General features: G+C 35.7%; 1 protein-coding gene across 3 annotated transcripts; it reads right to left on the bottom strand.

Annotated features, from left to right (window-relative positions):
• Positions 1-36,325: 36,325 nt before the first annotated feature.
• On the bottom strand, positions 36,326-71,357 carry CD200R1 (CD200 receptor 1). 3 transcript variants are annotated; one of them, XM_074331927.2, is made up of 8 exons: positions 70,875-71,357; positions 50,851-50,925; positions 45,543-45,590; positions 43,441-43,632; positions 43,072-43,320; positions 38,671-38,785; positions 38,090-38,132; positions 36,326-37,395 (listed from the first exon to the last, which is right to left on the bottom strand). In XM_074331927.2, the coding sequence occupies exons 1-8, from the start codon at positions 70,939-70,941 to the stop codon at positions 37,270-37,272; spliced, it is 915 nt and encodes a 304-aa protein (XP_074188028.2). In that variant the 5' UTR covers positions 70,942-71,357; the 3' UTR covers positions 36,326-37,269. The 3 variants fall into 3 exon arrangements, with proteins under 3 accessions (XP_074188028.2, XP_019590440.3, XP_088649995.1); XM_019734881.3 differs by having other exon boundaries at positions 43,441-43,752; positions 70,875-71,348; XM_088793869.1 differs by lacking the exons at positions 50,851-50,925; positions 70,875-71,357 and adding an exon at positions 49,475-49,553 and having other exon boundaries at positions 43,441-43,752.
• Between the last annotated feature and the right edge of the window lie 732 nt (positions 71,358-72,089).

Here is a 72,089-nt window from a genome sequence, read left to right as displayed (position 1 = left end):
TGGTGTATTTCCTTACACAGATCAATTTTTCCCTTTCTGCCTTTTCTCTTGCTTCCAGATTGTAGAAAGGACTAAAGCAAGATTTAAACGCATTTTTAAAAATCTCTCTATTGCATTTGTATTCTTAAAAGTTAGATGTACGTCACATGCCAAAGTTAGGCCTGTGATGTCCATGGTATGCGGTCACACTCAATTCATTTGTAACAACAATAATAGCCAATTCTTCCTTGAAGTAGTAATTAATCTAATGAACTTTCCATATGTTGTTTTACTTTTCCATCTTGTGTTTCTTATGAAGACTCCCATAAACTCCCTCTTGAATCACAAGTCTCACTCCAAACAAAACAAACTATAAAGCTTACTTTATATTCTCATCAGCACACAAAGCGAGTTCACACTTCAGCTGGCTTCTTAATAACACATGACACACAATTGTCACTTAACTCTGAGAGTCTCAGTTTCCTCTTTTGTAAAATGAGGAAGTTGGGTTCGTTTATCTGTAGTTTTCTTCCAGCTTTAGAAAATCATGTATGCCTCCAAAAGATGATGGGGGAGGAGATATGGGGTCAGACACAGGAAGGAGAGAAGGCCAGCTAATTTTATTTGTAGCTCCAACCATCTGCCATTAATACTAACAAGCAGCTATTGGCTTGTGAGTGAGCTGGTGATCTCAACTCACCAGTTTAAGAAATTCAGGAGTACTAAGCTTTGTTTAACCACAAAGAAATCCTCACATTTCCCCTTTCCCTGAAATGAAACTATTAACATCCACCCCTATCTCATTTGGTAAATAAAATGTTTCTGCTAAAATTAAGTAACAGGGATTGTACAGTTAAACTTGGGAACTGAAAAAAATATTTCTTCTCCTGGATTTTAATTTAAAACATTTCCCCTTTCTTCTGTTACTCTTCCAAAACTACCCAAGAAAACCTAAAGAATTAGTAAATGGAGGGGCAATTATATGGAAAATGAAAGGAAAAAATACAGGATTACTGTCTGAAGTTAATAGATTTTTGGCTTGCTTCAAAAATATTAAAAGAATTAAGTTGAAGCACCACCTAGTGGCTCTCAATTGTGTTTTGTTAAAAGTTGCTCCCAATTTCCCTCAATTTAGGACAATTAATTTGCGTGCCTGTGTGTGTGCGTGTGTATGCATACACGTGTTCAGAAAAGAAAAAATATGTTTTTTTATCTTTATGCAAGGGTAGGAGGTTAAGGGGGAGTAGTTGTAGCTACTAACATCACCCAGAAAATGGGAGTGAAAATGCAACAGAGGAGCATGAATTCAGATAAAACTCTTCCAGGTATGATGGTCTTTCACTAGAAAGACATTAACACAGTAAAGTCCCATAGATTTCAGTTCCTTTCTTTCTCCTACTCACATCCTCTCTAAGAGCCCACAACAGTATCTTTATCTTCCCAATTCTACAATGCAGACATGTTTTCCATGTCTAGGGATTGGATGACTATTAGAAAATATTTGCACACCCCAAGGCCTTTCCTACTACAAGCCAACAGCATCCCTTGAGTCTACATAACAATTAATTCTTCTGGAGCTGTCATAGAGAATGGCTCTCATACTTAGGATCACTATGTTCTGAAGTTATGTGTTTCATTATCTCTAGAGGAAGAATGAAAAGAGGTTGTGAAAATGTACATGAACAGTGCATAACCTGCTATTGCAAGATTGACATCAAGCCTTGAGATTGGCAAACTAGAAATTTGTACTAATTAGGTTAAGTTCAGCTGCATATGGAGGAAGCCCTAAAATGACAATGGCATGAACAAAATAGTTCATCTGCTTTCACACAAAAGAAGTCTCTATGTAGGTAGTCTAAGGTTCACCTGGTCATCACTGTGGTCATCAGGGCTCAGGATCCTTCCATCTTTCTTTTCCACAAAGTTAGTGAGTAGCTTTTACCCCCAAAGTCCCCCTTCACCCAAGCTGGCTGCTGGACCTCCAGTCATCACACCAGTGTTGCAGTCCAGGAGATAAAGAGGAAAAGCAAAAGAGGACCTCTCCTTTCTCTTTAAAGGGCTTTCCTTAAAATATCATACAAGATTTATGTTTGCATCTCATTTGAGAAAAGTTTTGTGGGTGGTCATACTCAACTGCAAGGGAAACTGAGAAATGTCTTTTGGGTAAATAGATCCCCACACTAAATAAAATCGGAGTTATGTTATTAAGCAATGTATCAGAGATATAATGCCACAATAGTGCTGTATAACAACCAACCATAAAACCTCTGTGGCAAGAATTGCTCAAATGTCTAGGAGCCCAGTGAGAGTCAGGGCTCACACTGCTCATATGTCAGGTAGGCAGCTCTTGTGATCTTAGTGAGCTTCCTCGCATGTCTGGGAGGTGGCTGACTATTGGATTGTCTAGGCTGGCTTCAACAGTGAGATGGGTGTGGGTCTGGGATGAGTTAGCTCTGCTCTACGTGTTTTTCACGTGTGTTAGACACAGACATGCACACAGGGAGATGACCATGTGAAATTGGAGTTATGGTACAACAAGCCAAGGAATAACAGAAGCTAGGAGAAAGTTTGAAACAGATCCTGTCTGAGCACCTTCAGAGGGAACATGGCCCGGCCAACACCTTGATCTTGGGCGTCTGGCCTCCAGAACCCTGAGACAATAAATTTCTGTTGCCTAAGACACTCGGTTTGTGGTCCTTTGTTTCAGCACCCCTAGTAAACTACTACAGTGCCCCTGACTTAATTCATATTAAGGGATCAATAATTTTGAAAAGTTTTTAACCACTTCATTGAGGTTTAATTGACACATAAAAAACCATATACATTGGTACCTCGGTTTTCGAACGTAATCCCTTCTGGAAGTCCGTTTGAGTTCTGAAACGTTCGAAAACCGAGGCCTGGTTTCCCCACAGAAAGTCATGCAAAATGGATTAATCCATTCCAGACCTTTAAAATCAACCCCTAAAACTGCAAATTTAGCATGAATTTTACTATCTAATGATACCATAGATCCAAAAAATTTATGGCATTCTTAAACCAAAACGTTCATCAACGGAGATGTTTGAAAACCGAGGTACTACTGTATATTCAAAGCATACAACTCAATGAGCTTCGGGATACATATACATTCATGAAACTGTCACCACCAAGACCAAAGACATATACATCACAACCCAAAGTTTTCTCCTGCCTCCTTTTATTATTATTATTTTGTTCTTGTTGTTGTTTTGTGTGTCTGTCTGTGGTAAGATATTTAACATAAGATCTACTCTTTCAGCAAATTTTAAGTACACAATAAAGTATTGCTGGCTATATGCACTAGGAATAAATCTCCAAAACTGATCTATCCTACATAACTGAAATTTTGTACCCTTTACCATCACCTCCCCACTTCCCCCTCCCCCAACCCCTGCAATTACCATTCTACTCTCTGCCTCTATGACTTTGACTATTTTAGATTCCATAAAAAAGTGAGACCATACACTATTTGTCTTTCTGTGAAAAATTTATTACATTTAGCCTAATGTCCCCCAGGTCCATCCATGTTGTTGCAAATGGCAGGATTTCTTTCTTTTTAAAGGTTGGGTAACATTTCATTGTATGAATATACCACATATTATTTATCTGTTCATCCATCAGTGGATATTCAGGTTGTTTCCATATCTTGGCTACTATAAATAATGCTGCAGTGAACATGGGAGTGCAGGTATCTCTTTGAGATCCTGATTTCACTTTCTTTGGATAAATACCCAGAAGTGGGATTTCTGCATATTAATTTTTAAAGAAATTATCATGCTGTTTTCCATAGTGACTCTATCTATTTAAATTTCCACCAGCAGTGTACCAGGGTTCCCTTTACTCCACATTCTGGTTAACATTTCTTTTTTGTGTGTGATAATAGCCATCCTAAAACATGTAAGGTGATATCTTGTGATTTTGATTAGCATCTACCTGGTGATTAGTGATCTAGCACCTTTTCATGTACCTGTTGACCATCTGTATGTCTTCTTTGGAAATATGCCTACTCAGATCCTTTGTCCACTTTTTAAAATTGGGTTATTTGTTATTTTGCTATAGAGTTGTAGGAGTTCACTATATATTTTGGATATTCACTCTCATAGTGTGTTGTATTTTTCAGTTTACTTCAAAGATAAAAGCTGAAATAATAGAAATTGAATGAATGATATTGGGATACTTGACTATCCACAATGAAATAAATACATAGGAAAGGAGAAAGAAAGTAAAGAAGGAAGGAAGGAAGGAAGGAAGGGAGGGAGGGAGGGAGGGAGGGAGGGAGGGAGGGAGGGAGGGAGGGAGGAAGGAAGGGAAAGATCCTGTCATATCACAATCAAAATAAATTCCAGATAGATTAAGTAGCAAAACACAAAAAGAAAACTATAGAAACATTAGATAAAATATTGGGAGATATTTTATAATCTTAGTGTAGAAGAATTTCTTAAGCAAATTACTATAACCAGAATCCTACAGAAAAAGGTGGAAATGGTTTTACTAGTCAAAAAGCAAATTGTCGTAGTACAAGTAGCATAGAAATATGGTCTTGTGCAATTGGTTTACTGAGGTTTATTACTCTTAGAAGTGTGGAAGTGAGAGAAGTAAGACAGAACAAGGGAAGAAAGCTAAGCAAGGATGTGGATTCAGTTGGAGACTAGTTTCAGGCTGCTCTCTCTTGGAACTTTGGAACATAAAATGTATCTCAGAGTTGGCTTTACCTCAAGGAAAGGGGTTATCTTTTTATACTTCTGTATCACTCAGATACTGGCTGTCAACTGCTGGGACAGGTGAGGGTTGGGCAGTGTGTATTTTTTCAGGTGAGGCAATTCCAATTCAGTTGAGGACAATTCACCAGAGAAGGGCGGCACTTGTGAGCTTTTAATACCCAACATTCTCAGCAGTTGGGAGATGAGTGCATCTGCCTGGTAAAAAAAATCTAAGTGGGGTACCCAAATCATGTACTACAGTCCCTCTTCGTACCATTCAAATACACTTGCTTTGTTTGTTTATTTTTACATTAAGTTGGCTCTATCCAGGCACAACTTTTCCAGGAGTCTTTTTGGTTACAATTTCTGAGAAAACTTACAAAAGGAGGGTAGGTGACATTTCAGTTAACAACAGACAACATGTGTAACAGTGGTCCCATAAGATTATAATGGAGCTTTCTATAACTAAGTGGCTATTTAACACTCATTGAAACTATCAACTTATAAGGCTTTAATTACTATTTTTAAAGAAGGAAAATAAAATATAATTTTAGAATTAATGATTATTTTTTATCCATAGGAGTGATGACTCTGCTTGCAGTCCATTTCCAAGTCATTTATGTCCTAGGGATCATTTGAGCCGCAGGTTAAGTTTTACCTAAAGTGCTTCTTTTCTTTCTCTTTGTTTCTTCTTATTTACAATGGTAGGTCTTCAGGAATGGCAACAATTGTTCTGTGACTCTGTCATCTGGATGTTTAGACCAAATATGGGCCCAGAAAACAGGACAAGAATTCTCACTGAGAATTAACTTCAGAGTACTGCTAAGAAAACAAATATGCCATACTGAATAACTGGGAGGCGAGTTGTTCAATTTGAGAACTAGCAGAAGATGGATTTCTAAACTACTTTTTTATTTCCTTTATCTCTGATAATAGTTCTCAATGCTCTTTGCAACATTCAAGTGTAGTTTTTAAAACATGGCCAATAATACACCATCATTTTATTTCCAGTGAATGAGGATAATCACCTGGTCCTGGGGAAGTCAAACTGACAGTAATTTCTCATTTGCAACACAGTTCAAGTTCCTAGCAAATTCCGCTGTCATATTTTTAACATTAGAAATTATGAAATAATAACATAGGTGGTTTGTTTTATTATACTTAATAGGGGAGAGGGTGGGGAACAAGAAGCACACAGATTCACTTGTCTGTAGAAGTCCTAAAATCCATGTGTAGAGCTTCTTGACTAGTACTCAGCCCCACCCCGGCCCAAAAGTTATTCTCCATGACTCTTACTTCCTCTACTGGACTCTTAGTTCTGTCTTTTGAGTCATCCCTTCCTTTCTTATGCAAGGCAACATGTTTGCACCTGAGTAGTTTTCTTAGCCTGCTTTGTGCCAGTAGAATTAAAGGACCCCAACATTCTGTTTTTATTTTGTACTCTCTTTGTAACTTTCAGCGCAAATTGGTGGCCTTTCTGCTGGTGTAATTCTTTTAGAAATTTTGGCTACCCTGTGAATTTTATTGGGGTCCACTTAATTAGAAAATAGCCATACTCACTACTCTCTTAGGGATAGCTCTTCCTCTACCTTTGGCTTCGGCTGAGATGACAATGCCCTTCAGCTTTCCCGAAGCCTTATTGTTTCATTGGGAAGATTTGTGCAGCGTACTCTTAAACTCTGTACAAGCCCACTTGCCTGACTCTGACTGAAGGGTACTGTGAGTAAATTCCTTTTATCTTTCTGAGGTCCTGCAAAGGATTTTGCACTCACATCTTTGGCTTTAAGTCATGCTTTCCTGAGAGTGCCCTGGATTTAAGCTTTGCTGAGAAGCCATTGTTTACTTTTAACACTGTTTGCCGGGCTAGGAATCTTCAAAACCAGCAAAGTCTGCCTCCTTTTTAACAGTCCTTCCTTTAATATGGCTTTTTTCTCATGCATTTTACTGTAAGCAGCAAGAAGAACCAATCTTCAACCCTGGAGCCAAAAATCTCCCTACTAGAGCACTCAGCTCATTAGGTCTATTTTCTACCTTCACAGTGTTGCCAACTTTCTTCCACTCTATAACAAGGATCCTCCAGCTTCCAGTAAGATTTTCTCACTTTCCTTTAAGCCCTCACGAGCCACCTCCTAAACTACAAATTTCTACTAACAGACTAGACTGTTCAAGGCGATTTAGGCTTTCACTAACACTCTCTTAAAGTCCTTCCAGCTGCTCCCTGGTTCTGAAGCCATTCCCATATTTCATATGTTTGTAGTGACAATTTCCCATCCCTACATACCAAAATCGATATTATCTATTGCTACATAACAAATCACCCAAAAAGAGAGCAGCTTAAAACAACAATTTATTATCTTACACAGTTTCTGAGACCAAGAATCTAGGAACAACCTAGCTGAGTGCTTCTGGCACAAGGTTTCTTCTCATGAGGTTGTAGTCAAGATCTCAGCCAGCAGGACTGCAGTTGTCGGAAGACTTCAATGGGCTGGAGGGTTGCCAGTAATCTAACTCCTGTAGCTGTTGGCAGAAGGTTTCAGTTCCTCCTGGCTATTGACTTCAGTTCCTCAGTCCTCACTATGGGGGCCTCCCATTGGGCTGCTTATGCCATAGCTGCTGGCTTCCCCAGAGAAGATGATCCAAGAAAAATAGAAATGAAGATGGAAGCTGAAATGTCTTTAATAACCTAATCTCGGATGTGGCATACCATCACTTCTGAGTATACTACTGGTCACAGAGACCAACCCTAATACAATATGGGATGGGACTATCCAATGGTATGACTACATGGTGAAGAACATGGGGACTATCTTAGAGGATGGCTCTCATAGCAGTTGGGGATTACTACTTTAAATAGGGTGGCTTTTGAAAAGACTTGGAGGAAGTAAGGGAGCTAACCATAGGAATATCTGGGGCAAAATATTCCAGGCAGATGTAAAGTGCCTTGGAAAAGGCCCGGGTTTGCTGTATTCAAGAAACAATAAAAAATAAAAAAATAAAAATGAGTGTGGCCGGAGCAGAATGGACTCTAATCCAGTGAAAGTGTGCTGTAGACATCTAACTTAATTGTTTCTTGGCTCATTAACCAGTTGAATTAATACAATTTACTAAGCAGTCCATCATTTTCCCATTATTTTAAATGCCATTTTTAATATACACTAAATTTGTCTATAAAATTATCTGACTCTGAACTGTCTACTCTATTTTATGTCCAACAACCTTCTGACACCAGCATTAGAGTTAGAATATACTTTAATATGATCATTTTATTCTTTGGTATTAAATATAGATTTTGTCCAGTTAAATTCCCAGTGGAATTTGAATTTAGATTTTACTAAATGACAAATGATTCTATTATATGTTATTTTTCCTACCCACAAATAATTCAACTTTTTGTATCCCTTCTGGTAGGTTGCCCTAATGTTCCTAATTCCTCACCACTCCCTGTATGCACACCCTTTGCCTTGTGATTTGCAGTCCCTGCAAATCACAACTAGAAGCAGAGTATGTTTCTCCATCCCAATGATGTTGGTCTTAGCCCTGTAATTTGCTTTGCCCAATGAAATTTAGGCAGAAGTGACAATGTGGACCAATTCTGGGCTTTGACATTAGGAGGCATCACTGTTGCAGGAGAGGGATATAGCTTAGATAGCCCAACCAGAAGAAACAATACATGGAGCAGGCCCTGCCTGAACTCTTAGCCTGAGTTAAGCCTCAACAAATTACAGACCAGATCAGCTGAACCCCAACTGACCTGCAGACCTGCAGCTTGAATCAGAGCTGCCCCAGCCAAACCACGAACCTAGGAACATGAGAATAAATGCTTAGTATTATCTGTCACTAAATTAGGAGAGGGGGTGATTTGTTATGCATCATTGTTGGGATAATAGGCTACTAAAAATGGAATATTATTGTATTAAGTTGATGCAAAAGTAATTACAGTTTAAAAGGTTGAAAATAATCGCAAAAACCGCAATTACTTTTGCACCAACCTAATACTAAAAACATGATAATATGTGGCATTGGCTTTGGGACCAGGTGATAATTGACAAGGAAACCAGTATAAAAGGCTTTTCTAAAGGTAGTTTGTTTCATGTAGGTAGATATCACTGGCATATCACTGTTGCCTATAATAACGTGGAACGTAGAAAGTGATCTAGGACAAGGTGGTTTCTGAGAAGAATGCTGAAAAGAGATCAAATCAGAAGAGATGGCCTCAGAATTGAGATAGAATATTTAAAGCTCAGAAATGTCAGGACTTTCTGGGTTGGAAAATGGAACTATTTTTCTTCTCTACGTCATCCTGTAATAAAAGATTCTCAAATTAAGATCCAACTTGGGGACAAAGATCAAATCAAGGATGTAGCTATTAACATATATGTTAGGGGTATAAATCCAATCAAGGACATGCTGTCCGGAAGAATAAGGTGACAAATACTAGACATTTTAAGCTAGACAAAAACCCTCCTAGAAAATTAAGAATGTGGTACAGTAAAAGCTTGAAGTGCCGAAACTGATGTGGTACCTATAATTGAGAGAGAGAGAGGTATGATTCAGAAAAAAGAAAAATCGTACATATGGGTCTTGACACATGCAACTGACTAGAATCAAATATAGAAAACACCCAAAATTTTAGAGAAAGCAATACAGGCAAACGTCCCACTAGCCTGGAGCAAATGAAAATGAAAAGGCTCCTTAGCTCCCAGCTTACAAAGGCAAGGAGCAGACTGAGAATGCAGTTGGCCACAATGCTCTCTTAAGAAGTAGCCAAAAATGATGATGGAAAAAGAACTTCCTAATAGTCAGAGCCTAGAGCTATGAAGAACAATGAACTGGGGAGCTCATCAAAGAAGAAACTTTATGTACAGGGTGAGGAATTTTGCAAACATATGCCTAGTGGGATTTCAGAATTGCTGTCAACCGGTGGCTGCTGTATAGTGCATATTATTTCCCATATTTTTGTTCTACCATTGTATCGTAGGATGTGTGAGGAGACAGATAACTTGTCTATTTATTTTTCTGGTTGCTGGATCAAGAGGAGTACTTTTTGGATCTAAATAGATCTCAAGGTTCTTAACTTTGACACTAATGCTGTGAGTAGATAAAATTTGGAGATGTCTTGAGGAGGAGCTGAGCATACTTGATATGTGGGAGGCATGTGAATAATTGACCAAGAAGATAGATTGTATTGTCCCAAACTATTTACTCTTTCCTGTATCCACACCCTTTGTCATGTGACTTTGCACTGCCTCCCACTTGAGGCTGGGAATATTTTCCCATCCCTTTGGTCTTGAGCTTAGCCAGCAACTTGCTTTGGCCGGTGGCTGTTAGTGGACCCAACAGTAGGAAAGACTTGAAATGAGGTTGCGTAGTTGGGCTTGACTTTCTGTGCTGTTTTCATCGTGAGAACATGCCCCAGGTAACCCACTAGCCCCAGAAGGATACAAGACATGTAGAGCAAAGGTGTTTATTGTCCAGTCCTGGAAAATTTAAGTCTTTCCTTCATTCAGTCCCATCTCTGTACCCTTCAGTTCAAACTAGTCATATAATTTCTGCTCATATAATCCTATAATCTATTTATCAGTGATGATCCATCCATACCTTTGTGTTCTCTTCAACATACACTTTCTCATTGTTTTGCCACATGGACAGTAAAAATTTTCCCAAAGAAAAAAACCCTAGATTGCTGTGAAGTTCTGTTTTCTTCTTCATTGCATCTCTCTTTTCATATATTCATCTCTCTTTTCTCACATCTCTCTTTTCTCACATTTTTTAACAGTAAGCCAGGGGACCCAGGTTTCACCTTCAATATTTTGCCGAAAAGTCTCAAATAAGTACCCAATTTCATCTTTCACAAATTCTGTTTTCTATAAAATTCAGCTGAATTCTTTGCCACTTTGTAACAAGAATCACTTTCCTTTAAGTTTCTAATAACATGTTCTTCATTTCCATCAGACACCTCACCCATATTTCTACAAATTTATTTATGTGTTCTCTAGAAGATAGAGGTTTTCTCTCCACCTCTCCTCTTTTCTTCCTGAACCTTCATCAGGATTTTCTTTAACACCCATACTTCTACATGACAGTCTACACCCTTAATGACAATCTAGGCTTTTTCTAGCATGCACCTCAAAACTCCTCTAGCCTCCAGTTCCAAAACTGTATCCACATTTTTAGTTGTTTGTTACAGTAGTACCTCACTTCTTGGTACCAAAATCTGTGTGTGTGTGTGTGTGTGTGTGTGTGTGTGTGTGTGTGTGTTATTTCATTTCTTTGTCTAAGGTCTAAAATTATGTATACAAATACTAATGGCAGATAAATGTGCTAGGTGAAATAGAGGTATGTGCTAGGTAAAATAGAGGTATGTGCTAAGCGAAACAGTCACACTTCCTGACTTTAGTGGAAATAAATGCTTTCAGTGTCTAACCATTAACCATAATGAGGTTATTGGTTTGATAGGGAAATTTTTATCGCTGTATGAATGTATCTTTTATCCTACTTTTACAAAGATTCTTTTTTTTTAAGATTCTTTTAAAGTCATGAGTTGATGAATTTTATCAAATACCTTTATAATATATAATGAACTGTTTATGAGATTATTTTTCTCATAACAGTAATGAGGTAAAGTATATTAATAAATTACCTCATATCACCTATCAACTATTTTACATTTCTAAAAATTTTACTTGGTCATTGGTTTAATTCTTTGAATACACTGTAGATTTGATGTGCTAATATTACATATAGAATCTTTGCATCTACATTTACAAGTGAAATTGGCCTAGAAATTTATTTTATATTCAAGGTGGATATAACTAACATAAACAGTAGCAAGGTCAGAATGACAAACAAGACTCTGACCTGAAGCACTTTTGGAAAAACTGAAATAAACCTTAGTATTCTTAGGGGCAATATAGGAGGGCAATCAAAGAGGTATAGTTTGCCTTATAAAACCGCTTCAAAGGTAAGTGAGTTTCTTAGTCAGTTTTGTCTGCTACAATGAAAATATCATACACTGGGTTAAACAACAAACATGTATTTCTCACAGTTCTGGAGGCTGGGAAGTCTAAGATCAAGGCACCAGAAGCCCCCGTATCTGGTAAAAAGTCCATTTCCTGACTTGTAGACAGTTGCCTCCTCACTGTATCCTCATATGGGAGGAGCAGAGGGATTGGGAGAAAGACAGAGAGATAGCAAGCTCTGTGTCTCTTTTCATATGGGTATTAATCCCATCATGAGGGTTCCATCCTTATGACCTAATTACCTCCCAACGGCTCCACCTTCAAATATCATCACCTTGGGATTAGAGTTTCAACATAAGAATTTTGGGGGGGATACAAACACTTAGTCCAGAGCAGTGAATGAAAGCTGAGGTCAGTTGCCATATTGAAAAATCATGATCCTTCACCAAGTCTCAAACCAATTCTCAGACTCAAAGCCACATAATCATGGACTCACATTCCAAAATTATAAAATACAGGAAGAAACAAGCAACCACAAAATGAGATAATGTACCCTTTATTGGCTGCCCTCTCTTATTCCTAAAGAGAAACATAAGACTTATATATTGAGATATAGGAATTATTGAATGTAGGTTGTAAAATAAATTTGTTGAAGATGTTTAAAGAAATAAAAGAGGAAATTTTTAAAGAACAGGAAAAATACGCTCTCAAAAAAGAAAAACACAGCTGGGCAGATTAGGAGAACACAATGGACTTCAAATTACCCATTGATTCTCTATTTATCCTACCTGGAAAATTACAGTGACAAATACAAATGTAAAGGATGGCAGAAAGAAGGAGGATTTCAGAATATGGATTGTTGACATCACTCCAAGATACAAAAAGCGCTTTGGGGTAATAAATTATGATAAAATAACATATGAAATTTAAACTTTAAAAAAGAGTGAGCAGTTAACACAATTTTTCTGAGTCTGTCCTATACTTGAGCAGTCCTATTCTTTAAAGTATCACTATACGAGGTTGGACAATTAAGTTCATGAACTCCCCCTAGAAAAAGTGCTACACACCTCATTGCTGAATATCACTATGGTCACCTTCAAAATACTCCCCTTGGGAAGCTATGCACCAATGCCAGCATCTAGTCCACCTTTCAAAGCAATTTTGGAACTTTTTTTCTGGAATAGCCATCAGAGCTGTTGCCATATTACCATTCATGTCCTGAATGTCACCAAAATGTCTTCCTTCCAATATTGCCTTTATCTTCAGGTAAAGAAAGAAGTCATTGGGGGCCAGATCAGGTGAGTAGGGAGGGTGTTCCAATACAGTTATTTGTTTACTGGCTAAAAACTCCCTCATAGACTGTGCCATGTGAGCTGGTGCATTGTTGTGATGCAAAAGCCATAAATTGTTGGCTAATAGTTCAGGTCATGTAACTTTTTCACTCAGCCTTTTCAGCACTTCTAAATAGTAAATTTGGTTAACTGTTTGTCCAGTTGGTACAAATTCATAATGAATAATCCCTCTGATATCAAAAAAGGTTAGCAACATCATTGCTACCAGTTCATTGAGTTAATTATCAGACCTCATATAGGCAAATTATTTTCCAAAGATTGTATTTCCCCACACGCTTAAGAAAATGTCAGTTAAAATCTAATTACTGAACAACAAAAATCATACATTTAAAAGACTATCTCAGGTTCTGCTTTTATGCATGGCCATATAACTTCTGAAAGACCAACACTTTTATAGATACCAACTATAATCTATAGACAAAATATTAATAACAACTATCTGAATGCACTAGAGAGCAATAAAGAGCATGTATATACAGAAGGGAAACAACAACTAGAAAAAGGGAATGGCCCTGTGTAAATTTCCCATTTTTAAAAGTTTTGCCCTTCGGGCAGGCCCAAGTCTGCACCAGGTAAAACACTTAAACTCTAATAGAAAACCTGCTGTCTTAGGGATTTAAAGAACAAAAAGAGAAAGTTTGGGGAAACATAAATCACTGAAAAGTAGGACGGTAAATTTTGGAAAAGAGCCAAAGAGAAGAAGCCCTAAACTTTGTGTAAGAACTCTAGTTGACCCCTGACCTTAATATGTTTAGGGCAGAATCCAAATAGCTAAATGTAAGACTAAAAGAGCTTGTCTGGAATATGAGTTTCTACCCAATGCAATGAAGAGAAAGTTTGCAGTTTATGTGAATCCAAGTTATTTGTCTGCCAAAAATAATTAAATAATCAATTAACCAATACTCTCCCAAGAAACTAACAGATAACTAGAGCCTCTACACGTATTATTCACAATATTTAAGATAAAATTCATAATCTCAAAAGGACAATGAAATCATCTAAATATGAGAATTAGTAGACAAAGATCTTAAAGATTTAAATTATGCTCAAGTACTTGAAATATACAATAGCATTAAATAACACATTAGGATATCACAGCAGAGATATAAAACACTATAAAAAAAAACAAATGGTAACTCTAGAAATAAAAAAATACAAAATCAGAAATAAAAACTCAGTAGATGAACTTAATTTAGCAAAATGATGAAAAATTAAAATAAAAACCACAATAGAATACCACCTCACCCCTGTCAGAATGGCAATCATCAATAAATCAACAAACAATAAGTATTGCTGAGGATGTGGAGAAAATTGAACCCTCGTGCACAGTTGGTGGGATTGCAGATTGGTGCAACCACTATGGAAAACAGTATGGAAGTACCTCAAAAAACTGAAAAACAGAACTGCCTTATGACCCAGCAATTCCACTCCTGGGTATCTATCCAAAGAAATCCAAAACACTAATTCAAAAAAATATATGCACCCCTATGTTAACTGCAACACTATTCACAATAGCCAAGATATGGAAACAACTGAAATGCCCATCGATAGATGATTGGATAAAGAAACTGTGATACATTTATACAATGGAGTATTACTCAGCTATAAAAAAGAATGAAATCTTACTATTTACAACAACATGGATGGACCTTGAGAATATTATGCTAAGTAAAATAAGTCAGACTGAGAAAGACAAATACCATATGATCTCACTTATATGTGGAATCTAAAGAACAGAATAAAGGAGCAAACAAAACAGAAATAGACCCAGAGATATAGGAAAAAAACTGTTGTTTGCTAGATGGGAGGGACAAGGGGATGCGAGAGAAGGTGAAGGGATTAGAAAGAGCAAATTAGTAGACACAGTATAGTCATGGGGATATGAAATACAGTATGGGGAATATAATCAACAATGTTGTAAAGTTATGTAAGATGCCAGATGGGCATTGGACTTATCAAGGGGACCACTTCATAGACTATGTAGATGCATGATCAATGCAGTGCACAACTAAAGCTGGAGTAGAATAATATTGTATGTCAACTATAAGGAAAAAAATTATATATATGTGTGTATATATATATAAATATATATATGTGTATATATATATATAAATTATATATATATGTATATATATATATATATATATATATATATATATATATATATATATATTCAGGGAAGGTGAAGTATAGCATAAGTAACATAGTCAGCAGTATTGTAACAGGTATATAAGATGAGATTTTCTTATTTTTAAATATATGAGTTTACAGCTATAAATTTCCCTCTGAGCATTTCTTTCACTATATCCCATAAGTTTTGGTATGTTGTGTTTTCATTTTCATTCATCTCAATTTACTTTATAATTTTCCTTGTGATTTCTTCTTTGACCTATTTGTTGTTTTAAAAGAATGATGTTTAATTTCCACATATTTGTGAATTTTCCAGTTTTCTTGCCATTGATTTCTAGTTTCATCCCATGTTGGTCAGAAAATTACCTTGTATAATTGCAATATTGTTAAATTTATTGAGATTGTTTTGTGGCCTAAAACATAGTCTATCCTCAAGAATTTTCTATGTACACTCAAGAAAAATGTGTATTTTGTTGTTTGGGGGTGAAGTGTTCTGTATTTGTCTGATAGGTGTAGTTGATGTATAGTGTTGTTCAAATCTTCTATTTATTGATTATCTGTCTAGCTGTTCTTTTCATTACTGAAAATGTAGTACTGAAGTTTCCAACTAGTACTGTAAAATTGCCTATTTCTCCTTTCAATTCTGTCAATTCAATTCTGTATATGTTTATAATAATTATATCCTGCATATGCTATATCCCACATATTGATCCTTTTATCAATATGTACTGTCCTTCTTTGTTGTTGTTGCTGCTTATAACAATTTTTTACTTAAAGTTTATTTTTTCAGATATTGGTATAGCCACCTTAGCTCTCTTTTGGTTATATTTACATGGATATGAGTTTCTTTTTTCATCCTTTCACTTTCAACCTATTTGAATCTTGGCTGTAAAGTTAGTCTCTTATAGACAGCATATAGTTGGATCATGTGGGTTTTTTTCCAATTCTGCTAATTGCTGTCTTTTAATCTTTGTCATTTAATTCATTTACATTTAATGTAATTACTGATAAAGAAATTTATCATTTCATTTTAGTATTTGTTTTCTCTATGTCTTAAACATTTCTTGTTCCTCAATTGCTTATTACTGCCCTTTTTTTATTAAATTGTTTTTTTCTCATGTAATTTGTATTCCTTTCTCAATTTTTGGTGTGTTTGTTAGTCATTTTCTTGTGGTTATCCTGGAGATTATCATTAAATCTTAAATTCATAGTCATCCAGTTTTGAATTAATATCAACTTAACTTCAATAGTAAACAAAAACTCGGCTCCTGTAAATTTCATCCCTTCCCTTTATGTTAGTATTGTCACAAATTATGTCTTTATACATGTGTGCCCATTAACACAGATTTATAGTTGTTATTTTATGCATTTGTCTTTTAAATCACATAGGAAAACAAAAATATAACCAATACTGGCTTTTATATTTGCCTATGTAGCCACCTTACTGGTGTTCTATATTTCTTCATATGGCTACAAGTTACTGTCTAGTATCCTCTTATTTCAGTCTGAAGAATTCCCTTTAACATTTCCTGTGGGACAGGTCTGCAGGGAATGAAATCCTTCAGCTTTTGTTTATTTCGGAATGTCATGATTTCCTCTTCATTTTTGAAGGACAGTCTTGCCACATATAGAATTTTGGTTTACACATTTTTTTTCTTCCAGAACTTCAAATATGTCATCCTGTTACCTTCTGGCCTCCATGGCTTCCGATGGATAATTGGCTGTTAATCTTATTTGGTTAGCATGAGACTAACCTTGTACATGAAGAATCATTTTTCTCTTGCTGATTTCAAGATTAATTTTGACTTTGGCTTTTGACAGTTTAATTATAATATGGCTCAGTGTGGATCTCTTTAAGTTTATTCTACTTAAAATTTGTTGAGCTTCTTAGATGTAATGATTTGGGAAGATTTTAACCATTATATCTTTAAATATTTTTTCTGCCCCCTCCCCTTTTTTTCTCTCTCTCCTCTTCTTTTCAGACTCCCATTATGCATATGTTGCTACACTTGATGATGTTCCACAGGCCTCTTAGGTTCTTATGTTTTCCTTCATTTTTTTTTTTTTTTATACTCCTCCAAATGGATTGATCTCTCTTAAAATTCTCTGTTTCTTTCTTCTTGAGCCTCTTTAGTAAATTTTTCATTTCAGTTATACTATCCAGCTCCAGAATTTCTACTTGGTTCTTTTTTCAATTTTTATTTCTTTTTTTTAATTTATTGGGGTGACAATTGTTAGTAAAATTACATAAATTTCAGGTGTACACTTCTGTATTACATCATCTATAAATCCCATTGTGTGTTCACCACCCAGAGTCAGTTCTCCTTCCATCACCGTATATTTGATCGCCCTTACCCTTATCTCCCACCCCCCACCCCCTTTACCCTCTGGTAACCACTAAACTATTGTCTGTGTCTATGAGTTTCTGTTTCTCATTTGTTTGTCTTGTTCTTTTGTTGTTTTTGGTTTATATACCACATATCAGTGAAATCACATAGTTCTCTGATTTTTCTGTCTGACTTATTTTGCTCAGCATTACTCTCTCAAGATCCATCCATGTTATCACAAATGTTCCTATATCATCTTTTCTTGCCACCGAATAGTATTCCATTTCAATTTTTATTTCTTTATTGATATTCTCTGTTTGGTGAGATGTCATTCTCCTGGTTTCTGTAAGTTCTAGTTTTCTTTATCTCTTTGAGCATATTTAAAGTAGTTTATTTAAAGCCTTGTAGTAGTAAGTAAAAGTGTTTCTTTAGAAACAATTTCTGTTTTTTCTGTGCATGGGCCATACTTTCTTGATTTTTTTTGAAAACTGAAGGTTTTAAATATTATAACATAGCAACTATGGAAAAAAAATTCTTTACTTCTTCACGGTTTGTTGATGCTGCTTGTCATATTTCTTTTTGTTTGTTTAGTGACCTTTTTGAACTAATTTTTTAAACTATTTTTTGTTGTGTGTGGCCTCTGAATTTTTTGTTGTTGTGTGAAGTCTCTGTTCTAGTAGCTTGTTGGTGAACTAGTGATGTGACAGTAATTCCCTTAAGCATCTAAATCAAAACAAAACAAAAATCTAGTCTTTGCGAATGGGCTCTGTGTGTGTTAGAGTACACCTTCAACATTCACCAGGCAGCTTACAACTCTGCATTAACCTTCATTTCCTGCTGGTACAGAGTCCGAATGTCAGTGAGAGAAGAGAGCTTAGGGCCTTCTCAGATCTTTTCTGAGAATGTGTCCAGTCCTGAGAATGTGGGTGGGCTTTGAGATTCCCTAATATACATGGGAGCTTTTCGAGATCCTTAACCTCCTATGTACCTTTTCCTTCAAACTCTTCCTTCTTAGACTTTTTGCTGTGTCTACTGCTTGACCAATCACTTATCACTTCCCCCAAGTAGCTGCCACTATATATTTGTCGTAAAATGCTTTTGACAAATGTCACCTGGAAAGCTGCTCCAGCCCTGAGATAGTTTCAAGGTGGGAGAAACAAGGCAAACCCCTGAGTCAATTCCTCAGAGAGCCACCAGACAGGTCAAAACACACAACTACAGTTCTTAAAGAGCATCTGTATTGTCCCCTCTGACATCAGCAAGTCACAGGAGAAGTGTGGGCTACTGTCCTTTAGCCACTGCCCAGCTGGGGAGTGGAGGTGGTAGGCAGATAAGTTAAAATGCCATATTACACTCTTACGGAAATTTAACAGCTTCTCTCTTCAATTAGTATTCCCCTACTCATCAAAAGTTTTTCACTAGATTCTAGAAGTATAAAAAATTTAATTCTGACAGTTTTAGCTAACTTAATTTTTGCTTTAGTGGAGGGAGTGAGCCCCCTACTCTGCCATTCTTGGTAATGTCACTAAGTATATTTGTTTTTAGATGGTCTCAGACCATTTTTATGTCATAGTCTCTAATTTTATTCTCCTTAATGGTTAGACATTTTTATTTGCCCTGGAGATAACCTATTTCCATATGCCAAAAATTGGTTCACTTTCAAGGTTACTTTTAGTGACTTCACAGCTTTTCATCAAGCATAGCTTTAGCTGTTTCTGCTTAGATCTGGAGCTCGAAGCACTCCATCACCCTCCACAGCTAGCTGGCCTCACTGTGCCTTCCCCCACCCCAATTCTCCGGGCAGGTTTTATCGTCTTTCTCCTCCACCTGTCTCTAAAGTTCGTATTTAATACAAAATCGTTACCCACATGTATTTCCTGTTCAGGTTGATAGTTATCTCAGACATTTCTACCAATACAAACGTTGTATCTAATAGCATTGATCACACAAATGCAAATATGTCACACACACACGAACCAACAAACCAAGTGTTAGGTTCTCACAATGTGGTCAGTTGTGGTCATCATAAGCGTAATGATTTAGAATAAACTGTTCTTTGCTTGTTTCCCATCTGAACCACAGGCAAGGTTTCAGTTTTTTTGTGTGTGTTTTTTAAAATTTTTTATTGAGAAACAGTGTGTTTCTCCAGGGCCCATCAGCTCCAAGTAGTTGTCCTTCAATCCAGTTGTGGAGGGCGCAGCTCAGCTCCAAGTCCAGTTGCCGTTTTCAGTCTTTAATTGCAGGGGGCAGAGTCCACCATCCCATACGGGGAACCAGCAGCCTTGTTGTTGAGAGCCCACGCTCTAACCAGCTGAGCCATCAGGCTGCCCCTCCGGAAGCTCAGGGGCAGCTCGTTATCTTCAATCTAGTTTTGGAGGGGAGAGCTCACTGGCCCATGTGGGAATCAAACCTGCAACCCCATTGTTCAAAGCTCACGCTCTAACCAACTGAGCCATCTGGCTGCCCCAAGGTTTCAGTTATTTTGAAATCTACATTTTTATATCTGTTCTAACATTTTAGCAATATATTGCTTAATCAGTGGCCACCAAATGATTTCGATAAAGAGTAAGAATTTGTTTTGCTTTGTTCCTGAGATGGTTTTTTAAATCTCTTTTTTCTCATTTAGAATGAAAATTATCCCTGTTAATAATTCCATGATTACATTGTCAAACAACATATCTTACCACACATTCAATCAATAGCGTGAGAGAAAGATTAACATATTCTGAACTAGAGTGAGTTATGATGGGTTGTATTTCATATTGCTTTCAGATTTGTACCACAGAGAACACAAGAAAGTTTCAAAACAGATACAAACTCTCATTCTTTTAATCCTTCCTCTTCAATCTCATACTCCTCCAGTTGTAAAACAACAACAAAAAAATACCAGATAGTGATATTTCAACAAACAAAATAAATATGTGAGTAAGAAATCATGATTGGTAATGAACAATAAACCCATTTAACATATAGTTAAGACTAAATACTTGAGAGAATTGTGGCTAAAGAAAGGAATGCAAATGATTTAAATCTTCAAAATGTAAAAGTAATATATGACTAAAAAATCAGAAAGTGACTAAAAAAGGAAAGATGGAGAACTCCTTCAGAAATTAGCGTCTTATCTGGTAAAGACTATGTTTTTCAATATGTAGGGGGAAATGGTCCAAACTCATTGGAATAAACACGTATGCAGATTTGCTTTCTCTACTTGGCAAGTTGTGGTTTTGTTTTTTTTAGTTTATTGAATGCCTTATACATCATTATGTTAAACGAGAAAATACTGCTTCTGAAAAGGAGCTTATTTATACATATATATGCTTTATTTTTTAGAGCAGTTTGAGGTTCACTGCAAAATTGAGCAGACAGTACAGCGTTTCTATATAACCCCTGCCTCTGCACATGCATATGTGGTTTCCCCATTATCAACATCCCCACCACAGTGGTACAGTTTTTACAATCAATGAACCAACATTGAACGTCATCATCATTCAAAGTCCATAGTTTGCATTAATGGTCACTGTTGGTATTGTACATGGTAGAGACATTTTAATTTCAAATTTAGTAATTGCTTCTGTTTCCTTCTCTAGTTTAAAATCAAGTAACAATAAATGTAATATTTTTTATTTAAAGTAACATTTATATGAAAGCATTTTTGTGAAATAACTTCTGTCTTTTTTTCTTTTGGCATATACTCATAAAAAGTGTTCAGCTAATGTAAGTGTTTCTGGGTGATGGAATTTGAATTAATTATGGTTTTCTCTATTGCTTGAATCTTATAATAAGCATGTTTCATTTTCACCAAAATAAAATGCTATTTAAAATTTAAAAAAAAAAGAAAGATAAAAATATATACCTAAAGGGCTATTCATAAATATTCTCACTGTAAAGTTAATGCTGATTTATGACATGTTTTTCAGAATTGTCTTAGAAAGGTATCTTGAAAAACAATAGGAGACTTGAAAAACCTCGTAGAAAGATATAGTAAACATCTCGATTTGGGAAGATAAGGGCAATAAATGGGATAAGTAGATTATAATGCTAAGTGAAATAAGTCAGACAGAAAAAGCAGAGAACGACATGATTTCACTGATATGTGGTATATAAACCAAAAACAACAAAAGAACAAGACAAACAAATGAGAAACAAAAACTCATAGACACAGACAATAGTTTAGTGGTTACCAGAGGGTAAGGGGGGAGGGGAATGGGACATGAGGGTAAAGGGGATCAAATATATGGTGATGGAAAGAGAACTGACTCTGGGTGGTGAACACACAATGGGATTTATAGACAATGTAATACAGAACTGTACACCTGAAATTTATGTAACTTTACTAACAATTGTCACTCCAATAAACTTTAATTAAAAAAAAAAGAATATGTCAAATGTTTGTTTAGGCTAAAAATGGGTATTTACATCAAACATGACCCATACTTAAGACAGGTTAGACCAAGTCCCATGGTATACTAGTCTGCTAGGGCAGCAATAACAAAATACCACAGACTGGTTGGCTTAAACATGTGGTGTTTGTCCAGAAGGCAGGTTGTTAAGTGTGGAGGGTATATATGTTAATAATCAACAAAAACCTTGCTGTGTTAATTTTAAAGAAAATGTCCAGAAATCATTTTATTTATAAAACAAGACAAACAGAGAAAAAGAGAGCAAGCTCTGCAGCTAAGGAACAAGTTTGAGTCTTAACCACCAGGAATCACGTGAACTTTTTATAACTGAAAATATGACTCACAGCCAGGAACTCAGTAATTTATAGGCAATTCAGATAAACCAAATGATACAATTTATGAATTTTTATTAATTTCTTTTACATTGGATAACACTTTATAACTTTATTTAATTTTCTCAAGTGATGTTTCCCAAACTTAAAACTAATTAAATCTTAAGTGGTCCTAATATGTATTACTTTTCACCTAAAACAGCAATTCTCAGACTTTTTGGTCTCAGTATCCTTTCATACCCTTAAAAATTATTGGGGAATCCCAAAGAACTTACCTTGGAAAAACCTAGAAACATACACACAAATACACAGGTACTCATTCCTGAAACTATCAAAGCAATATCAGCATATGCCATGTAGCATCTAGAAAACTCTATTTTGCGTTCATGAGAGATTGTAAGTACAAAAAGCAAATAACATCTTACTATTACTATGAAAGTAGAAACAACCTTGAGGACCTTTTATAAGGTCCTTGGACCACATTTTGGCTAGAGATAAGCTAAAACAAGCTTGAAAGCCCAAAGTTCATTCTTCTCTTATTCTTTTGTCTGTGAAAACGTTAGGGAGGGGGAAAATATAGGAAAAAGAAAAAATGCAATCTGATTTTGTACTTATTCTTCATCTATCAACTGTAGTTAACAAAGCAATTGTGAATAAAAAGTTATTTGCGCTTTTTAAAAAGAAACCTGTTTCTTTTGATTATGTTACTTTCCCCTGGGAAGATTATAGCTGCACCCTTACATATCTTTAAAAATGTGCATGTAAATCGTAAAAGCTTTCACATAAATGGTCAGTTGCTCCCAATCTTTAGTTCAATCCTTGTTAAGAAAAAAAAATAGTTTTAGTGGAATTTATCAGCATTTGGTGATTTTAAAACAAGCTAACTAAATAGAATACACACTTCTCGAGGACATATATTGTATCTTGTAATTCCTATGCTTCCTCATATTGTTCAATAAACGTTATTCATGACTATCTTAAGCCACTCAGGGGTGGAATGCAGACAAATGAGGGCAAAAGTATCAAATAGCCACAAGTCTCTGCTATTCCAAATATCTGAACAAATCCAAGGTAAATGCAAATCCAAGCAGGGCAGCTTGAGGGTCTGTCAAATCCACTGTTTCCCTTCTGCTCCCACAAATAGCTAATAAGATTACTGATACAGGCCTGCAGGACATTAAGCAAAGACTAGCATCCTAAGAATCTTGCTCTGCTAAGTGCTCCATTGAGATTTATTCTTCATGTGAGTTGATATAAATGTGTTTGCTCCTAATCCAGGTAAATCAAAGTCAGAATCACAAAGATAAAGATAAGGCTATCATAACAGAAATTAGGTTACTCATTACTCACTTCCAATCCTCTCTATAGTAATGCGGGTATGTTTACATTCACACGCACAATGTAAAGGTCACACATAAAACGTGTTTACATAAGTGTTTAGAGAAAGCTGGCAGCTCAAACAAGCTTAGTCCCACCTGGAAGAGACCATGAAAACTCATGGGATTTAATGCCTTTTTACATGTTAACTTTGACAAATTGCACACCATATACTTGTCATGCAAATCTGAGATGACACCACAAAATTGCACACATAGAAATGAAAAATCTATAACCTGTGTGCATTGCACAGATGTAGAATCCAATACAAAATTACAGAACATGGAAATCATACACTGCTTACCTCTAACGTGATGCAAATCATCCAAAGCATTTTCTTTATTTACCATTTTGATATCTGGAATAGGTTTCCTTTTTTTGAATTTATAGGCCATATTTAAAGGATTAAAATAAAAACAAAGCAGCAAAGAATTCATAAGCCATCCCTTGTGTCATACTCTTAAAGATGGTGACCAATATACAGCTTGTACGATGCAAATTTCCAGTTCAGTTTGAAATAATTTTTAAACAAATTATCCAACAATAAAATTGACTTCTCTAAACAGTAGTGTATTCAACAATAAGAAAATGGTCAAAGAAAAGTATGTTAGTGATGTCAGAGTTATGAAGAAAATAAAGTATTGTAAGGGGCATCTGGATATGGTGAGGGTTTGGGGGTAGGGATCGGTAGCAATTTTAAATACAGTGGTGAGATTAGGTGTCATTGGAACAAAGGTTTGAAATAGGTGAGTAAGTTAGCTATATAAATATGTGGGAAAAGGGCCACCCATCCAAAAACCCCAGAAAACGGGGACTGGCAGGTTTGAGGAAAGAAAAAAGCCCGAGTGTCCAGAGCAGAGTGGGCAATGGGAAAAGTAGTAGGAAGTGAAATGAGGTCAGAGAGATAAAGGGAGTGGGAAGCAGATCACATAAAGCCTGGAGGGACTCTGTAAGTTCTTGCGCTTTTACTCAGTGTGAAATGGAGAGCCACCGGAGTGTTTGAAGAAGAGGGATGATATAGTCTACCTATGTTTCAACAGGATCACTCAGGCTACTCTGTTAAGAATAGACTGAGTGAGAGAAGGAAAATCAGTTATGAGGCTCATGCAATGAAATTGTCAAGGCCTCGTGGTGGCTTGAATATGGGTGGTAGTTGTAGAGGGGTTATGAAGAGGTAGGGATCTGATGAATTGTGAAGGTAGAGACTGGAAGTATTGCTGATAGTTTGCATATGGAATGTGACACAAAAGATTTAAAGATTATCCCAGGCATTTAGTCTGAGGGACTGAAAAAAAATGGATTTGCCATCAACAAAGAGGAGAAAGACAGAGTGAAGTATGTTTGGAAAGATAAGAGAGTTCAATTTGGGATGTTAAATTTGGGCTGTCTGTTAAACATCCAAAACTGAAAGGTTAGGAAAGGAAGGGGAATCAGCAAGAAAGACTGAGAAGGAGCAAACCCTGAAGTAGAAGCAAAGCAAAAGATTTTGTGATCAATTATGTGAAATCAGAAGATGAGCCAAATAAGATAAAAACTGAGAACAACAGACTTTTAGATTTAGCATCTTGGTGGTCAAAATCAGTGGCCTTACCAGAGCAGCTTCAGTGAAATGGTGAGGGTAAAAGCCTAATCTAAGTGCATTTAAGAGAGAATGAATTAGTAATAGAGAAGAGTGAAGAAGGAGCTATACAGTTTATTTCTTAATGTTGCCACCATGTGCAAAAATTAAATTACTGTCTACAAAGAGCTGGTAAAACATGGAGACAAGAAAAAGTATTAGATATAAAATATTACGCGTTGAGTGAACAAAAATGAATAAAAACATGCTTAGACGCAAAATGACAAAGAATACAACAAAATTATAGCACTTTTACTGGTGGGATTGGGGTGATTTTTAAAATTCTTTTCTGTACTTTCCCAATGTCTTATTATAAGTATGTTACTTTTGTCATTGAAGGTAGTGTCCTCCCTTTTACTACTGTGCAAACTGAAGCTGGCAAACCATATCTCAGCTATGATGTTGGGAGGAATTTGGACAGAGGTAATTATGTAGCTGACTGGATTAGATGTCCCTTGAAGCCCTTTCTCAATCTCAAATTCTCTGCTTCAATATTCATTAGTTACCAATTTCATTTTCCTTCCTGAGACCTGCTCTTAAAGGAATAGCTATTTGAAATAGTCTACAAGCAAAAATTAAAATTCCTTCTTGGTCATTTGGGATCATCCTGAATCATCAGGTTACATGCACATCTCTGTTTTTCAAAACTTAGAATTTTATCATTCAAGGTTGTTAGGATAGTCACTTTGGAAAATAATTTTGTGTCTTAGAAAGCTACTATTTTTTCAAATTCTATTTTGCTCCTTGTTTTTAGCTTTACATGAAAGCAATTTAGGGAACAAATCACTTCTTCAAGCCAAACAATACATCCAATTACTCTTTCAAAAGATTTGGGATATAAGGAAAGACTTTATCCTAATACTAATACCTTTACATGATTTTTCATATCCGTCACTGTACTCTGAAGATTTGATTTTGATATAAAATGTTCGGTGCTTTGCACAGTCCTGATCATTTCAATAACTGAACTCCTCTGTACAATGTCTAAGAGACTCATATTAATTAAAACACTAGTGTGTCATCTCCTTTCTGCAAATAGGATACAAATGAAGATACAGAGAAGACAATGTTTACAGCCCAACAAACTAAAACACTACCACTTACAGCCTACCAAACATGCTGTGTCAGAACTCTCATCATGTACTCTCATCAAGAAAAGGAATAGGGTCTAAACGTACAAAACAGTAAGCATGGCTTAGTGAATAGAATGCATACTTTGGTATCAAAGAGAGCAAGGTTCTGTTATCAGCTACCTGAAAGAATCAAACATCTCCTCTTTACTCCATAACTAAAAACTTGTAAGTTAACAAGCATATGCCTTACCTTAATAACACTCTGTCTAAAAAAGCAGCAGTGCCATCCCACATAAGTGGGATATAAATGACCCAGTTTTAGTTATCAAGATGTCAAAAAGATGATGACTTTTGAGCTGGATTTTCAAGGTGGAAGCACTGAAGAAGGAATTGTATCGTGCAAGCTTATATAGAGATAAAGTTATGAACTGAGTCCAGGAAAGCAGTTCACTGAGGTTAGATCAGAAGAGCACAGCAGGAGGAGCATATGGAAAGATATGTTTGGTAATGGAGGGCCTGGAATTCAATGCCAAGAAATATGCATTTTATCTTAGGCACAATAAACGGAGCTAGCAGAGTTTTGAAGAAGAGGGTGGTTTTTAACAGAGGGATGTTTTACAAAGAGAATTGATTGAGTCATGAAAGATCACTCTAAAGAAGAGACCAGGAGATAGGTTAGAAAACTGTTGCCACTATCCAGGGGAAGAATAATAAATTATGACAGGGGCATGGAAAGGAGAAGACAGATGCATGCATCTGTCTAGGTAGAATGGCCAAAATTCCCATCCTTCACTGCCAGCTGCTACCAATGTCAACTGTTTTATCTGAAAGCATATTACCGAGTGCAGAGATATTTGAAACAACAGGATACTGAACTCCAGGATTTGTACGTGTGGATGAATTGCTGTGCATGTGAGGTGCAAATCCACAGATGCCTCCTGGACGCAGAGTGGAAAAGACTGTTATGCCACAGACACTTGAAAAGAACAAAACAATTTATTTTAGGGAAATCTTTTACGTAGAAGACTGTACTCTGTGAAATATAAGTGAAGGAATTCCAGAAAAATAAGGACCCAAAGAGTTGAGAGATGAAAGAGAAGTAGTAAAAATAAATTAGGAAGGGTACCTAGTGAATGTTGGTTTACCTCCTTCTTTTCTACTAGAATTACCTTTATTCTACAATCAGGGTAGTTGCAAACTTGGACTCTTGCCACTTCAAAATCTTTGCAATGCTTCTTTATATCATTAAATACTTGAGAAATTCTAAATTAGCAGCAAACGACGTAGACAAAGGTGGGCAAAGAAGGGTCTAAATACGAACTTCTACTGAGTAGTAATCATGTTCTTTGTAGGCTATGCACATTCTCTGACAACACCCGTGTTGAAAACATTTGTTTGATTGTAGTGTCCTTCTAGATTAACGAGTTCTTTGGTGTTAGCATGCCAGATTAGTAAAATTTTCTTAAATGAAAAGATTTTTTAATAAGGACATTTAAAAATAACTTTCACGGTCAATTCATTTTTAGTGAGAAATCCAAAAATTAGAAATTTAACATTTCTATAATTTTTAGAGTTCTTTAAATTAATTCAGTTTACATTCACGTAAAGTTTTTACTACATTATTTTTATTTTTCTCATTTCTCCATGGACTTACTTCTCCATGTATCATAGAGCACTAAGCTAAGATACAAAACAGGTGTGTTTTTTTTTGTTAAATCAATATGTAATCACTATGTCACTTAAGGCAAATGTTCATCAATTTTACTATAGTCCAGTTTCTTCACTGGCCACAATGAGTGAAATTGATCGCTTTTTCTATTACACAGGAATAAACATAACTATGTCCTCTTGGAGATAAAATTGATTTGTATAAACTCATTCCAAGCCAGTGAGGTGCATTTATGATGAATGAAGACTACCAAGAGTAAATGAACATATTAATCAAAGGATTCTTAATAATTAATAGTGGCAATTCATCATTCCCAGAATGTAGTATTCTTACATTTATTAGTTCATTTATTTTTAACAACAGCCAGTGAGATAGATAACATTGTCTGCACTTTATGGTGAGGAAATCAATGTGAAATAATTTGAACAACATGATCAGTAAGTGATAGCTCTAAGTCTCAAAGGCAGATATTTTGACCTTAAGCCCAGTATTCTTATCACTATCAAAGCTTTCTTGATAATTCAAAGTAAGTGAAAAGATCACTCTAGCTTAAGTACTTAGAAAATGCTTTTTAAAATAAATGACGTGTTATTAGTTTTGATTATGTACAGTAACACAACCTAATAATTAAAATACATTGTGAGAATGCACTACAAAGTGATAAACAGATAAAAAAATTGAAGTTAGCTTGAATGTAAAAATGGTACAGTTATTTATAAATATATGAATATATTCTTCAAAAGATAAGATAGGAAATAGATAAGAAAACTATATTTGTTGAGCACCTACTATGTGCAAAGCACTTCAAGATTGAGTACTCACAAACATTCTAGGAGTGAGAAATGGCTATCTCCATTTTACAGATGAGGAATCTGACTCCAAAGGGATAGCAAAGATTTAAACCCAAAGGTTCCACAGTTGGTAAGAAGGAACACCAGTGAATGACCATGCCTTTTCTATGTCATTCTGCCTCCAGAGTGCTTTAAAAACAAAACAAAACAAAAAACTCCCCTAAAGTGGCGTAAATGGCACAAAGTCACTTATAAGGAGATTTACATTTATGTGTGGATTTGTTCTTAGACTTTTTTTCTTCTTTTTTTTTTTTTTTTTTTGGCAATGGCACAAAGGTAGTCTAAGAATTGTCACAAACCTCTCTTTTGAAAAAAACGACTTCCTAAAATCGTGCTATTCAAAGTGTAATCTGCACACCATCAGCAGCAGCGTCACCTGGAAGCTTGTTAGAAATGTAGTGTCACCCCAATAAACTGTAATTTTAAAAAAAGAAAAGAAAGAAAGAAATGTAGAACATTAGGCCCCAGACAAGGACTGTTCTAAAACTAGTCAGGGAAGCTAGAAAAAATAAAAAAGGAATATTGAGTATTTTAAAAGACATGAAAAATTCTGGTGGAAAATAATCCAAAGCATCTTTCTTATCGTGGTTTCCTCTACTTCACCCCAACACCGTTTACCCTTCCCCCACAACTTCCTGACACACTTACCAGCTATAAAAGGGAAAAACATTGTGAACAGTATCCCAAAAGCTGAAGGCATCTTCCAAAGGGTGTTCCCTTCTATTTTTTCCTGTCCTCACCTCTGCTTTTTCCTTCCACCATACAATATACCTAGCTGTGGTTTTCTTACTTCTCTTGCTCTGCCCCATAAGAACTCATAAGAAGTCTCCTACTGTTTTACTTCATTGCATTTCTTTCTGGTCATGTGAAATTTACAAAGAAACATTTCCTGCTTAGAGAGTCAAGGTGATAATGGCCGCACCTCCTGGTTTGTGCTTTCATAAATTTATTTCTCTCCAAAGAAAAATGCACATTCAACCCAATATTCAGACCAGATTGTAATCTATTGAGCTATATCCCAGATACTGTCAAAATAATTCTTATGAGATATGTATCATTATATTCTGTTTTATTATATAAATAAAGAAGTAGAGAGAGAGGTTAAATAACTTATCCCAAGTTAGTTAATGATAGAGCTGTAAAATCAGGACAGAAACCAAAATCTTTTCATGGGTAGTTTCCCATCCCTTGCATTGTATTTTTGTATGTCTATGTATATTTGTTTGGTAATTTCTTGCGTGGTTTATGAGAAAAGCCAAATGTGATCTCTCCCTCTAGAAGTATGTACTTTAATGTAGAAAACACTGAGATAGATGGCATTTAAAAGTAAAACACTCAAAAAGACCATCATACGAATAGTTCTCCATACATGTGACCCCCTTCAAAGTAGAAAGGTTGGGCTGGGGCGATGGGTCAGTTTGAAAGCAGGAATTAAAGCCAAAGGAGAAATTTTATTTCAATCCATCAAGCACATCCCATGCACAAGCCTTGGACTTCCGTCTTGCTTGGATAGAGAGGGGACCAGACATCAAGAAAATGCTGGCCTGGCATTTCTCAGGCACATCCGACATGGCTCCACCACTCTGCACGTGCAGCTGCCCCTTGCTCTTCCTGATGGTGGCCCTAGTGGAATGTTGTCCCTGTGGCAAACTAACAGGGGATGCTGCTGCCCACTGCACAAGTTCAGATCCTTCGTGGGCCATACCAGCTCCTGCCTGTCTCCACCTGACCTGCCTGCGCACTCACCCTCACACTTACTGTCATACCTTGCTGACAGTGTTAGACTCTTCTACTTCATAATCTCTACTTTCTTTCTTTTTTCTTCTTTATTCTGTTTGTTTCTGGCTATTGCATTCTAGGATATTCTGTCTTCTGCCACAAACTAGAGAGAAGAGGTTTAGGGGAAAGCAATCTACAGATTCAATGCAATGTTAACACAGGTTTTCTACGTGGAGTGTGAGGTGAAGACTGAGGGAGCCGACAGGTAGGCAGAAGCTTCTGCTCATAAATTCTCCTTCTTGAACAGACAATAATCCTGCCTTTAGAATGTGTTCTATTAACAAATGGTTCACACTGGTTTCAGTTTGGTTACCCAAAAGAAGGGTTAATGACAACTTCTTATGAAAAAGGTAGGAATTGATTGTGTGCTTGTTAACTTTCAAAACTACATACTGATCACCTGGCTCAGATTCTTGACACCAGATAGACAATTCCTCAACACATTTGAAGATAAAAGGTGGGATTTTTTTTTTAATTGGTAGATTTTATTAATGTAAATATCCTGGTTGTGATAGTATACTATAATTTAGCAAAATGTTATCATTGGGGTAAACTGGGAATGGCATACAGGAATTATTGTGTTATTTTAAATGATACAATATGATTATCATATATGTTATCGCTGTATTATTTATTATAATAATTGCATGTAAATCAATAATTATCTCAAAAAAATTTCAATTAAAGAAGTGAAAGTCAGGTACATAGCTTGAATCTTGAAATTGGTAAATTTGGGACAATGAAAAGGAAGTTGGTTGCAAAATTATAGACCTTACTGGTCTAATTTCAGAACCTGAAACTCGGGGATAGAATACAATAATTTGAGAAATTATTATATGTGTGATCTATCCATAGCTGATAATCTAACTGATTAAGATATTCTGTAATTCATCACTGCACTTCATATCCTTCCAAAAATGTTCTTTAGTATCTCTGGTTGAGATTTAATATAATTTTTGGAAGCTGGTAGATACCATTTCTAACATCAGTCATTGGAAAGTTTTAAACACATTTATAACTTCACATATTACCTTGTTATTTTTGTGGTGAGATAGCTCAACAGCTACTCTTTTTGCAAATTGCAAGTATACAATACAGTATTATCAACTATAGTCACCGTGCTGTACATTAGATCCCCAGAAATTATTCATCTTATAAATGAAGGCTTATACCCTTTGACCAGCAACTCCCCATTCCCTGCATATCCCAACCCAATAACCACTATTCTATTCCCTGTTTCTATGAGTTTGACTTTTTTCCCTTAGATTCCACATATAAATGATACCATGCAACATTTTTCTGTCTGGTTTATTTCACTTAGCATGATGGCCTCCAGGTTTATCCATGTTATCACAAGTGATAAGTTTTCCTTCTTTTTTGAGGCTGAATAATATTCCATTGTATGTATATACCACATTTTTTTGATCCATTCATCCATCAGCTGACAATTAGGTTATTTCTATATCTTGACTATTGTGAATTATGCTGCAATGAACATGAAAGTACAGATATCTCTTCAAGATAATGGTTTCATTTCTTGGGATATAAACTTAGAAGTAAAATTGCTGGATCATGTGATAATTCTATATTTAATTTCTTGAGAAACCTACATACTATTTTCTATAGTGGTTGTACCAGTTTATATTCCCACCAACAGTGCGCAAGCACTCCCTTTTCTCCACATTCTGCCCAGCATTTGTTATCTCTTCTCTTTGATAGTAGCCATCCTAACAGGTGTGAGGTGATATCTCATTGTGATTTTGATTTGCATTTCCCTGATTAGTGATGTTCAGCTCCTTTTCATATACTTGTTGGCCATTTGTATGCCTTCTTAGGGAAAATGTCTATTCATGTCCTTTGCCTGTTTTAAATAAGAGGGCTTTTTGTTTGTTTGTTTGTTTGTTTGTGGTTTGGTTTTTGTGTTTGTGTGTTTTGTTTTGCTCTTGAGTTGTATGAGTTCCTTACATAATGTAAACTAGTACAACCACTTAGAAAAACAGTTTGACAATTTCTTTAAAAGTTAAACCATATTATCCAGCTAAACCACTCTTAGGTTTTTGCCCAGGAAAGATAAAAGCCACTATCCACAAAAATACTTCCACAAGAATGTTTGCAGTTTTATTAGTAATAGCCTAAAACTGAAAACAATCCAAATGTCTATCAACAGATGAATGGATAAACTGTGGTATATCCATATAATTAAATACTATTTAGCAATGAAAATAATGAACTATTACTGTGTGGATGTATCTCAAAATAATTATGTTGAGTGAAAGAAGCCAGACCCCTCCCCACCCCCAAAAAAGAGTACATATTGTATTATCACATTTAGATAAAAATCTGGAAAATGTAAATAGTTTTAAAAAGTATAGTATATAGTTTTAAAAAGTAGAACAGTGGTTGCCTTAGGAGGGAGGGGAGCAAGATTCTGGGGATAGGATTAAAAAGAAGCATAAGAAAACTCTGCGGGTGATGGGTTAAGTTCATTATCTTGATTGTGCTGGTGGTTCACAGTTGTAAAGCTATGTCAAAACTTAACTAATTGTACACTTGAAATATATGCAAAATGTCACAAGTTATATGCCTTAAATGTATCAATTATGCCACAACAAAGCTGTTTTTAGGAGTTCATCAATAAAGCATAACCACTAATAGATGTATTACAATTGATAACTTTTAAACTACTAGAGGTGAAAGAAAAGACAAAAAAATAACCATTCCAGCAAAGCAGAGTAAAAGACACAATAAAATGGGACAGGGGTAGAAAACATTGTAAATGAGACATATAAAGTAAGATTGTATAAATATGATCAAATATGTAAGTAATCACAACAAATGTTTATGGTTTAAATTATCTTATTAAAAGTTAAAATTCTCAGTTTTATACCACAGATAAAGAAAAAAGTTAAACTTCTGAAAGAGCTAATAAAGTCAACTATATCTTCTTTATACGAAAGCTATAGTTTCTTTTTAACAGGTATGCTTAAAATAAAATGTCACAAAAAAGTTGAAAATAAAGAAACAGATGACATTACAGACAAATACCAATGAAATGATAGACTGGGCAGCCAAGGTGGTGAGCTATTCAGATTTCCCATCAGAAAAGAATAAATGATAAATGTCTGACTATTACATTGTTTTGTACACCTGAAACTAATTAAAAATTATAAATAAATAAAAATAAATAAATAAATAAATAAACAAATAAATAAATAAAAGTATTTACCATTCAGCTGCAATGAATGAAATTAGTTGATGATCTCAAGTTGTTAACACGTTCAGGATCCATTTCAGCTTTTGAGCAGAGGCCATACTCGTCACAGCCAATGAGTACACATAAAGAGGTATTAGAGTTTGGCCATTTCTACTCACAAAAGACTCTTTGAAGCAATCTTTGCTCCAGGGCTTCAGTTCTGTCCCTGAAGAGTTTGACGTTCTATATGGAGATCTTAGGCTCTCCCTCGTCTAACCTGCTGTCTTTCCTCCTTCCTTTTCACAAGTTTCATTCAGATCAGCATCATGATTTAAAGGTTTTCCCTCCCATATCTTAGTTTCTGTCCCTTTAATCTCTCACAGGTATAACCTCTCTCCCCCAATTAACCTTCTCACTTCTAACATTTATCACTCCATTTAACCTCTGCTTGCTGGAGGACCTAACTATACATGTGGTCCAATCTGTAGATTTTCTGATTCAACATGTCTAAAGTGGATTTGGGGAATTATATACATAATCCTCGTTTCCAAGGTTTTGCTTTCCCCACTATCAGTTACCTGTAGTAAATTGTGATCTGAAAATAGTAAATGGAAAATTCCAGAAATAAACAATTCATAAGTTTTAAATTGTGCACCATTCTGAGTAGTGTGATGAAATCTCATGCTGTCCTGCTCCATCCTTCCTGGGACATGAATCATCCCTTTTCCCAGGGTATCCATGCTGTATAGCCTACCTGCCTGTCAGTCACTTAGTAGCTAGCCATCTCAGTTTTCAGATCAACTGTCATGGTATCACAGTGCTTGTGTTCAATTAATCCTTATTTTACTTAATAATGGCCAAGAGTAGTGATGCTTGCAATTCAGAAATGTCAAAGAGAAGCTGTAAAGTACTTCCTTTAAGTGAAAAGGTATGTATGTATAGGAAAAAAACACAGCATATATGGGGTTCAGTACTAGCGATAGCTAGCTTCATGCAACCACTGGAGGTCTTGGAACATGTGGGGACAGAGCCAGGAGTGCAGTTTCCAGGCTTTCGGCCTCACGTGTAAAGGTGCTGGCTCATGTAGTAAATGGCCATCAACTGTGATTGGATGGCCATCAGCTGTGGCTGGTTGGTCATCAGCTGTAACCAATGAGCCATTGGCCAGTAATATAACTGCCGTGGCTACACTAGCAGAAAAATGGGGGCTAGCAGGAAGATGGTGGCTGAGCTAGTAAGAGCAGATTGCAGTTAGCACAGCAGATTGCAGCTAGCAAGTGAGGTTGGTTGGCAGAGAGAAGTAGACGGCAGTTTGAGGATAATGTGGCTCCTGCTTCCTATGTCTCCAATCCAGCCGCCAGCGAGAATATAATGGTATGACTCCCTATTTATGGCTCCGTGGGTGTTCCTTTTTGGCCTCACCATGTCCTGCGTTCTTATGTGGGGAGCGGGACCAGCGATCCCTCCTGACACCCTCCATGACAGAACATATCCCCCATGGATAAAAGGGGACTACCGTAATTTTTTATTTTCTCACATGATTCTGATGTTCAACCACATTTAGCACCTCTGTAGTGGAAGCTTTAATACATTTTTTTTCTGTACAATATAATTTAGCATTTAGAAATCATCTTAAAGTCTTTTCTATGGTGACATTTGACATGGCTGTTTTGATATTATCAAGTTAAGATGTAAACACAGTTTCGTTTTGTTTTTCAGTAATATTTAAACAGATATTCTTGAAACTAGCTAACTGTGAGCCTCATCTCAACTAGGGATGATTGAAAATTTAAGAAAAGGTCAAGGACTGGGTTATGATATCTATTGTGCACACTGCTTGGTAATATTTGTATGGGAAACTTACTGGATTGGTTTTTCGGCCGACTCAAAATAATATCAAAACAGTTTGGTCAAATATCACGTGCCAAGTGTCATTGTATTAGTTTTACATCCAAATAGACTAAAAATTATTTTAAGGATAAAGCCTAGAGTAACCAAACTCTCTGGGGGGAAACAAAATAGCTATTTTAAATGTTTCATATGCATTGAAGAATGAATGGATATTGTTTTAATTTCTACCATGATGAAAAATTTTAATGTTTTTCCTACTGTGGAGAAATAGACTTTTTTCCCATAGTTTTTCATAGATAAAAATTATTTTTATAATGTTAAAAATGATTAAACACACATTTCTAATATTTTATTCCACAGAAAAATGGAGGGCAGGGTCATGTCATCCCATGGCCATTCTTTTAGTATATAGACCATATCTTATAGGTTTGCAAGCCCTCCATAATGCTTTTTTAGTTGCTTAGTCAATGAACAATTATTATTTGATAAATACATCACAATAGAATGTATACTATAAAAATGTACATTTCCAGTTTATTGTATCTACAAAAGCTTTAAGCATTAGATATCAGACAGCAATACCTCTGTAGAGTTATGAGCTCAGAGGAAGCTAACATTCTCATATGTGTTCTCATTCTCTCTCTCTCTCTCTCTCTCTCTCTCTCTCTCTCTCTCTCTCTTCCTCTCTCTCTCTTTCAGTCATAAATATGGCAGAAAAAATAGAAATCTGGTTTATTAAATAGTATAATTCTTATTGTAATCTTACATCATATTAGTTAAAGGATTGATTAAAAACAGGAAGTGAGAATCTTACAGATATTAAAATGCAGTATAGGGAAAGGCACATTCAAACACAGTTGGAAGGAATGTAAACTGATACAATCTGACATATCAATCAATACTAAAAATGCACAAAACCCTGACCTGGCAATTCCACTCAAGGAAATTACTCTATAAATACACTCAAACAAATACAGAGACATGTCCACAGCAAACATTCTATAGAATATTATTTATAATAGCAAAACAAACAAATAAACAAAACTTAAAACAATCTGTCTGTCACTAGAGTTGTGGTTACTTAGATTATGACACAACCATACAATGAAATTGTATGTAGCCATTAAAAAGAATGAGGTAGCTCTGCTTATGTTGATAAAAGATAAAAGATCTCCAAGAAATACTGTATTATTAGCTTTCTGTAAGTACCGAACAGCATTAGAGTGTGTTCCTATTTGTGTATTTATGTCAATAGACATATAACACATATACTGTGGGTATACATAGATCTGTCATATGCACATAGAAACTTTCTCAAAGAATACATAAAAATTGTTGATAATTGTTCCTTCTGCAGAGTTATTTCTTGAGGAAACTCATTTTTCATTATCTACTGTACTGAACAATTTGAATATTTTATCATGACCATGAGCTTTCTTTGCAATTATGTCAGATCTTCAGAAAACTAGCTGGTAGCAGCTAATATTCTAAAATTTCAATTGTGCAAGGATATGAATGCAAATCCTTTAAAATATGTCTGTCTTCTAAGAATCTTTGAAAATAATTTCAAAATAGGTCTTCCTTTCTAGAACTCTAAGAAAATCAAAACAGTAACAGTACTGTCTCTTGATTCATTTCTCCCGGTGCTAGATTCCAGTAACTTAAAAAGTATGGAGTTCTGTCCCATCAACTTCACTTTGTAACACCTGAGATGTCTTCACCCTCTCTATATTATCATAGAGTGGGTTTTTCTTCTCCGTGTAGCTGGCGTAGGGCTGCATTTCATCCTAAAAAAGACCTCAAAGTCAAAATCAATTAAAAAAATCCAAAAACCATTACAGAAACTACCTATGTTTTTCTAACAGGTGCCCACAGCTTTACTATCTACCAATGGTGTTTATATTTGTGTCTCTGGGCTTAAATGAACAAGGAGCAAGATTTTTTTCTAAAACTTTATCAAAAAATATTTATTGATTACTTAAGTCTCAATGTCAGATGATAAAGATTGGGTGAAAGTAGGAAGGGAGAAGAATTAAGTGATATGAGAAGTATTTCAGAGGAGAAGATCAAAGACTTAATAAGCTGCTCTTTATAAGAGATGAAGGAGTAGGATAGGTTTTAAACTTGCGTAAGAGGGACAGGATGACGGTATTAAAAAAAGGAAGTCAAAAAATAGAGATGATTTCATAAGGGAGGAAACACCAATTCAGTTTCACCTAAGATTACATCCTAAATGAGGCAAACATTATGTATTTTGTAAGATACAGTTCATGAAATGAAAATATGGATTTGGGGTGGTGTATAAATACTACTTGGTAGATAAATAACAAAGTAAGTACACTTAACTATTAGCATTGTAAAATCAGAATTTTTACTTTTCAACTAAAACATGAATACTGAGGTATATTACAAATTATGTGGCTCGATTTTCAGACTACATGGCTTAAAAATTTGCAAATACTCTTTGGAATCTTATCTTACCTCTTCAACCGGAGTACCTTCTATTTTTTTCAACTTACATTTTCTGCAAAAATATAAACAAGCTAGAGTGAATGCAGGAAACATCATTATTTAGATTGAAAATTAAAAAACAGAACACTATACTATTGACAATTATCGTTCATTTTGATAGAAGCCATACTAAATCAGAAATGAACTACTAGAAATGAGTGAAGAATGCTATTTGTTGTTAATAACACCCAAACAAGATAATTCTGGATTTTGGAAAAGAAAATGAAATTATGCTACAGGAGCTTGATGTAATAGAATATATGTGACACCTCCTCTTTAGGACATGAAATGAAGTATGTTAATTATTTTCCCAAATAGTAATTAGCGTGTACTGTCTCTCCCAAAATCCTGCACTAAATGGTCTAATTTACTATGCTTGCATGCCTAGGTAAACTAGCAAAATCCCTCTCATCTTCAGTGTAGTACAAGTGCAATACCTTCAGGATATGAGAGAAATTGTGTTAACACCTCAATTTTACCCATTCACATCCCTACTTCTGGCCCCTTTCTAGCCCAATGCATCTAAAGAAGCAAAAAACATCAGTCAGTACCTGCAGCCTCTGCTTTTCAGAAGCCAAATGGATCCCACGATGGCCAACAGAATAAGGCTAATAAGCATAAAGAGAAGGACACGTGGAATGCTTATGCCATCTGATTTTTGGGCACCTGCGTATATAGACACAAAGATATATGGTTTAATATTACTCAGCACTAAAAAGAAATGAACTGTCAAGCCATGAAAAGACACAGAGGAACCTGAAATGCATATTACTAAGTGCAAGAAGCCAATCTGGAAAGGCTACATACTATATGATTCCAAGCATATTTGCAAAAGGCAAAACTATGGAGACAATAAAAAGATGAGGAATTGCTAGAGGTCAGGGTGAAGAGAAAAATGAATAGGCGGAGCATAGAGGCTTTTTAGGGCAGTGAAACAGCTCTGTATGATACTATACTGGTGAATACGTGTCATTCATACTTTTGTTAAAACTCATAGATAGACTATACAATTAGAGTAAACCTTAATGTAAACGATGGATTTCAGCTGATAATGCTGTGTTAATGTAGGTTCATCTATTATAACAAATGTACCATTGTGGATTGGGGGGTGTAGACAGAAGGTAGACTGCATGTGTTGGGGCAGGGGGTGTTATAAGCACTCGTAATACTTTCCGCTCAATTTTGCTGTGGACCTAAAACTGCTCTAAAAAAAAATAAAGTCTATTTAAAAAATAAATAAATAAAATACATGTACATATATATAGTTCAAGGAAGTTGAACAGTATGAGAAGTTCCTTTCTGTGATTTTATTTTAAACACTTCTGACCCATTAATCATTCAAATAAGTGTTATAATAAAATAGCTTTATCAATTAAGACTCCAGGGTTTCCAGCATGACATCATCTTATGTCAGGATTTTGTTGCCTCAAGGATTCATGAATGGTGAGATCCTGTAGGAGAGATGTGAAATTTTGATATCTCTGTTATAATAATAGTAGTGTTTCTCATCTCTGTCATTCAGAAATAAATAGGAAATTGTAAGGGAGGTAGTAGGAAAAATAACCCTAATTTTGAAGTCACCTTTCTACTAGGGCATTGAAACTAAAATGAATGCATGGCAGCAACTTTAAAGTATTTATTAACTGTTGGCAGCAATACAGAGCTCAGTCTGACAAAAGGCCAAGTCAACAAAGGGACTGCCTGACAGTGGTTTTAAGACCACGCTCCTGGTGTTCGGTGAATGTGGCTGGGGCAGCGGAGGGAAGTGAAGTGGAGGCTGAGCAAGCTGGCATCCAGTCCCACCACTTTCCTTCAACAGTTTATCTTGAAACATTGGACTTCTCCGTGTTTCATTTGGAAAATAAACACTTGATTTTACAGTTTAAAATAACAATATTGTTCCAAAACCCTCTCTTTCAAACCAATTCACTCTCTTTCATTGGAAGTGTACCAGCAGAGGCTGAGATCCACCCTGCAGGGAAGACAAAGATCCCTGCAGTGGGTGGAAGCGGTCTAGCCAGTCCCTTCAATTCTGAGACACTGTAAATATGACATCATATTATACTAGGGTGGTCGGATTTCATACCTAACCAGGGCTCAATTACTCTTCCAGGTAAATACTGCTAAACTCTTCAAAAACAAAAACAGACAGCACGTCAAGAATGGATATTGAAAAATGGCAGTTAAAACACATGGGTTTGTCTCTTCTCCCTTCTTAACACATACTAAATTATCAGTAAAAAAATTTTTTAAAGTGTACACTTGTAAAGACAAAGAGAACATGGATGAAGTCAAGAGCAGATGAAAGATTTTAACTTGTTTTCAGGTGAAAAAGGAACAGAAGAATGGCAAATAATTTGGAGTAAAATAAATAAAAAACCTCAGCGCCCACAGAACTCCAGGAGCACTCTAGAGTAGCAAGAACTAAACATAGAGAAAAGGGTATGTAGGGGGTAAAGTGTGGGCTAAAAGTTGGAGGCTTCTTTGAGAGTTTGTATTGAGAACAGGTAGATGCCAAGTTTCCTCCTACCCTGTGCAGCCAGGTCACTACAATTTCCCAAATCAGCAGAAAACAGAAGTTTGACCCAAAGAAGGTGAACTGGAGAGGCTCCAGAGTCAAGAATCCAGACATAATGAAGGATGTAGATGAAGTGTCAGACTGAAGGGAGGTATTAAAGGAAAGTCAGACTTCTAAATAGTCACACACACACACACACACACACACACACACACACACCCCTCTTCCCTGCTCCCAGAACTCTGATAAGTCAGGCTTAGCCCTCTAAGACAAGAGACTGGAGAGTTATTTTCCGCAGAACCTGAATAGCCTCAAAGAAAACATCTTCAGATAACTAAGGAAGCTCCAATTTTAAAAAATGTTTTTAATTTTATTCAATTTATTAGGGTGACACTGGTTAATAAGATTACTTAAGTTTCAAGTTTCAATTCTATAATACATGATCTGTATATTGCATTGTGTGTTCACCACCCAAAGCAAGTCTCCTTCTGTCACCACATGTATATTCGACCTCCTTTCCCCTCTTCTACCTCCCCCCACCTCTCTTCCCAATTATTTTTAAATTCATTGACTACCTTTTAAATTTTTACCACTCTATTGAAATTATTTGACAAGCCTACCCACAGATAAGACAGCTTTTAATCAGTTCACTTTTGAATGCTGACTTTGAAATGAATGGGTAGTGAAGGACTACCAAAGAGTCAAGGAAAGCCTCATATGTGAAAGAAAGAGATTAAAACTAGCAAATATCTTGAAGGCAGAAAGAACACAGATTAAATAGACATGGAATTAAGCAGAGGATCAAGGAAAAGAGGACATCCAAGACCAGGAGGTCTAGTGACCAACCAGGCTAGATTAGAATAAGAAATGTTAAAACTCAGGGAAGGATATCTTCAAGATAAAAAATGAGACTGATGGATTACCTAATAAATCTGACCATGTGGAAAATAACATTCATAGGAGTTTTCTAATTTTGTCAGTGAACTTAGTGACAATTAACAATAGGAACACATATTATTAAACAAACAAAAGAGTAAAGCAATCATTAAAAGAAAAAGTTATTCAAAAAAGAAATTATGAGTTTATTTCTTGATTTAGCACTTTCCAAAATTACATGTTCAAAATAATGTAAACTACGGCTATTTAGTTTAACCAAAATTGCTATATATTATTATAATAAAAGATGTGGGGAGAGAGGAAGTTAAAGTTAAATCCTCAATTATTATAAGAGAAAGTGGGCACGTAATGTTTAAATTTGATATGTTAAGAAATATCAGTATGAGCACGCTATTTATAAAAATGAAGTTAATTGCCAGTAAAAAACACCTAGAGATTTGAATGTACTTGCTTCTAGGGAGTTCAGTGAGGATGGAGAGGTGGAAAGGCGGGAGAAAGGCTGATCTTTTTCTTCATTAAGCCTTATAGAACAATCTGACTTTATGTATATGACGATTAAAATAATATTTAAATTTTTAATAACAAGAAAGGGGAGTAAGATGGGAGGAGAGTGAAGAAACTGAACATTAATGAACAACCATACCATGTTTCCCCGAAAATAAGACCTAGCCAGACAATCAGCTTTAATGCGTCTTTTAGAGTAAAAATTAATATAAGACCCAGTCTTATTTTAATATAATATAAAACCAGGTCTATAATATAATATAATATAATATAATATAATATAATATAATATAATACCGGGTCTTATATTAATTTTTGCTCCAAAAGACACATCCGCCTAGGTCTTATTTTCGGGGAAACATGGTAGATGCTATTTTAATATATTTAAGAAAATCTAGAAGTAACCTGGAAGAAAAAATTGTACAGACTGAAAATTTGTGAAGAAAATTTATGGGTAACTTTATACTTCTAATAAAAGTATAAGTTTTTGTTTAAAGTTACACTTTGTCCTTCTAAAACCATAAGTTAAATTAAAAGTACACTACTCAAGCCAATTTACTACTAGGTAGAACAGAACATTACATTCTTTCTTATTTTAATTATTAAAGAATAAACCTCATTCTAAAATAGAGCTTCTTACAACAAATTTCTGTATTATTCTTCTAGATACACCTTTTATTTGGTGTAGGGCAGGGGTGTCCAAACTGCAGCCCACGGGCCAACTGCGGCCCATGATCCATTGTTAATTGGCCCACAACAAATTCCAAAAATATATTTAGTTTACTTAAATAAACCAGGTGAGGCAATACGTACCTCACCTCGAGTGAGTGGCCCGGCTGTTTGTGTATTTTACCACATATGGCCCTTGGTGAAAAACGTTGAAAAAAGTTTAGACACCCCTGGTGTAGGGGATCAAACAGAGGATGGGGAGAACATCCTTGAATGAAATTCTCTGCACAATCCTTTTTCCTTCCTACTATAACTCCTCTGAAAGAATGGAAAAAGCAAACACAAAACTAGAAGAATTACTCACCTCGACTCAGCTCTATGGTCAGATTCCTGATGCCAGACAGATGGGAGACAAAGCAGGACACATTCGACACATTGTTATCTGCCCAATGGCATGTACTCCAGACAGTCACTGTGCCATTGCCCCAATTTTCTTGCTTAGGGACACAATCGCCCTCTGGGATCCAGAAGATCCTGGCAGCTGGCTTGCCTGCAACTGCCTTGCACACTGCTGTTCCATTGTTGCTTCGAAACAGAGTCACCTCAGGGGCCACTGCAGAGGTGTAGGGGAAAACTCTTCAGTCTTCATACATGAGGTATGGAATTTAGAGAGACATTTCTTTGAGTCCCAATTATGATTATCTGAAATACCACAATATGTGATGTTCCTTACCTAACACTTGGAGGTTATATCCACGATGGAAATTCCCATCAGGTGTTACCTTTAGACACCTGTAATACCCATCATGAGTGATGGCCACTGGATCAATCTGGAGACTAGAATTCTGGTCAGGTCTTAAGGCCCAGGTTATTCTCTTGTCAGTACAGTTTGTTTCCTTCGTCACGTTGTTATCACTCCTGTAGGCTATGGTGCAGACAGGCTTGTCTCTCAGGTGTATTTCCCATGTTACCAACACACTTTTTGGGATTTGTTGGCAAGAGAGCACAACCTTTGTATCCACCCATACAGGCTGGGAACTGTTAACTGGACACACATACACACACACACACACGAATGAAAAAAGCTTGCTAAATAACTTTATGTGTTATATTTTCCACAACATATTACATAAGTTGAACTAGAACATTACTTTGCTGGTAGTTTTATTCCAAAAATGTTAGACTTACATTAAAAAATTAAACACTTACAAAATGTATACAAAATGTTAAACCAAATCCAAAGGTTAACCCATTTTCTCCTATATTATGTATTATTAGGTAAATAACATGTATTATATGTATGAAAAATTTTTTAAGTATTTTGAAATTAATTCAGGAATTTTGATATTTATGAAACAAATGAGAAAACATAATTCTCAATTAAGAGACAAAGACAATAAATGTTTTGGTCAGAGATTATTAGACTTATTTTAGAACTCATACCTCTCAGGGTAGAAAATACAATAATTAGTAATGTGGTTGTGTCCTCCTAAGTTTTGGTGAGAGAGAATAAATCAGAAATATCAGAGCTAAATGCCTATCCCTAAGGCTGGCACTTAAGACAAACATAAATATGGAAAGTAAATAGTGTTCAAAATACTAAGGATATGGCCTTCAGGTTGAGCAAGATAGGAAATGTTTAAGTTTATGTTTTTATTTGGAGTATCAGAAAATCAGCAAAATCAACAGGCCTTCCTTCCCTCCCTTCCTTCCTTCCTTCCTTCCTTCCTTCCTTCCTTCCTTCCTTCCTTCCTTCCTTCCTTCCTTCCTTCCTGTTCAGTCACACACACTCCCAAAGAATTCAACTGTGAACTTTTCTCATGGGTTTTGTTTCCATACATTCAATCTAATTATGAGGATTAAATATAGAAGTTAAGTTCCTTTGCCCGTCTTTTAAAGTAAAAATTAAGCCCTGCAACCTACAAGTATTTTCCAACATGAAAGCTTACGCTTTTCCATAAACTGACACGCTATGTCCACGACTGGCAGAGGTTTGCTGAGAGGTGATTAGGTGTAACTTACAACTCACTTGTAACAGGGCGTCAGTGATTTCTTCACTTCAACATGAACAGAACCAGCTATAGCGGGGCAAAAATTTTATGTGAATGAAGCTTGTTTGTGCTAAACTCTGCATTTCATATCTTTCCTCTCTTCTTTAGGTGTCACCTGCCTCTTCTGTGATTTACTCAAGCCTTTGAATTTCACAGCTAAATAGATCACATAGCTAGTTGAAGGAAGACGATTTTAAAGCAGATCTGAGAGGCAGTTAAATCCACACTCTTCCTAGCACTCCAAGTGGCATCCTCTTAAAGAGGGAACCTCCAACTTGGCAAAGGCTTAGAGGCAACCAAGATCACTTGTTGGAGAACTAGAGTTGGATGTGGGTAGGCATATATGTGCACAAGGGAAAGGTCTGAAGATAAAACTAGAAATAAAAGAGTGGTGAGGGAGCAAGTTGTGAAGGCTCTTCTGTGTTCTCAGGAGTCCAAACTTTAGTTTGTAAACACTGTAAGGCATTAATGTTTTTGCCTAGTATTTATCTTCAAAATCTGATTTGACTTTTTTTAAAGAAAATACTAGCGAATCAAATAAACATACGCATTTTAACAGGGCCACAGTATCCAAAGAAGTAACTCCAATGGTGAAGATTCCAAGCATGGTGGATATTCTATGTTCTTTCACCTTCCTCCATTTTATGATGTTCAGTCAATCACTCTTCTCTTTTAATGATAGTTCTTATGATATTGCCATTATTTCATCCTCTCCTTACATTCCTTTTACTTTTTTTTATACCTATAGGGATAATAGGCTTCAAAAAAAAGAAAAGTGTATTACCTTCTGCAAGACGTTTTGAATCGTTCTGCATTCCATCCATAGACAAAGCTAGAGAAATATTGAGAAAAGTAAGTGAAATCAATTTTAGGTACTTAAATGAAGTAGAAGCTGCTATTCCTCCATAAAAACTTATGTTCAACATGATAGAAAATCAGTTACCGATAACTAACATTAAAAGCCTTGCAAAACATGAATTAGAGTTATTCCATCATTAAATGGAAAAACATGTTAACATTTGAAAATTACATTCATAAGCTATTAATCAATGATTTACCATTTATGAGATACCTTGTTTTATACTTGACAACTATTTTGCATAGGTAACCCTGCCTCCACCCCTTCCCTAGCCACAATGGATTGGTCCATCATGAGCACCTCACGTGAACTGGACTGTTTATAGTCCTTTCTCCAGATGCCAACCCCTGATTAAAGTTGTTTGGTCCAGTGGTGGGTACCTCACACAGCTGGACAAATCAGAATACTTTCTTGAGAATTTTTGAACCAGAACTGATAAAAATAGTTCGTCCCTCTCCTTTCCCCATTTTTCCTACTATGGTGGTTAATTTTATGCATCAACTTGGCGAGGCTACAGTTCCCAGATATTGAGTCAAACATTATTTCTAGATGTTCCATTATTCTAGATATTTTTAGATGAGATTAACATTTAAATCAGTAGACTTTGAGTAAAGCAAATTACCCTCCATAATTGGCCCTATCCAATTAGTCAAAGGCCTTAATAGTAAAAGACTGACCACACCCCCACCACCCCAGAAAAGGAATTCTGCTAGCAGACTGCCTCCAGACTCCATCTGCCATTCTTCTCTGGGTCTCCAGGCTGCTGGCCCACCCTACAGATTTTGGACTTCTGAGACTCCACAATCACATAAGTCAATTCTTAAAATAAATCTACACACACACACACACACACACAGACACACAGACACACACACACACACACACACATTGCTGTTCTGTTTCTCTGAGGAACCCTGATTAATACATCTGTCTTGGGAAGGATGAAGCAGAAGCAGAGACAGCGCGAGCGCGAGTGCGAACAGCGCGAGTGCGAGTGCGAACAACAGTCTTCACCTAGCTAAAATTTCCAATTCCATAGTTCCTAAGACCCCCATGTTTTCTTACACTTGGGTTCTACATAGTTACTAGCAAAATAGTCCTAATCTACTTGGTTTCTGGAAATTTTCTGTTTTATAGTATTGTTCTTTAAAAATAACAATGATTTTAAAATATTTCTTGTGATTTAAGGGCCTAAAAAAGTTCTTCCTCTGGGTTTATAAGACCACCATTCAGTAAGCATTTATGAGCCCTTCACTTATAAAAATATACTTCTTGCACCCCATTCTAATTTTGCACCCAGTTCTACCACATTAAAAAATAAACAAAGAAATTCAGTAAAGACCTTAGAAATGAGCAGCAAACAGGCCTCTGAAATAATCTGGCTCTTCTAGGCAGCTGTTATTATCTTAGACTGGAAAGAAGGCAAATAATGAGATTCTAACTATTACATTTAGCTCATACTAGGCTCAAGAATCTATTCCAGAAACAGATAAGAAGTCAGAGCTGACCTCAGAGGGCTTACCAGGTCAAGCTATGACTTAGATAGTCTAGATTCTAAAGCTCTAAAAATCATAGTACGCAAGATAGCTTAGCCTGTCCAGACCTCTCCCATCCTAACACGTCTGGTTTCCAAGGGTTCTGGGGTCTGTCAGTTTCTTCCCTTGTCAAATTCACCACGAAGACTGAGTATTTGTAGTGGAAGAAAATTTAGGATATGGGTGCTTTAGGATGGTATTGTTGGAGTTTCCATTTGGAAGCATCAAGAGGAAAATTGAAAGGTTTTTTTGTTGTTGTTGTTTTTTGTTTTTTAGGAATAAGGGGTGTAAGTAAGGTGGGGTAAGGCTACTGGAAGAGAAAAATCAGGATCTGCAAACATTTTCCATGAATGGCCAAAAAGTAAACATTTGGTCTGTGTTGCAAGTATTCAACTCTGCTATTGCATCAAGAAAGCAGCCATGGGAGCACAGACAATTAAGTTCGCGAACTCATTCTAGAAAAAGTGCTACATACCTCATTGTTGAATATCACCACAGTCACCTTCAAAGTACTACCCTTGGGAAGCTATGAATTGACGCCCATGCTTAGTCCACCCTTCAAAGCAATTTTGAAACTCTTTTTTTGGAGTGGCTATCAGAGCTGTCATCGTATTACCCTTGATGTCCTGAATGTCATCAAAATGTCTTCCTTTCAATATTGCCTTTATCTTTGGGTAAAGAAAGAAGTCACTGGGGGGCAGATCAGGTGAATAGGGAGGGCCTTCCAATACAGTTATTTGTTTACCGGCTAAAAACTCCACAGACAGTGCCGTGTGAGCTGGTGCATTGTCATGATGCAAGAGCCATGAATTGTTGGTGAAAAGTTCAGGTCATCTAACTTTTTCACCCAGCCTTTTCAGCACTTCCAAATAGTAAACTTGGTTAACTGTTTGTTCAGTTGGTACAAATTCATAATGAATAATCCCTCTGATATCAAAAAAAGGTTAGCAGCATCGTTGCAATAAGTTCATGAACTTACTTGTCCAACCTCATATATAATATTTAAACAAATGGGTGTGGCCTTGTTCCAATAACATTTCATTTACAAAAATATGCAGCTGGCTAGATTTTGCCCATGGGCCATAGTTGGCTGACTTTTGATTTAAAGTTTTGTTTGTTCTAATTTCTTGCATTTACCAGAATTAAAAACATTAAACATCCATTGAGTATTCTGTTTTCTTCTTAATTTGCTTTTTAAAAATAAACTAAATCTCTATTAACTCCAAGTTCTCCCTCAAATTAAATGAATTTCCTATTCTGTTCTTACCATAAGTGGCAACGCCCTCCCTTTCTTCCTTCCTCCCTTCCTCCCCTCCTCCCTTCCTACCTCCCTTCTTTCCCTTCCTTATCTTACCTTAAACAAAGTGTGGCAAGTATTGAGGGTACCCCATAGGATTCTGATGAAAAACTACAATGCGCCCTGCCCCATTCCTGGCTAATGTAGCTATCTGGTGATCAAGAGATGGCAGCATGATAGACAAAGTTTACTTTTAGTAGCTGAGAGCTTTCTCTTGTGTGCATTTTGGCCTCTGCAGCCCTGAGAACTGCTGCCTATTTTAAAGGTATAGGCTGTTGTCAATGGAAAGTTTGAAGAACTCAGCCTTCATTGATGCCTGTAAAGGAATATTTAAAAGCTTTTCTTCTATCCTTTCGATTTTACATCATATGCCCTATAGATATTACTACTTTTAGTGACAAAGCAAATAATTTTCATGTTCTAAACTGTTAAGTTGTTGCTATTTCAGTGGATTCTCATGTTAGCAAACTTGTCTGTGAATATTGGCAATTTGGCCACATTAGTTCTTATCAGATATAACTAAATAAGTGTCCGGATACTACAGGATTCTGTTAGATAAGCCTGGTCTTGCATTGCGAGGTGTCTTCATAAATGACTTGAATGAAGTCTTCAAGTATTTTGAGTTTCAATGATCTCCCAGTGGACTGAAATGTGGAAGAGACCTTCTGCGTAATAAAGGTTTTTCCAGTGAATAGAGACACCTGGAGAAATCTGCCTCAAATCTGCCTCTCAAATTCTCAATAAATTATCTCTACAACTTCTCATACCAGAGATAAAACTCACAAGGTGCAATGTACTCTTCAGTGTACAGAAATGATTGTTTTTAGAAGAGAAAAAAATAAGCTTATTTTCACAAATATTCCTCTGATTATTTCTATAATTTTGGATACATTTTTAAAAAACTTCATTAATTGCTAAACCAAGTCCTTTAGTTTTATCATCTCAATTGGCAGCTAGTTGCTATAGAATGCCAATTTCATATCAAATATCATATCTTCAATGAAAATAGAAAGCGTCCTTCTTACTCAATCTTGTTTGAAGCTTTGTATACACCAAAGTAGTATAACAGACATTTAAAACTTCTGATCAGTGGTCCTGTGTTCCTTCTTTAATTTCTTCATCTGAAACCAAATTTTCTTTTCAATTTAGAAAGATTTAAAAAAAAAAAGAAGAAAGATTACAGTTTTACATTGTTAACCTCAGAAGTCTAATTTAACTCTTATACAATGTACATATATATAGACTGAGACAAATGTGAATTGTGTGTTTTAAAACACATTTATACTAAAAAAAAAAAAAAAAAGTAACTTAATTACTCATTATATTCATTTCCTAGGGCTTCCTTAATATACATAGCCACAAACTTGGTCACTTAAAAAAACAGAATTGTATTATCTCATATTTCTGGAAACCAGAAGTCTGAAATCAAGGTATCAGCATGGCCATGTTAACTCCAAAGGCTCTCAGGAGAATCCTGCCTTGCTTCTTCCAGGTTTTGGTCACTGCCATCAGTCCTTGGTGTTCCTTGGCTTATAGATGTACCATTTCTATCTCAGCCTCCATCTTCACATGACTTTCTCCCCTGTCTTCTCTTCTCTTCTAAGGACACTTGACATTTGATTTAAGGCCCACTCTGATTCAGGATGATCACATCTCAAGAGCCTTAACTTAATTACATCTTCAAAGATTCATTTTCCAAATACAGTGACATTCACAGGTACCAGGTGTACATATCTTTGCCGGGGGGAAGGGAGGCCACTATTCAACCAACTACGCTTATGCAATATCCCCACCCCTGGGATTTATGATTTATATAGTTATTTTACTGATTTTATTCTGTGGTTGACTGTAAATATAGTTTATTTTGTAATTTTTCTAGATAGTGAATAATTGAGTGTAATTTAAAAGGGTATTTATTGAGTCCAAGAATGCATTTTGAAATCATTGGAATTATTTTTACATGAAATGCTCAATGTAACATATATCATAAAAATAACATTTGAAAATACAAGGAAAAAGTTAACTAAAATGGCAAACAAAAGTTTGGAAGACTTTTTTAGGGCTGTGTGGGGGGTATACAAACTAAATTGCTAACATCTGCTAAGACCTGTTTTTTTTTTAATTCTTAAAGTAATAATTTTTGTTTCAATCACTGAATGGAAAAATTTTGGAAATTGGTTTGTTTAGTGATTACATTCTTGAAATAGGTACTAAATAAGCACAGAAATAATTTCAGTATGAAAAATTTACCAACACTCTTAAACATAAGCAGCATTTTCGTTAGATAATTTTAGACAATACAGTCTGTAAATGCATATGACAATTCAAAACCCTAAAACATAAAAACTATACAAGCATCAAGCACTCTCCTATTAAAATTATCATAAAAGATTAGCATTACCCAAACTGTAATTATTCTTGCCCATTTGCTGCGTTGAGTTGCTTACAGGACCTTCCACTCTTGCACTTATGCATTCTAAAATGGGATGGAAAGAGAAATATATATTAATATTTCTGACTACTAGTTAAAACCACATTTTTTCACATAGTTGAGGCCATTTTTGGATTGTAGTTGTCAATAAAAACACAAGTTATGACAAGCAAGCAAAAGTCTCAAAACATTTACCCCAGTATGGACTTTTGACCTGATTTTCCTGCCCATTTTTCATAAGCCTACTTTAGGCCCAGAATGCCCCTCACCACTTTCCTGCCTTTATATTCAAATCAAAGTATTTCTTCTCCCAGGTTTATATGCATTTAGTCTTGCATTTAGTGGACAAAAGGGTTTTACTACCTGTTACAGACTTTTTGGGCAACAGTGAGTAGGTAGAAAAAGTTTTGAAGTGCTGTATTGATTAGATGCTGATATGGAACCAAAAAAGGACTTGCCTAAGCATTGTTGAAATTACATCATGTAGACAGCTATCTATTCACTTCAAATTTTATGAGGCAAGCTCTAAGTGGGAATTGCTAATAAACATATTTTGAGCAGCAAATACTGGCCAAGTACTCGCTAGGCAAGAGACATCATAATAAACAATGCATCTTCTCTCCAAGAGCCAGGTCCAGGTGAGGAAACAGCTATATAAACAATTATAATGTAAAGTTTTCAGTGTGATGGTAGAAGCGTGCATAATGCCAAGAAGTTAAAAAGCGATGTTTCATTCTAAAGCAGTATGGGTAAGAGGTTAGGGAAGACTCCTTACAATAGATGATATTTGAGCTGGATCTTAATAGATGAGGCATTTTCCAGGAAGATGGAAGGAAAAAGAAAATTGCACACAGAATGGCATTTAGAAAAAGTCATAAAGCCACACGGGATTTTCAAAGAACTACAAATAGTTCAGTATTGTCATAAAGCGAAAAAGAAAAACAAAAAGATGTGTGATTAGATTTGAGGCTGAATATTGGCAGGCTGTAACTGTGGAAAGCAGAGACTCCTAGAAAATATTCACAATTAAGTGATACCCATTAGTGCATCTATAGTGAGTGTTTCTGACCAGCAAAGAGAAACATTTTAGAGAAAATTTAACGCACAGTGTTTTTCTGGAGAAGTTTTGAATCCAGTGCTCCTGTTAGTTGCTATTTTCTTTAATAAAACATCCTTTTAAAATAATAATTTTTGAGCACTTACACTAGGAACAAAGTTTGGGAAATTTTCATATGCTATTTATTTCCGTCTCTTCATACTGACAGGTTTTATTATCATCATTTTACAGATAAGGAAATGTAGTGATAAAACCATTTGGCCAAGTCCACCCAGCTTGTAAGCTGCTCCAGTTGTCCAATTATTTTTGCACAAATAAGAGTGAGTAGAAATGAAGGGCTGGATCCCAAGAAATACACTAGGAAAAATACACTATCCAAATTAACCAAACTTGAGAGTTGGTGAAGCAGGTCCCAGCTATGTTTTATGGGAACACTGAGACACTAAGGTCTGAAAGAGCACATCAAATGGCAAGTCCATAGGATCAGGATTTTAATGGCATGTGAATGGCATTCAAGCATTATGAATTCTGGATCAAAACGGGATTAGTTAAGTTATGGAAGAAAATTTGAGACAGCTGTCAAAATTCATGGGCCAAACCCATCACTCTCTCACTAGATTGTGAGCTCCGTGAGAGCAGGGATTTTTAACTGTGTTCTTCATTCTGTACCCACAATGCTTAGAAGAGTGGCTTGCATAGCTCCCTGGCATGTGCTGGCTCAAACTGGGTTAAAAAATAAAGATCAACACAACCTTGTAGCAAACTGGACTAACGGTATGGGGAATTACTTTTTAGAAAAAGAAGTACAAACGTCTCTTAGTCATATAGAAAGATGCTCAACACCATTTGTGGTAAAAGAAATGCAAATTTCAACTACGTAGAAATACCATTTTTCACCTACAAGATTGTCAAAATCCAAAATTTGACAACATTCTCTATTTGCAAAGCTGTGGAGAGATAGGCATGCTGATAGACTGCTCATGAGAATGTAAAATGTTACAACTTTAATATAGGGAAATTTGACAATATATAGCTAAATTACATATTCAGTTTCCTTTTGACTCCACAATACCACTTCTCACAATCTATCCCAAGCATACTCAGGCAATGGTATGAAAAGAATATATACACAAGGCTATTCATTACAACATTGTACTAATAGCAAGACTTTTAGAAATAACCCAAATAGCCACCCATAGGGGATTAGTTGCCTAAACTATGGTACATCCACAAAATGAAGTACAACGAAACTCCTAAAAGGAATGAAGGATAGCTCCATAAACTATTATGGAGTGATCTCCAGGATATAGTGTTAAGTGAAGGAAGTGGAAAAAAGTGTATATTGTATGCTACCATTCATCTAAGTCATGATGGGAAGAAAACAAGTGTGTGTGTGTGTGTGTGTGTGCACGTGTGTGTGTATGTGTGTGTGTTGTCTTTTCTTGCTTATAATTTCAAAACTGAAAGGCTAAAATGGGGACAGAAATATAAATAAAGTTTCTCTGACTATACCTGATTTTATAGATTTGACTTTGGAACCATGTAACAATTTTGCATAATTATAAAACATAATCAAATTACTTGTAAATACTAAAACTATAAAGCAAAATGACAAATGAAACTAACTGCATGTGGAACTGGTTGCAAAACCACATATAGAGGAGCTATTTCAAGTGACTTTTAAAACAGTAATTTCACCATTATGGCTCTAGTGGAATAATTGCAAAAATAATTGCAAAAAAAAAAAAAATCTGAGACTATTTTCAATACTCATATTGTTGGCAGTAGTGTTTGGTATTTTATTCTCAAACTTTTGTGTATGTCAAGAGTTTTTATGTTGGAATCATCCAATTTTTCAGTATGGGAGAAAAGATACAGATGTAAAAATGAATAAATTTAAGTAAAAACTCTGATTCCTGAATTTGAATCAAAAGTATCCATTTCAACTCATAATGTATTTTGTCTTTTAAAATATATATTCCTTAGCTGCTGCTAAGTTTTGGCATAGTTCATTACATTGCAATAGATAATTACTAACATAGTCAACAACTGCATTAACCTAATTGATATTTTTAGAACTCTCTACCCAACATATGCAGAATACACATCCTTTCCAAGTGCACGTGGTATATTCACCAACTCTAACCACATTCTGGGCCATGAAGCAAGTCTTAAAAATCGTTTATAAACTGAAATTGTACCATGTCCTCCTATTAAAACAGAATTAAATTGGAAACCAATAACAATAAGATATTTAAGAAAACCCCAAGTATTTGGAAATTAAACATATTTCTAAGTAACCTTTTGGTTAAAGAAGAAACCTAAAAGGAAATTAGAGAATATTTTGAACTGAATGATAGTAAAAATACAACATATCAAAATTTGTGATACGCAGCTAAAGCAATACTTACAGGATAATCAATAACTTTAAATGCTTTTTGAAACAGAAATGTCTAAAATTCACCTAAAGAAGGTAAAAACAAAAGAAAAAGAAGGAAATAATAAGAGTAAGAGCAGAAATTAACAAAATAGAAAACAAGCAAGACAGACATTAACAAATCAAAAACTGGTATTTTGAAAAGATCTTCAACATTTATAAACCAATAGCTAGATTTAGCAATAAAAAAAAAAAAACAGAAAAAACAAATTCTAGTATCAGGAATGAAGTAAGGGACATTAATACGGATACTACGTTTGTAAAAAGTAATGAAAAAATATTAACTACTTTATGCTAGTGAAATTCAATAACTTAGATGAAATGGACAAATTCATTGAAAGACAAAACTTTCAAAGCTCATTTGGGATTAAACAGATAATCTGAAGAGCCTTATATCTATTTTAAAAAGTGAATTTGTTGATAAAAATCTTCCCACCAAATTGGCTTCACTGACAAATTTAGCAAACATTTAAGGAATAAATAATATTGATTCTACAAACAAACCCCTTCAGAAAACAGAAAAGGAGGAAACACTTCCCTCCTCATTTATGAGAGTAGAATTAACCATATACCACAACCAGATAAACAAATTACAAATAAGAAAAACAACAGATCAGTAACCCTTATAAGCATAAGACACAAAAAATTTTCACAAAATATCAGCAAATCAAATCTAGCACTACATAAAAGGAATACTACACTATGATCACATAAAGTTTCTCCCAGGAATGCAGGTTGATTGAACACTCAGAAAGCAATAAAATTCACAATATTAAGAGAATAAAGGAGAAAGGACATGTGATCAATTCAGCAGAAGTAGAAAAAGCACTTGACAAAATTTAACACTCATTCATGAAATTTTAAACTCTAAAAATAGAAGGAAGCTTCCGCAAACTGTTAAAGGTCATCTATAAAAATCTTACAGCTAATAGCATTCTTTATAATAAAAACATATTTCCCGATGAAATCAGGAACAAAGCAAGAATGTCTGCTCTTAGTACTTCTTTTCAATATTGTACTAGATGTCCTAGCCATTGCAGTAAAGCAAGGAGAAAAAAGGCATATAGATCAGAAACAAAGACATAAAACTCTATCTGCAGATGACATGATTGTTAGGAATCTATAAAACAACTCCCAGAGCTAATTGAATATACTAAGGTCACAGTATAAAATGCTAATAATATTTTAAAGCGATTATAGTATTATATACTAGCAACAATTGGAAAATAAAATTTTAAAAATCAATTCCATTTATAAGAGGTCAGTTCTCAAATTGGTCTACAGATTCAATACAGTCTTAATCAAAATCTGATAGTGTTTTCTGTAAAACTGAGAAGTTGATTCTGGAATTTATATGGGATAAACCTAGAATAGCCAAAACAATGCTTAAAAAATGCAATAACTTTGGGAAATTTATACTACCTAATTTCAGCTTTCTTCCAAAGCTACAATAATCAAAGTAGTCTGATTATTGGCTAAAGGATAGACACATACTTAAATGGAATAGAATAGAGAACCGAGAAATAGACTCATACCTATATGGTCTATAGATTTTCAACAAAGGTGTTAAGGCAATTTAAAGGGAAAGTAATGTCTTTTCAACAGCTGATCATGGAGTAACTGGATAGCCACATGGAAAAAAAAAAAAAAAAAAAAAGAACCTGAACCCTTACTTAGCACTATACACAAAATTTACGTTAAACTGGATAATTGACTTCAATGTAAAATCTAAAAATGTACTACTTCTAGAAGAAATCATAGGAGATAATCTCTGTGACTTTAGCATATACAAAAAGATTTTTTTAGACTGCAAAAAGAAAAACCATGCAATAAAATTTGATGAAATGGACATTACCAAAATATCTTTAAGAAGATGCTCTTTGAAAAATATCATTAAGAAAATGAAAAGGCAAGCCACAAAATAGGAGAATGAATTTGCAATACATGTATCTAACAAAAAGAGGACTATGTAGAACATGTGAAGAACTTTCACAATTAAATAATTTTTTAAATCATTTAATGAAATGATTTGAATAGACACGTCACACAAAGAAAAGATATTCAAATAGCCAATAAATACACAAAAAATGTTCAAAATTAGTAATCATTAAGGAGATAAAGATTTAAATCACAGTGAGAAAACGATTACACACCTACAAACGAGCATGGCTAAAATGAAAGAGAATGATTGTATATATCAGCAAGAGTGTGAAGCAATTGAAACTCCTATACGTTACCAGTGGGAACGTAAAATATAACTACACTGGAAAATTCTGGCAGTTTTTTCAGAAGTCAAATATATGCCCACCATACAACCCGGCCAGTCCAATCCAAAGTATTTACTCAAGAGAAATGAAAACATACGTCCACACAAAGACTCATGCGTGAACATGCATAGCAATTTTATTCACAATAGCCAAAAGCTGGAAACAATCCAAACGCCATGAATGAGTAAATTATGCGTACAGTTAAAATTACTCAGCAATAAAAAGGAACACATAACAATCTCAAATCATTCCATGGAATGAAACAAGTCAGACACAAAAGAGTACATAAAACATACGACAGAAAAAAGTACTGCTAACATAAAATGTTAAGTAATCTATGGTGACAAATAAAAGATCAATGGTTGCCTGAAGATAAGACAAGGATGAACTGCAAATATACATGGAGGGATATTTTGAAAATAATGGAAATGTTTTTACCTAGTTTGTGACGATTCAGTTTTATAAAGCTGTCAAAACTCATCAAATTGTATCATTTAAAAATGGATGCAATTAATTGTATATAAATTATCCTTCAATTTAATTAAAAATAACATCAGAAAAGAAATGTCAGATTTTAATACACATAACATTAGAGCATGCATCCACACAAAGAAAAACCCTTGACACTGGAAAAAAAAACATACAAAAAAAAACCACTTTTCCATCTAAGTCAAAATCATCAGTAGAAGTAAGAATGTCTTGTGATGTTACTACTAATGAAACTTCTTACTCACTTTGAGCACCAGAAGTTTCCTTTCCCAAATCATAATTGTCATATGCCTGAGCAAGCACATACCACCCACGCAACAGACATTGTCTAGGCATGACTGTGCAAACCCATGCTCCCAAGGCTTCCTTCAGTGAGGGAAAAAAGGCGCTCAGAAACGGCACATGGTTTTCTTGCGACGTTAAACAGTTTTTGTCCATTGCAAAATCCCGTGCTCTACTATGCTCTACTGATTATAAAAGTTAGAGATAGGTACTTCTGATATTTCACCCTTCCCAATAAAAACCCCTGATTCAGTAACTGCTTTTAACTGAAATAGAACATGTATTATACCATACTTCAAAAAAATTAATATAGTTGCTTATATTTATTTATTATTTCTAGTGTATGGAGATGGGAAACAAAAACGTTAAAGATTTCCTGCCCCTTCATTCATTTGCAGGTTTAGGGGAAAATACAAAAAAATGAATAAGGAGTCTGATGAAATGATTTTTAAACTATAAGAATTCTTAAATCAGGACAAAATTGCAACATAAAATATTTGGCTATGCTCTAACAAGATGACCATATAGCTGTAAAACAGAATAATGTGGAATACTTTTATTTTTACATTTCTTTTACTATTTCTCTCCAGTACTTGAGGCCTCTAAGCTAGTACTGAACTAAATGAAAGTCATTCTTATTGCTTACTATGCTCTTCACATCCTTATTTGTCATCTTTATTATTTGACATTTAATGAACTTACTACTTAAAAAAAAAAAAAACACATTGAGATACATTTCAATACATTGACATCTGTGAAAATATCCTGATATTTTACATAAGGAAAACCAAACGATAGAAGTACTTCATTCTTCATTTGGTGTCAAGCTTTCAAACTTCAAAACTCTGTAAGTTATTACAACAAATATAAAGCTGTATTATTATGGATTAATCAATGGCTAGAAAATACGAAGGATGTGAGTTTTACTTCTTACTCTGCTCCTTCTTTCCTGAATAATTTCAGGTACTTAAATGAATTTATATGTTCTAGTTCTCCCCTCTACAAAACACAGACTAGCATTCTTACTTAACAAGTAAGGAATAACTCAGGAAAAGTATTCAAAGAACATTACAAACTAAGGTCTTAAACCCAGGGAAAATGAAGCAGTACACCTCTCCTAAAGGCTCAAGGTTTTATTTAAAATGAATGCAATTTTGAAACTGAGATCTTAATCACACAAAGATCCAGAAATTCAAATTACATTGCCAGAACATTTATTTAGCTACACTGAGCACATAACTTTTTTGTTCACAGTGTGGTAAAGTCAATATAGTACAGAAGCCTTTACTATAGCTTTCTGGCTCCAGAAAGCAACTTAGTGAATTTTTGCACTCTCTTTTCTAAAACTGCATATTATAGATATAGGTTAGATGTAAAAGTATTATTTCCCGATAGTTTTTAGAGTTAGGAATGGATTCAAGCAAGAAGTTGTGGCAATAAATTGTCTCCTTTTTCAGAGGTCCTGAAAATAAGATGAATTGTCATCCAGACAGGCTAATTATAGGTATTTCTGCCTCTAATGCAGTGGTTTTCACATTGTGATCTGGGAACTAGTGAAAGTCTATGATAGGCAGCCAGGATATCCATGAACTTTGTAACTTTTGGGGAACAGAGCACAATTTATAATTTCATTTCTGGTATATGAGTAAAAAGTAGTATCTATCACTTGTGGGAATAATTGAAAGCATCAGCAACTTTCCCCAAATTCTGTTAGGCTCTAAATAGCAAATAAGAATGGTTGGAATAAGAGACACGTGATCTTTTTCTCTACTAAAGTTACCTGAAGACTAATGCTTTATTTTAATGATAAATGTTGGAAGTAAGGGAAATGTTCCCTTTTCTGCCTTCCAAGATGATGATCAGTTTGTCACAAGTAGTTGTCATTCATATGGCACTTGAGTGATCATCTATCACATCTATTGGAGCTTTTGGACTGGTGGAGGGAAGTTAGAAGCTATATTCGTATTCATCTATTCAATTGCAACAGCCAGCCACGCAATAAATGCCCATTTACCATGGATCTTTTCATCTAATGGGGACAATAGATATTAACCAAATAATGAAATACAATAGTTATGTAAAATTGCAATATCAAGGAATGAAAAGTATGGAAAATGTACCCTGAGTGACTTATCCTAGGGCTGAAGTGGTAGGGAGCCTCCAAGATGGTTCCCAGTGTTTTTCCTTCCTGGTATTCATGTCTTTGTAAAATTCTGTCCTCTTGGGTGTGAGCTGGACTTACCAACTCACTTCTAACAAACAGAATACAGCAGAAGTAATGGATGTTACCACCAAGATTAAGTTATAAAAAGACTGTGGCTTCTGTGCTAGTGTGCTCTTTTTTTCTCACTCATGGGTCAGTGTAAGAAAATAAATATTTGTTTGGGGGTAATTTATTAGGTAGCAGTAGGTAATTAATACAAGATCCAGTGGACGAGAAGCCATTCATAAGATAGCAAGAAAGAAAACAACATTCCAAATAAAAGTACCATTATTTGAGTTCCTATCTCACTTCTCAAAAATAAAATAAATGAATCAAAGATTGAGAGAGAGAGAGAGAGAGAGAGAAGAAATATTGGAAGAAAACAGGTAATTTTTTAATCTTAAACATGAGATAAGGTGACTAACATCTTGGTTTGTCTGTGACTGTTTTTTTTGGAACACAGGACATTCAGTGTCCTGGAAACCAGTAAAATCCTAGGCAAACTGGAACAGTGGTCACCTTAACTGAAGAACCTTTGTAACCCTGACACAAGACATAGAAACCATAAAGGAAAATATTGAGAAATTTGACTATAGAAAGAATTTAAAACTTCTATATGGAAAAAAAAGCCTTAATGTTGACAAGCAAAAATTTGTGGGATATTCACAAGTTATGATAAACAAAAAGCTACTTCCATCCAAAAAATATACAGAAACCATAGAAGCCAATAAAAAAGAGATGGACAACCCAATAGAAAAGAATGGGCAAAAGATACGAAAGGCTGACTGACGATTAGACTAAGTAATGTGTTGAAGGGTGACCTAGCTAATAACTATTAATGTAATTATACTTTTCAGATACAACATAAAGAGGGAAATAAAATACCCAGATGGTTTATAGCAAGGAAAAAGGAGAGATGTTTTAGAAAAGTAACAAGTTCCAAAATAAGACTTCAGTAATGAACTCAGTGGATAGATGAAATTTAGAAAGCAAATGGAATTATGAAAAATAACAAATCTGATCTTAGTTTTTCAAAGCAATATAATCACAAAGTCTGTGTCAGTTGGTTAGGACACAATACTAATAAAAACCATATTTCTGGGCCTAATTTTCTTCCTCCCTCCCTCACCCCCACCCTTCCCTTCCTTCCTTCCTTCCTTCCTTCCTTCCTTCCTTCCTTCCTTCCTTCCTTCCTTCCTTCCTTCCTTCCTTTCTTGGATAATCACAAAGCCTGTATGAGTTTGTCAGGACAACAATATGGCTAAAAAAAAGCCATATTGTTGGGCTAGTGTTTTTTGTTTCGTGTGATTTGATTTGGTTTCATTTTTGGTTTGCGGGGAAGACTGAGGCAATTAGTATCACATAGTCCAAAATTGGTTAATGAAAACAAATTTGTTCCCTAGCCCATAGCATATTTTATACAAATGTGTATCAGCAGTGACAAAGGACAATGTATGTGTTTAATGGCTAGATAGTGAGTGTGTATGCATATCAATTTTGCAAAGATATATGTATTAGGATATTAATTCCAACATAGTCTCTAATTCTAAAAAAACTGGAAACAACCCAAAAGTCACTCTGTAGAGGCTAATTAAACAAGTTATGAAATAATTCCTATGGAAGAGCTTTGAAAACTGCAAAATGATAATTAAGGTACCATTTTTTGAATGTTTGTAAAATGCGGACACAGTTCTAAGTGCTTTATGTACATCACTTAACTTAATCCTCGTAGCAACCCTAGACACTAGGTCAGGGGTTTGGGGTAAAATATCCTAATTTTAAAATGTTGGCAATTAATTCAAATTTTTAAGAATATTACATGAGCCAACTAAAAGTGCCTGCAAGCCAGAGCTAGCCCATGGGCTACCAAATTGCAGTCTCTAATGTATCAGGAAATCAGAGAAGAGGTCAAAAACAGTCTTAAAAACATTTAAAATTAGGAATCTATTGGAAGAAGAGGAGTTAGTAAAAATGATGAAAAAAAAATGTAGACAGTAAACACAGTTTCCTTAAACCAGGGAAAGAGGAGATTTTAAGACAGGAATAATCAAGATCAAATCATGTGGGGGAAGTCATAAAGTAAGGAGTCAGAAGCTTTATGATTTGCTAACAAGAAGGGGCCAGAGACCTTTAGGAGTTGTACTAGTGTGTTCGTACAGAGGGAGGAACAGAACCAGATTGCAAGGAGCCAAGCAGAAGCAATTGTCAACAAATATAGACTCAACGCTTTCAAGAATTTTGACCTAGAAAGTATGAGAGAATGAGATGATGGCTTTACCCTTTCATGTCAAACCTGAAAGACAGAGATGGGACAATATCTGGAACTATGAGGGCGGAGAGGGTATTTGAGAATAGAGGAAAATACAGCCTATTTGTAGATAGAAAGAGGGTGAGCTAGAAGGTTACGAGAATGAAGGAGGCCACCTGGTAAAGCAGGACCCTAGAGGCAGCGGGAGAAGATGAAACAAAAGCAAAGAGGAGGTTTGCTTTTGAAAAGACTGATCCTCGGCCTCTGAAAGAGGAGCAGAAAAGGCAAGAGTGGTTATAGACGCAAGAGACATGCTGAAGAAGTTCAGGTTGACAGACATTTTCTGAGGATTCCTACTCAGCATCAGGCAGCTATGCAGAGCTTAGGGAATATGGGATAAATGAGGCAAGGTCTCTGCCCTCAGAAACCTCATCATCTAGGGGAGTTGAAGAAGTCCACATTGGATGATGGATAAATCAGAAGGTGAGCAGCCAGGCCCTGAGTATGAGGGACAATAGGGAGAGGCTGGGTGATGAAGAAAAACCAAGGACAGTGTTCTTAACTCTGGTTTCCATTAGAATCACCTGCAAAGGTTTGTGAAAGTCCATCTGCCCAGACTCTATACCCTGAAAAGTCTGATTAAGTAGGCTTGAATTGGAACCACAGTATAATAATTTAGGCTCTACAGGCAACTCTGTTTGGCCATCTGCTTAAAATTACTGGTTTAAAACAACCCCTGGGGAGGAAGCCAATGAAAGATAAGACAGAATGATTTTTTGGAGAATAAAAATAACTGGATTTCATTATTTTGAATCTACCACTATTTCGTACTTGGATATTTTTTTGAAAATTCGTCAGTACCACAAAATGGATCACATAATGAGATAGTCTTATATTCTGTAGTAGATAAACCTTTGGGGAAATACAGCATTTCATGGTAAGTTGACACAATGGCATGGACATAGAAAAGAAATCACTCAACAATTTAAAGCTACATATGCACACACCCAATTTGGAAAAATACCTTTACAGAATCACTGAATGTTCTCAAATGATATTCTTTGAACACACTCAGGTTTCCCCTATGTTGATAGGGAAAACATATTAGATGTTGCTTTCTCCTTCTAGCTATGATCCATTTTTCTTTCTTTGCTGCCCAACTTCTAGAATGAGTGATCTGTGCCCACAGCCTCTATTTCCTCCCCACCCACGCTCTTCGTGATACCAGCAATCTTGTGGCTCCCACACCCTTCCATTCAAACCATACTTTTGAAGGTCACCAGCACCTTTATAGTCAAACTTTTGGTCCTCAGTGTTTGTTGTCCTGGATTTCTTGGCATATTCTGATGCAATTCACCACTTTCCTCTCCTAAAACCCCTTTTTTTCACCTCTACCACGACCCTCCCCTTTTCTCTATTTGTCTCCTTCTCTATCTTCTCTGTCAACCTGCTTGTCTCCTCAGGCACCTTAATGTAGTATTCCCTGAAGTCTCACCTGCTCCTTTTTCTCCTTATGTCTTCTCTCATCACTCCCCACCCCCTACCCCAACCCCAGAACTTCAACTGGGCCTCTACACAGTTATTTCTCCTTGTGTCACCACTTTAATCACAGCTTAACTCCCCCTGTCCTTCATAGAGGCTGTTTGACCTGTGTGGAATTCTCATCTCCACAACTCTTCTTGCCTAGCTGTGTTTTGCTCGTCTTTATTTTAAACATCACTTCCCCCTGGGAGTCTTCCCTAGCCCTCAGAGCAGATTAGATCCACCAGTTACACATTTCTATGTCACCCTCTATTTCTCCTTACATACCATATATCATTTAATTATTTGTACTGATTTATTTAATACATATCTCTCATCCCAGATTCTAAGCTCCATGAGAGCAGAATCTGTTTCTGTCTTGTTTAAGAATCCCCAGCGTGAAGCACAGTGTCTGACACATGACAGATACTCCCTTACTTATTGACTGACAGAACAACTGACCCATATGGAGCTTTGACTTGTTTTTTCCCAAACAAGAATCTCAACACTTTAGTTGCTATTTCTTTCCATTCCAATGCCTGCTGTCATTTCAAGGGCATCACATCTAAAAATCATAGATTTTCCACACATACTTGCCACATCTCTTTTCCCTCCTATTTTGGTGCTATGGGAGAGTTTCAAGCTCAGCTCATCCACTAAAAAGTTGAGTGATGTCTTTAGTAATTTTTTGAACACTCATGGGCTTTATTTGCTCATGTACAAAATTAAAAAATTAATTTAAAGGTTTCTAAACTCCTTCCTCTCTGAAAGCTCTGCACTTCTCAATAGTTCAATACATTTACTTTACTTCACAAATGAGGCAATTACTGTCTAAAGAGAGTAAGCAATTTCTTAAAGATGACACAGCTAGTGTTTAGAATTATATCCCATGGCATATCTTTAAAGCCAACAAAGACCTATATAAGAATCTAGACCTATATAAGAATCTAGAAATTGTGGGAAACAGGAATGAGATTTTATTAAGAAAGTGAAAAACACCAAAACATTCAATGCATGGATGAAATTCAGAAAGAAAGAAAAAAAGGTTACTAATACAATACATTCAATCTCAACGCCCAAGACAATATAACCAACCAAATCATTATTATTGGTAAAAGCAAATTATATTAAAAACATATGGGTTTGAAGAAAGTTCCACTTCCTTTATGGCAAAGTAAGCTTCCACATAGAACAACTATAAATTTTGGACAAAACATAAAAGCAACTATTTGAAGCCACTAGAGAGTGGAAAAAAGCAAGAAGATTCTTAAAGAGTTTCAGCTCTTAGAAGAAGGGTTGGGAGCGTGGGTTCCCCTTTCTTCCCATTTTTAACACTTTTAGTTTCGGAGAAGGATGCAGTTGACACCACACTGGACAGTTAAAACACGAATACAAAACCCACAGTTTCTCAAGAACAAGAGGACAAATTTTGCGGCAACCTTGGTCTCTGGAAATTGAGAGAAGCAGAGAGAAAAAGTTCTAAGTTCTGTTTGTAAACTCTACCAACATCTCTCTGGCTGACCCTAAGCCACGTATAGTAGGGCACTCTTGAAGCCAACTAACTAAAGGTAAAAGCACTGAGATTTAAGTCACTGTCCAAGAGACAGAGTTTGCAGTTTGAGTTCAACTAAGTTAAACACTTTATGGGGGGGAAAAATCAACAGAGCAATATAACAAAATTCAGAGTCCCTATAATACAATATACGCTATCCAAATAAAATTTCTCAATATACAGAGAACCTGGAAAATGTGGCCCATTCTTATGAGAAAAAATACTAAAGGGAGACCAACCTCGAGGTGACACAGGTGGTGTAATTATCAAAGATCTTAAAGCAGATATTGAACTATTCTCAGTGATGTAAAGGAAAATATGCTCACAAAGACAGAAAAAAGTCAACAGAGAAAAATAACCTTAAAAAATAAACGGAAATTTTAAAATTAAACATACAGTATCTAAAATAAAATATTCACTGGATGGGCCTAAGAGATGAATGGAGATGACACAGGAAATTGTTAGCAAACTTGAAATATATCAATAGAAGTTATCCAATCTGATTAAAAGAGAGAAAAAGGATTAAATAAAAAACAAAATAACTATGAGAACTGTGATGAAGTAGAAAAAGTTCTTTAAACATACTCATATGTGTAATTTGAGTTCTATAAGAAGAGGAGAGACAAAGTTGGCAGAAAATTTATTGGAAGAAATAGTGATTGAAAAATCCCAAAATTTGCTAAAAAGTGTAAGTTTACAGATTCAAGAATCTCAGTAATCCCCAAGCAGGATAAATATAAAAATAACCATATATAGACACATTATATGTACTAAAAAACAACAATAAAGAGAAAACCTTAAAAGCAGCCAAAGAAAAATGACAATTATATTCAGGAAAACAATGATTTGAGTGTCTGCTGACTTCTCATCAGGAACGGTGAAACATTTTTAAAGTCTGGATAAAAATGTCAACCCAGAATTCTATATCTAGAAAAAAACATGCTTCAAGAATGAGGTATATTTAGGTGTGCCGGTTGGCTCAGTGGGTTAGAGCTCAGTGCTTATAACACCAAGGTTGCTGGTTCGATTCCCACATGGACCAGTGAGCTGCACCCTCCACAACTAGATTGAAAACAAAGACTTGACTTGGAGATGATGGGTCTTTAAAAACACACTGTTCCCCCAATATTCCCCAATTAAAAACAAAAGAAGAAGAAGGAGGTATATTTAGATAAAAGGAAATGAAGAGAACTCCTCACCAGTAGGCCTATGCTACTAATGATGATAAAAGAAATTATTTAGGCTGCAGGGAAATAATACCAGACAAACGCAGAAATTCAGGAAGGAATGAAGAGCAGTGGAAATGGCAGCTATGGTGGGCATAGCATATGCACTCAGAATCCCCTTCAAGGAATAACTTTTTGTTCTTCCTACTAGGAGCACTATCGGCAGACAGTCTTCAGTTCTCAGCATCTTCAGAGATCACTTCAATTACTTTGTCCACAGTCAGATCCTTCTCAGGGTACCCCACATCCAATGACTGACTGAGATTAAGATATAAAGGCCCAGCCATGTTGATGCAATACAGGGCCTGTCTAAGGCCATTCTAAACCCACAGCTCCCCATGGAGGTCAAATGAGGGTGTCAAGGGTGTTGAGAATGCAGATGAACTTCTCCCTCTGCAACCTTGCCCTTTTTTCCAAGTGTCCTCCCTAATAAATATTCTCTACTCAAAACTCTTTCTCAGATTCTGGATTCCTGGAGAGCCTGCAACAGCATCAACAACTCAAAGGAACAGGTATTTTTAACGAAAATGGTTTGCTTCTAAAACCTTCCAGTCCTGTTTCTGGTACTTTTCTATACTGCTTTCTTTAAACACAAATAAGATTTTGTTCTTAAGATGGTTTCTAGGCTGTTTTGAACAGATAAGGTATATAACAAAGAAAACTTTGAAATTGTTTGCTTCATGTCAATGCATGAGCAATGCTGTTTCTTCCCAGAAATAATTAGCTAATTGTGACTCTTACATGAGTTTGTTACACAGTCCAGAGCTATTATTTCATAACCACAGTCCTGCTCCCTAATCTCGGTAAGGAGTTATCAAATGTGTGTCAGTGATAAGGAGGAAGAAGAGGGTAAGTATATCATTGATTACTGAATGATAGTCACTGGGTAGATTGCTTTTCCAGACACAACATAATACTAAATGATAACTGAGTTATCTTATTAACGAACACCATTAACTGAAATACTTGTGACCTCATTGGGAGGCAATTTAGCTACTATGGAACTCTCTCATCTCCTTATTTCTATTCTCAACCTATTAGCACCCCTATATCTAACTTCTCATATTACTCCTCATTTCAGAAGAGTTGCCCTCTTCTTATTTAAGGTTAAGAACTCCATTTGTACCCCAGATTATCTCCCTTTTGAGCTCTTCTCAGATCTTCCTCTCTGTTATTGAGAGGAAAGATCATTATTGCTCCTAGGACCCAAGTACAAAAATCTCTAGTGCCCTGTTGTACTATTTTTATCTCTTTGAGTACTCTCTTTGTTGGCTCCTCCACTCCATGAATGATTCGCAATCCACAGATTGTGCTATATGTCCAGGTACCTATAGGAATTTTCCTGCTAATTGTCCTCCCTCCTTGTACTGAATTTGACATCTTCCTCTGCAACTTCCCTTCTCAGCCACCAACGTCTCACAGCAGAATCACAGGACTTTCTAAAATGGAAACTCAGGGATAGGAACTCTTGACTCCTGGTTCCAAATAAATATTTTACCAACTGTCACTCCCACTGAAGGGGAAACATCTGCCGTGCCATTCTCCAGAAATATTGCTTTATTATATTACTTTCTCACTCATAAAACAACAGATAGTTCCTCAAGGCTTAATGCAGTGTCCAAGTTCCTCTATTTAGCTATGAAGGACCCTCGAAATTCAGCCTTATTTCATCTGATTATATAACACACAATTCCTGTTCCATCAAGCTAGAATTCTTTCTCTCCCCAAACCACCTTGCCTTTGTTCATGCTGCACGTCCAGTCTGTATCTCTGCCTTTCTTCATGGATCCAAACCTATCAAGTCCCAGCTCAAGATCCACCTCCTTCATAAAGCCTTCAACAATTCCAACCCACTGTAATTTTTCCCATTTTTGGATTTTTCCTAGATTCATAGACAGTTTCAAGACTGATTGATTTAAAATGTTCTCTTAAGTTGTCATCTTAACTGGATTTCCCTAATTTAGATTGCTAATAACTTTTAGGCACTTTTCACATACACACACACGTAACTCTTCCATACATACTCAACGTTCTTAATAAAGATTTTTGGTTATTTATAAATTGCTTAAGTGTGGATGTACCAGAGAAAAGACACCTAAAAATTATTATAATATATAAATTCACAACTATCACAAACTACGTAGAAAAGGAATGTAGGGCAGAAATTAGTGAGGAGAACTGACTCTGGGTGGTGAACACACAATGGGATTTATAGATGATGTAATACAGAATTGTACACCTGAAATCTATGTAATTTTATTAACAATTGTCACCCTAATAAATTTAACCAAAAAAAAAGAAATTAATGAGGACAAACCCCTTCTTTGCTTCAATTGCTTTTAACCCTTTTTTCTATATTTTGCAAACCGGCTGTAGCTACCAAATAGCCCTGTCTTGATTTTTATCTCCTCGTCTTATTACTGCCTGCCCCCTAGTGGAAGATACTGACAAGTGATCAAATTAGCCAAAGAAAGAGGATTTTCTTTTCAGTAACTCATAATCTCAATAACAGGGATTGTTATAAAAGGTAGACTATTGATGGGAATAGAAAAATATAATTTGAACACACAAAAAAAACTAGAAGATAATTGGCTAAAATAAGGAGGAAGAAGTGGTGTGGAGTGAAGGGAATGCAGAGAAAAGAGAGCAGGGTTGGGAATTTGCTCTGCAGTGGACGACTTAGGATGTTTTAATTTTTCCCCTCAGGTATTTCTGAATGAACTTTGTCTACGAACTACCACATTGCTTGAATTTATAAGCAAATGAGTAAAGAAAAAAGTAAGTAGAATTTTTTAAATGCTATGTTTTCCATTGAGGTCATTAGCTCCCTTGCTCCTTTGTGAATTTATCTTGTATATTAAAGTGAGTTATTTCTGTTTGGCAGTATTAATAACAATGCAGTGCTGGGAGTAAAGATGTAAATTCATGCCTCAAGTGATTTGTTTCTCATTATTCTAAATGACTTCATGGTGAATTTATCATGCCAAATCACTGCAAGTAACGTAATCTGCTTTTATATATCTTGATTCTAAATATTTAGATAACTTTATATGCAAGCACAGACTTCAGAGATTTGGTATATGTAGTATCCCCTAGTTGTGTTTAGAAATAGTTTTAAAATTTAAAACTTTACACTATTAAAATTCAAAATTATCAATTATGTTTTAATCTTTTTTGGAGTGAAATATTTATTTAATGTATAGTTGGCACACAATACTATATTAGTTTCAGGTGTACAAAATAGTGATTCAACATTTACATATCTTACAATATGTTTACCACACTAAGTGTAGTAACTGTCTGTCATCATGCAAAGTTCGCACACTAATACTGACTTTACTATTTTTTAACCTTGATTTTTCTTTTCCTTTACTGAAAAGTCATAGTACAACTTGACGTACATAACTCCTTGCCTAGCTGGCTTCCCTGACAAGTTGGGCCCTGCACGGGTTTCTGTAAGAGCTTTCAACAACAAGGCCTCAACTATTGAAAGATTCAGATCATATGAGTTTTTAAATGAGCAGTCCACTAAGTTTATAACCAAGCATTGGCTCAACTTTTTTTTTCAGTGGAGTTATAAATAATAATGCTCTTCAGTGAAAAGTGTAATGGCTAAATATAGAGGAAAATTGCCTGTTCAAATGTTCAGTGATGCTTCCAGATGTGATGGCGTGTGACCCTGCCATATACTAGTGGTGCTGGACAAATCATTTCACCTCTCTAAGCCTCAGTTTCTACCTTCATAAAGAAATGTGTTCCGCGTGTACTTCACTGACTTGCTGTGCAGATCAAAGGAAAAAAAGTATGTGAAAATTCTGCATAGAAAATACAGTCATGTAGTATGGTAATTTTGTGTGTGCTCACCAGTAGGATTATCGTGCGGAAAACAGATTATTTTTCTGGGAAGGTAGGCAATATTTTCAAGTCATTCATATAAGGAAAAAGAAACCCTTTTATCTTTCAATTACAAAATTATAAAATTTAAAACCAACTACACTATTTCCTTGCCACTGCTCCCATCTACTAAAAGTGAAACCCGAAAACTCCCTCCCACATCGACTCCTACCAACCTTCTGTAGTGAAACCAGGACACCCCCACAATAGTCTAAATTATCTACAGCACCTACAGCAACCTAGATGTTGAAGAGTGTGTCCTCTAGCACAGAAAGTGTCTTTTATAGTCTACACATCTTAAAAATAAATACAGATACATCACAGATGCACCACTAAACCATGAGTATGTTATATTTTAACAAGCACCTGGTCACAGAAAGTGGTAGAAAGCTATGAACTCCCCTAATTTATACTGTTCACAATATTGACCTAAATAAATTGGGATCATTATTTAAATTTTTTCCATAAGTGGAGAAGAAGAGAAAGAGAACCCAGATGATTTAGACTGTGACCAGAAATTATGTAATTTATTCTGCCTCATTCAAAAAAGGGGGAGGAGGGAATAAGGAAGTGGGCAGTGCGGCAAATCATAGAGATGTGCATACTGTAGTAGGATAAAAAGCAAAATAAGTAAAACAAAGAGGAAAATAAGGATAATAAAGTGAAACAAATCTGGGAGTAGTCCCTTTCCCCATATCTATGATTGCATTTATGTCATATTACTCAATAAAAAAGGAAAAGAAAGCTCAGGAAAAGCTGAGATTAAGTTTCTCGCCAGTCATTCTCCTGTCACTCTCCCAAAGAGAATTCGAACTTACCAGCCACTAAGAAAACAGTCAAAATCAGTAGTAACTGTAGATCAGAAGTTTTCCAAGTGCAGGGCATTTCTGTTCTATTGTTTTCTGTCCTTCACTCAGTACTTCTCCTCCCCACAGGTACAAAAGGAGCTGTGGACATGGTGACGCTCTCTCTGGTTGATTTCTCCGTGCTGAATCCTCTTAGCCCATCATCAGTGGACACTCCTTTGCTCCTAGCGCCTTCCTTCAACTCGCTGTGTTTCAGCCTGATTAGTAACTTGGAGCAGAAGAAACTCTCCTCTGGAGCTTGACACAGCAATAGATTTCCTGTATGAAGCACTGAAGCAAAGACGGAGGAAGCAGAGTGATTATCTTTCAGCTCATTGGTCCTTCTCTCACTTCTGCTGTAGACAGATAAACTTTACAGTAAGGCATTGAACGTGCCCATGATAAAAGGATTTGTCTAAACTTGGACGAAATACAAACCAGGATATTTACCTATTTTTGGTCTATCCCTTTAAACTTCACAGTCATGATCATTTTTAGAAGTTTTCTCCAGGTTGAAGAAAGAGGTGAACAGCCTCAGTAATAAAGTTTGTAATAAGATATTTTCCCTTGAAAAGTCTTGCATGAAATTACTGTCTATAATATTTACAACTCTAGAAGCATCAATAAGTGTAATACTTTCCTATTGCTACTGTAACAAATTACCACAAACTGATTAGCTAAAAACAGCACAGATGCATCTTGGAATTCTAGAGGTCAGAAGTGCACCGTGGGGCTAAAATCAAAGCTTCCGCAGGGCTGTGTTCTTTCTGGATACATGGAGAGAATCTGTTCATTGATTTTTCCAGCTTCTAGAGGCCCCAGCATTCCTTGGCTTGTAGTGACATCATTCCTACCCTCTGTTCCATCGTCACATTCTTTGATTGTAACCCTTCTACTTCCCTCTTACAAACACCCTTCTGATTATGAGGCCAGACAATTAAGTTCTCGAACTTTCCACTGTGTAAGTGCATACTGGACCACCAAGATAATTTATCACCCCATCTCAAATTCCTTAACTTAACCACATCTGCAAAGTCCCTTTTTTCATGTAAGATTACTGTGTACAAGTTTCAGAGGTTAAGTCATGGACATCTTGGGGGGCCATTACTCTATCACAATTTGGTACTTATGTCCATTCATTTTCACTTTTGAAGAGCTAGACTGATCATTTCAACCAAATTACAAATA

Source organism: Rhinolophus sinicus, chromosome 17 (assembly GCF_057876585.1).
Source record: "Rhinolophus sinicus isolate RSI-liver-muscle chromosome 17, RSI-T2T, whole genome shotgun sequence".
NCBI classification, from domain to species: domain Eukaryota; kingdom Metazoa; phylum Chordata; class Mammalia; order Chiroptera; family Rhinolophidae; genus Rhinolophus; species Rhinolophus sinicus.
This window is presented reverse-complemented; position numbering and strand designations above follow the sequence as displayed.

Coding starts and splice junctions, on each gene's coding strand:
- CD200R1 (XM_019734881.3), bottom strand. CDS start 70,941: ATGCCCTGCACTTGGAAAACTTCTGATCTACAGTTACTACTGATTTTG. Junction 50,926..70,874: donor GACTGTTTTCTTAGTGGCTG/GTAAGTTCGAAT, acceptor ATCCCATTTTAG/AATGCATAAGTGCAAGAGTG. Junction 45,591..50,850: donor CAAGAATAATTACAGTTTGG/GTAATGCTAATC, acceptor ATATTTCTCTAG/CTTTGTCTATGGATGGAATG.